At 35.7% G+C, this 69927-nt stretch overlaps 3 protein-coding genes across 4 annotated transcripts; 2 read left to right on the forward strand and 1 right to left on the reverse strand.

Annotated features, from left to right (window-relative positions):
- Nucleotides 1-22008: 22008 nt before the first annotated feature.
- LOC132032125 (uncharacterized) lies at nucleotides 22009-22512 on the reverse strand. Its single transcript, XM_059421913.1, has one exon. The coding sequence runs from the start codon at nucleotides 22510-22512 to the stop codon at nucleotides 22009-22011; it is 504 nt and encodes a 167-aa protein (XP_059277896.1).
- A 7284-nt stretch (nucleotides 22513-29796) lies between these two features.
- Nucleotides 29797-32556, forward strand: LOC132031414 (sufE-like protein 1, chloroplastic/mitochondrial). The gene is made up of 2 exons (XM_059421373.1): nucleotides 29797-30320; nucleotides 31700-32556. Exons 1-2 carry the CDS (start codon nucleotides 29838-29840, stop codon nucleotides 32387-32389), a joined length of 1173 nt encoding a protein of 390 aa, XP_059277356.1. The 5' UTR covers nucleotides 29797-29837; the 3' UTR covers nucleotides 32390-32556.
- A 1838-nt stretch (nucleotides 32557-34394) lies between these two features.
- LOC132031415 (heavy metal-associated isoprenylated plant protein 47-like) lies at nucleotides 34395-60450 on the forward strand. 2 transcript variants are annotated; one of them, XM_059421374.1, is made up of 4 exons: nucleotides 34395-34531; nucleotides 59124-59209; nucleotides 59316-59394; nucleotides 59985-60450. In XM_059421374.1, the coding sequence occupies exons 2-4, from the start codon at nucleotides 59204-59206 to the stop codon at nucleotides 60314-60316; spliced, it is 417 nt and encodes a 138-aa protein (XP_059277357.1). In that variant the 5' UTR covers nucleotides 34395-34531; nucleotides 59124-59203; the 3' UTR covers nucleotides 60317-60450. The 2 variants fall into 2 exon arrangements, with proteins under 2 accessions (XP_059277357.1, XP_059277358.1); XM_059421375.1 differs by lacking the exon at nucleotides 59124-59209.
- Nucleotides 60451-69927: the final 9477 nt, after the last annotated feature.

Here is a 69927-nt window from a genome sequence, read left to right on the forward strand (position 1 = left end):
TATGAAAGAATCATGCGACGTGACAGAGATTATGTGTTTAGCCTTCGGTCCTTGAAGGTGGTGGATAAATCCACTAGGTTGGTATGGTTGTTACTGATTTGAGCTATACGACCATGTTTGATTAATACTTGTGAATATTGACTTGACTTGCATTCATCACTCCACATCTCATCTAAATTATGAAAGAGGATATATATTCTTAATATTGAATTAATAATATGCATTTGCATGGTGTACGCATATCCATTAAATTCAATCATTATATTATTGACATATGATGATAAGATATAAGAAAGGGGCCTTAGAAGCTGGATATTGGATATGGTACATAAACGGAGCGATAATAATTTTATGGCCTATCGACTAGTACCTAATATGATATGGGAGATCTGGTATTCCGGGTGGGTATATGTACCTCATGAGTCCCCCATGGGTCACGAGAAACCTAATATAGGAGCGTGTGTATACCCGTGCATATGGCCATTGCATTGCATTTATTTCACTCGCATTTCATACCATTTTTACTTGATTGGCTTGTTTTCATGCCATGCCTGTCCGGATCATTGAAAAGGTTAAATCTTTATGACTTAATTGGAAAGGATTAAGCTTTACGACTGTAAATGAGAAAAGACTAAGCTTTATGAGTTGATTGAAATATGGATGGTTTAATCTTAACTACTTAAGTGCATATAAATTTTGTAACTTATCACTAACAAAGCAATGGGGTGAGTATCGAAAGTACCAAACCTCATCATCGCTATAGCTTAGGGTCGGTCAATGATGTTGTTGGGTAAACGTGCTCTCAGTCTATACTTGTTGTATCTTTTATGTGCAAGTTCAGATATGGGTACTAGTAGAGGTCGAGATTCTATTGATCACTGAGGCATACTTTGGAGTCTAGGGTGAGCATATGATGGTCACAGAGCACTAAACTTCTTTCCAATAATTATTTTGTCTTTCTCTATTTCGGCTAGTGTTATGTGGTAATTTAACAATTGTATTTTGGATTAGTAGCTCTTGAACATATGACTTCTAGGTTTTGAGAAGGTGTTTGACTTAGGCTTGTTCATATGCAAGTTATTAAGACATATTTAGTATGTTGGGTGTTTTCCTTTAATTTTGCACTTAAATTTATAGCTTGAGGCTTGCTTATCATTTGGGGTTTGCCTATGGGTCCGAGTAGGTGCCTTCAGGATATACTTGGATTTTGGGTCGTGACAAATTTGGTATCAGAGTACTAGGTTCACCGGCCTCATGAGTACAGGAGCACTGTCTAGTAGAGTTAGTGGATCAGTATGAAGAGCTCCGTACTTATCTTCGAGGGGCTATAGGACATTTAGGAAACTTCTATTCTTTCATTCCTTTTAATGTCATCCAGTTTAAGGTCTAAACTTCTTTGTTTCAATCTCTCACTAATGGTGAGGACACATTTTTGGGTTCGCACATGAGCGGTTGGATGTGACATCACATGTTATGGTACGAGATGTGTCACCGTGATAAGGATACGAGATCAACTTCAGATTGTAGCTATGACTTGAAGACTCAATGGAGTTGGGTTGTGATATAGACCTTTTAGTTCAGTGATATATCTAGAAAATTGGAGTGACGGTATGAAGGACTGCATGATCTCCATGCCTCCAATGGTTAGTTGTTTGGAGCTTGAAGAAGTGCATTTATTGTATAGCAGGTGATTGGAAGAGAGTTGGTGATTTGAATTGGTATAGTTAGCGAAATAACTAAGTAATAAGCATTACGGCTTTAAAGACTTTGCTTGACGAGGTTCTAACATATCAAGGATGATTTACTGTAGGAATTATTGATATGGGAATGCTTCAATATCATTCGGATTTATTACGACAATCTTACGACGCGAGTGTATCAATGACAGGTCAATGATTTAGTAATGAAAGGGTATATATGTTGGTATCTTGAAGACAAGTTTAAACTTGGGAGGATCAACTAGTCATATAAAAGGATAGTGACCATGGTAAGGCAGTGAAAAGAAGTTGAAAAAAGACAAAGACAAGAAAAGTGATCCTGGTGATGAGATTCAACGTGGTAGGACTTACTACGAGGTTCATTCGAAGAGTTTTCTATCTACTTATGAAGTTGAGTTGTACGGAAAAAAATTTGAATAGTTTAAGTTTGGTGACACGACTGCCACAATGGTAAAGTATTCATCTGATAGGAGCAAGGGGTGTGCTATTTCTGAAAATACAAAGGAGTATAAAAGTCTTAGAGGATTTTCTATAGGATGGCATTGTGGTGGTGGACTAAGGACAAGTGTCTTGAGGGTCTCTAAGGGAATGGCTATTGCCTTTAGGCCAAGTGAGAGGAGTTTCATATGGTGATTTACCCATTACAAGAATAGGCAGTTGTGACCTTTCAGTAAACGGTAGGTTTATAGGTCTGCTTGGTATTTTGTGGCTAGAGATGAAAGGGATCATTTTGGACCGAGAGCTTGTTGATTATGTGATTTACGTGACAATTGTTTGATGTGCAAGGATGATGAGTGATACTAGCATGGCATCTTTCAAAGGTTATGGTGTCATACGTGAGATGAATTCATTAAGTTTTCATGAGACGAGGATACAATATTTATGAAGTGAATGTTAGAGGAATATGGATTAGTCGGTATGTTAACTATGCCATGGGCTATTGCGGGGACAGTGACTGACTAATGAAAATGACTCTATCGATGGGTAAGTTTAAAGATTTATTACATATAGAGTTATTGACTATTGCACCTAATATTGGAGAAAGGGTGTGGGCATTGTATCTGTTGCTTAGGGCTCGGCAAATTTCAGCAATTACTGGTGATGTGACTCGTTCCAGTTCACAAAATGAGAGGGATAGTCACATGATTTGCTGGAGGAGTTCTGGTCCGACAAAAAAAGGCAAGAGGTAGTTCTTCATGGGCAAGCATCGCTTAAGGATCCTCGAGCTAGACGTCGGTCAATAAGGACATTTAAAGTGGTAGATCAATAGTGGATCGTATCTAATTCAAGTTGTCAAGTACCTTTCGAATTAAGGATCAATAATACCAGTTGAAACCAAGAGAAGTGAATTCACTATGGTGCTTTTGTGTGTTGATATTGGGTTGGTGGACTTGTATTGTTGGACTAACCAGAATTGGTTGGTATTTTCCTGGTGGGAAGGCTTTGTGAAGGCCTGTATGGGCGATGCGGTTGACTTGGATGAGTATTCAATTTTGTGGGTTAAGCAAGGCTAAGGAAACTCTCAGTTTCTTCAGTTTGTGTCTTACTACTATCTTCAGGATTGGCTCAGCTATTTTTGCAAGACTTATGATATTATGGTACACTCTCAGATGGGTTTGAGTGATTTTTGATCGACAACGGTGGATATTATTGTGAACGGAATATTGAAATTGAAAAATTAAGATAATTGCATGTTTGACTCAAATTGGAAGGAGTAAGGTACATCTTCAAAAAAGGAAAGGATTTGGATTCGAAGCAATGAAATTACTTAAGTCGGGTATAAATTATGTTGGTGTTGTCTTGCATCATTCAATTGGGGTGTAATTCTTAAGTATGCTTGAAAGAGGAATTCTACAGAATTTGACTAAGTGTCATGACGAAGCGCCATGGGGTTCTGCGATTGGCTACTGATGAAGTGCAAATTTCGGATGACTGACGCGATAAGATTGATGGGAAGGCAACTTGCGTTGTACCAAGGTGAGTACTTTCATAGCATTCTTGAATAAATGCGCTAGAGTTGTTTAACAAGATAGAGTCTTGAAAGCTCTTCAGTTTGAAAGTTAAAGTCATATTTTTCAGCTGAGACTATTTTCGTGATAGTAGACTATGTCGAAGCGTTATTGACTGGATATCATGGTTGAGTATTCTAAATATTAACGATTGGGAGTATTTGTGCATGGTAAGGCACATGGATTGCAAGAATTAGTACTTTTGGATTTGCTAAAGAAGTAAAAATGTATTACAATCAGAGATTCAATAATTGTGAAGGAAGAATACGAGACTGCAAGCCTTCACTGAGGCATTCCAAGTTGTGAACGAGCTAAGTGCAAGCACAGGAAGGAGGATTCAATGTACTTAGATCCGATGGATTTTTATCAGATTTGTATGACTAGTGTGAAATGAGAAACAGGGAGATTTAAGTCACTAAGTTGATGACTTGGGTAGAATTAAGCTCTTGAAGTCAAGAATGACAACACATGGTTGAGTATTCATGAGCGACAAGGTTAGAACCAGTCACTACAAACTTATGAAAGGTCTATAATTGGTTTTGGAAGGGTTTGGAGTCAGTTCGGTTGACTGTTAGTGACATTCGGGGAGTTGTGCACTTTACACCGGGTCAGAATTGTTCATGTAATGTCGGGTAGCTTATGAATATATTACCAGGAAGATTTATGGTTATTCTAGTAACCCATCTTCTAAGATTTGATAGATTTACGATTCAGAACAGAAGTATGATGGGGTTACTGGGCTTTACTGGAGTTTGCAAGCGAACTTGATGATATTTCTTGATGGCAGCTATTTGGACAGTTCCAATGGATTACGCCAGAACTTGATGATGTATAGAGGAGGTACAAATGGATATGGAAATTCTTTAGGGTGAAGTAATGATACGCTCAAATTACACCTATTAATGGTATAACACGGACATTGTCAAATATAGTAACCCAACAAGGTTGGGGTCGAATCCCACAGGGAACAATATGTAGGCAATTTAAGCAGATTAGGAATTATCACTAACAATAGCTAGACCGAACGCATCAATAATGGTTTTTGATAAGGTTTTGATAAAGTACGGAAATATAAATTCTAATCTAGAAAGCAAGTAAATTGATCAATGGCCACAAGAATGGAATAAAGGAAACTACTTCTCAAGTAACGATCCAATATATTTCACGAATTATAAATAATAGCAAGTTTATGTTATTCAGCCTCGGATAATGACTCTAAATTAACTTCTCCCGAAGATTAACTAGACTACCCAATTGAAGATCCCTCAAGCAATTAGGAGCATGAAGAACACCCGAATATGACTACTAGTGGTATCGCCTATTCCTAGGTCAATTTCCGTTAGATGAGGGTTAACGCCCCAAATTCATGTTAATTATTCTATCCCAACCCTATTCTTCCTCTTTCGAGTTTCAAACAAAGTAAATGGACAAGTCCTAGGGTTAGCTACTCCCTTGAGAAATGTTGAAGAACAAGAATAATTAAAATAACAATAACTTACTTGATTAGAAAATAATGTTGATCAATAAATAAGCACAACAAGAGTATCAATCTTAATTATCACCAAGAAATTCCCATAAACAAAGGTTAAATAAAAGAAAGAATATTTACGTAGGAACCCTAGCCTCCAAACTTGTGTTTTATGCCAAAGATAATTTTACAATGCTCTCAGTTGGCTTTTTAAAAGAACTGGAATAGCAAAAATCGTCAAAGTCCAAGTTCTGCTCGGACTGGGCCGAAAAACCTTCAACGCGAACGCGCCATGTTTCTGCGCGAACGCGTGGCTGACGTCAGCATCACCCTTCTTACTTCAAATCGAACGCGTGACATACTAGCGCGAACGCGTGACTTACCTGCGCGAACGCGCAAAGTAATTTTCCAACAAAATTTCCAGAATCTCCAGTTGTTTCCAGTGATCAACTTTTTTCCTTTTTTTCGCTTGTTTTCCACATTAGGCTCTAGGGACCTCGTATTACCTGAAACATAATAAAAACCACATAAAATCACATAGACTTGCTTAAAAACAAGTAAAACTTACAGCCGAAAAGCATCAATTGTGGCGTAAAATCACGCCACATCAAGTAATCACTGGGGTGATGCGTATAGTATGTTGTTTGAAGATTTAAGAGGAATTAGATTATGGGTTATGACTCAGTAGCTTCAGCTCGATGAAACAAAACTAACGGATTTGGAATTAACGCAATCGGCCTTGGATAAGGTCAGTTTTTTACAGAAATGCTTAGAATTGGCTTAGAACAAGCACAGATTCTTTTCTGATCTGAGTCATGGTTTAGACTTGCAGTGTGTGATAATGTATTTTTTACTGATTCTGGGTGCTAAAGATGACTTTGGAAGGCGAGGAACAAATATAAGTAGAATTAGAGTATTTCACTCATAAGTTTGGCAATAGATTGCAGCTACAACTAAAGGATTGTGGTGCCTATGACGGAATTTGTGGAATCAATCAATTGCGTTAAAGGGTGTGGCTATAATCAAAATCAGTAAATTCGAGTGAGGTCAATTCAAATATATGAGGATCAGCGGTGAAAGAAATTTCGAGTACGGAAAAATGGAAATTTTGGTCTTTGAGCTAAGTTAAGAAAGTTTTGACTGATAAAGTGAACAAGCAGCACTATCAGTGTTATTCTTGCTCGTGGAGGCTTTCGTGAGGTTTATGATGGAGACTTCAGCTACCGGATAGCTTAGTGCTTTTCTTTACGTTTGAGGATGAACGTGTGTTTAATTAGTAGATGATGTAACAACCCGCTTGGTCGTTTTGAGCTCGTAGGCTTGTTTTCCACAAAATACCCTCCCCATATTTTCACCTTTGTATTTATGACTTGCGGGGATGGGTGGCACGGTCCTCGAGGTAATCGAGTGAGATTCGGATCAGTTTTAGCAAAATTTGAAAGTTCTTAAGTTAACAAATGAAGAAGTTTGACCAAAATCAACATTGGGGACAAATGTGTCATTTTCAAAGTTTCATCAATTCCATTTGGTCCGGAATGTGATTTTTGACTTAGTTGGACCGTTGGTTCGGGTCTCGAGGCATTCCAGTGTCATTTGGATAGTTGGTTGAAAATCTGGCATTTGAAGAATTGGAGCTGACCTTGGTCAAGACAACCTCTTTTTGGTATTTTGAGTGGGCGAGCATGTTCGTATCATGTTTTATGATTGAAATGCATTTATTGTTTGTGTTCAGGAGGTTCAGGATGAGTTTCGGGTGCTAAAACTAAGATTTTACAATTACTAAATTTTCTGGTGCAACAATTCCCAAAATACCAATTATGACCATAAGTTCGTCCTTAAAGTTCAGACTCGCTTTAAAACTTCAAAACATCATATCTCTCATATTTTAAGGCCAAAGTGGGTGATTCAAAAGGCTATCTTAGGTGGAATCTCGCAAGGATTATGTAAGGCTTCTCAAAGGTGAGTTTCGTGATCACCTCGCATCAAATTTGGGGCAGACAGTTGCTGTATTTTTTTAATACTTGTTTCAGGACTTTTTCTCACAAGTTTGTGAGTTCGGATTGAGGTGATTTTAAGGCATTGTTCTCGTATTTGGTTGCGTGTAAGAATCAAAAACTTATTTCGTGGTGCTCCATAGATTTCTTACATTATTTAGAGTTGAATTCATGGTTGGATGTTGGAAAATTGGGGGTTTTATCCTAGGTTAGATATTTGGGAAAATAAGAAATTGAGTTCAAGTTGGAGTCTTTTTGATTGGGTTTTCTGGATTTAAGTTAGTAGAGTGGAGGGAAAACTATTTTGAAAGGAAAATTCTTATTTAGCCGCCGGAGTTCTGGGTCACTTTTTGGATTTTAAAGCTCTAAGTTAAAATTATGAATTTCTACAAATTAGCAATCGAATTGAAGTCCCTTGAATCATCTTAGGATTTAGACTCTATAGGTTATGGGTAAATAGATTTTGCAATAAAATTCCAATTTTTTTCCTTGTAGGCTTGGGGTTACCTTTTTTGAGTTCGTTTTTGGGTTCCGAACTAGAGTATAGTAATATGGGTATCATCGGACTCGTCTAACGTTATAAAATACTATTTTGACTAGATTGAACTCATTTTGCGTATTTAGACACGGTAGAGCTTTCAGAATTCATAATCTTCACTTGGAACGAGATTAAGATCGTTTGGGGGCATTGACGAAGGGCAATCCATTAAAAGAGTATGTGACTTCAAATCGAAATAAAGTTGAGACTTACTAGACCTCTTTATATATATATATATATATATATATAATTAAAGGGAATAATAGGGAATTGGGGTCACCGTACTTGTGAGGTGACGAGTACTTGTGCGGGTACCAGTGTAATTGTATGAGTAACTAAAATATAAAAGAATCATGTGACGTGACAGGGATTATGTGTTTAGCCTTCGGTCCTTGAAGGTAGTGGATAAGTTCACTAGGTTGGTATGGTTGTTGCTTATTTGGGCTATGATGGCCATGTTTGATTAACACTTGTGCATACTGACTTGACTTGCATTCATCACTCCACATCTCGTCTAAATTATGAAAGAGGATATATATTCTTGGCGTTGAATTGATAATATCCATTACATTCATTAATGATATTATTGGCATATGATGATGAGATACGAGAAAGGGGCCTTAGAGGCTAGATATTGGATATGGTACATGGACGGAGTAATGATGATGTTATAGCCTATCGGCCGGTACCCGATGTGATATAGGAGATCTAGTATTCCGGGTGGGTATATAGACCTCATGAGTCCTCCATGGTTCGCGTGAACCTACTGAAGGATTGTGTGTATACCAGTGTATATGGTAATTGCACTGTATATATTTCATTGCATTTCATACCATTTTTACTTGATTGACTCTTGGTCATGCCATGCTTGTCTAGATCATTGAAAATGTTGAATCTTTATGACTATAATTGGAAAGGATTAAGCTTTACGATTGTAACTGAGAAAAGACTAAGCTTTATGAACTAATTGAAGTCGATGGTTTAATCTTAACTGATTAAGTGTATATAAATTGTGTAACTTATCACTAACAAAGCAACTGAGGTAGTATCACGTGCCGGTTCATCGCTATAGTATAGGGTCGGTCAATGATTAGCCAAAATACACAGCGCACCCGTTACTCACGGCTATACGTTTTTGCATCTTTTATGTGCAAGTTCAAATCTGGGTATAACAGTAGAGGTCAAGATTATGTTAATCACTAAGGCATACTTTGGAGTTTAAGGTGAGCTGATGATGGTCCAACAAAGATCGAACTACTTTCCTATCTTTATTTTCTGTCTTTCTTCATTTCGAACAGTGTTATGTGGTAGCTCTTGTACTTATGACTTTTAGGTTCTGGGAAGCTATTTGACATAGACTTGTTCATATTCAAGTTATTAAGACATATTTAGTACTTAGGTTGTTTTCTTTTAAATTCCCACTTAAATTTATAGTTTGAGGCTTGCTTTTCATTTGGGGTTCGCCTACTGGTTCGGGTAGGTGCCTTCGCGATATAATTGGATTTTGGGTCGTGACCCAATTGAAGATCCCTCATGTGATTAGGGCAATTTCCCCGAATTTGTCGTGTAGTTGAGGACGATTCTATCACATCCTAGATTAGTCTCCAGGCATCAAAGTCTTGAGAGATAGTAAAGTCTTCCATTCTTGATTTCCACCATTGATAGTGTTTTCCGTCAAAGTATGGTGGTTTCTTGATTGATTCGCCTCTTTGAAACATAAGATGTGCAACCATATTTCAAGGTACTAGCCTTTTTACAAAGGTCTAGCTCTGATACCATATGTTAGGATCGGGCTACTCTTATGCGCTCTAATAATCAAATTCTTAGAGCTGTTTATGTAAGAAGGTAATGTAGCGGAATACAAATCAACACAAGACTTTCACGTGGAAACCTCCTTGCTCAAGGGAGTAAAAAACTAGACCTATCTTTCCTACAGAATTTCCCAAAACCTTCAGTAAATCAGGAGCCTTAAATGGTTACGATAACCGAATGACCTGCTTCCTGAATAGTCCGCCTAAATCACAATCTCAACCATCAAACACTTATTACACAATACTTGCAATGGTAAATAGAAGAAACCACAACAGAACCTACCCTAGACAAACTAAAGAACTTGACAATAATTTTTGGTAAGCTTAGGTTCTTCGTCGTCGTGTAGTTGGCTCTTTTGAGACTAAGTTTTCACTACGCTCACTTAAGTCTCTCATTGGAATGTTGTGGTTTGTGGTAGAGGTTAAGCTCTAAATCTTCTTCATATTGTGTATATAAAGTAGTGGTTTCTGCCTTGAATAATTAAAATCAAATTGTACTAAAAAACCAAACCTTGTTTGACTTGAATCTTCCTTTCTTTCTTTGTATGCGCGTCGGCTTCCTTGTCCTACTACAATGCTAATTTTCATGTTGATAAACTTATGGTATTTTTAGAATATTACCCTAACTTGAAATCCAACTCTTCATCGAATAGGAATAATTCAATATTCTGTCTTCTCCAATGTCAACATTAAAAAGCTTCCAGTCTCTAGTTGCGTAATAAGGATTAGTTCCTTTGAGCAGTTCCTTTGTTGATATGACCGCTTCACTGAAACCTTTGGAGATATGTTTGAATGTTTGGTTCTTCAAATGAATCCTTCTTGTATCTCCCTTGATTGTCTTTGGGTACGTTGTTTGACAAATCATCAAAACTTCAATGTAAGCTCATAATTATTGAGTCAGCAGCTACTCAACAAAATATTTATGTGTGAGATAATTTTAAAAACATTTTAATGAGAAATTTTAATGACTCGACTAGTCCAGAATAGCGACATCAGATGCGATCCATTAAGGGGATTAAAGCGCTCCCTATCACGAAGTTCTTCGTTGGTAACACTCGAAATCAAAGACCTTTAGTTGAAGGGTGGAGGGATTGCAACCATCCTATTGTACCCATTGGTGATTTTAAGCACAAGATTCAAATAACAATAATAGGAGATCCAAAGTAAATGGATTTGCTGATGAGATAATACTCTCATCTCAATGAGGAAAAAAATTAATAACAAATATGACCGACTAAAATTGTTTTTTGGATTTATTACTTGCGATCAATACGTGACGTAAATTGGTATCATACTTTTAGATAAGGGAAAAGGGTCAAAATGCCCCCGACATATTCGAAAAGATTTAAATTTGTCATCCTTCCACCTATTGGACCCCTATTTCCCTCGACAGTTAAAAACTCTCATCCTTTTAATGAAAATTCTGATAGCATACGTTGAGATTTTAATTAAATAGATAATAGTAATCTATTGGTCAACGTAGATATTATCCAAAAATAAGCTGACCCGTATGAATTTATTTGTTCAAATTTGTTGGCCCTGAATTTCCAAGAATCTGTCGCTGTTAAAGGATGAAAAAAGTCAGTTGGACCTAGATCTAGAATCGATTATAGCTTGTTTGCAACAGTTTAACAAAAAAATACAACTTCAAACGAAGAAGGTATTGTTGTATTTGAATTCATTTAGCCGTAAAAAATGAAGTACCAAAAAAACTGGTATGAACAAATGGTTTCTAGTTATTTTGGGTTAACCCGGATGGCTCAGATTATTTATGGTTGGGACCACATGGGCCGATAAATTTGTGCCGCCTATTTAATTATTATCAAATCCCCACACGTGTCTTCTCAAAATCCAAGGGGCATTTTTAACCCCAAAATTAATGTTAAGGACAATTGCAGTCCAATTGGTGGAAGGAAGGACATTTATAACCCAGAAAATAACGTTAAGGGCAATTATGATCTAATAGATGGAAGACTATTGAATTTAAGTTATTTTAATACACTAGGGCAAGACACCTATCCATTCAAACCGGTTTTATATTAACCAAGCTAAACAATGATTACTCATTTAACAACAAGAGAACAAAGTAAATCATGCCATAAATGCTGAAATAAGTGCGGAAGTTCTAACTATTACAATCCCCAAAATCCGAAAGTCATCGTACAGGACTCTAAGCTAAAAACATGTCTAAGAATCTGAAGTCTAACAAGTAAGTAATCCATAATGTCCAAAGTACGAAAAGACATCATAGCAAGAAGATCTTCGGGCGGCCTGGCATGGGAAGAAGCTCACCCAAAATCTGTCAACAAATATCCTCCACGCTAGATGTGAGGACGAGCAACGGTCTCTATATCAAAATCTGCACTCAAAGAATGCAACAAGGTAGTATCGGTACAAACACTATGTACCGGTAGATATCATAGGCCGACTAAGATTAGTATCATGCATATTTCGTAAAATCAATAGAATAAAACAAGCCAGTCAACAGTCATGAATATCAATAAATCACAACAAGTCAACCAAGAACAATCACAATCAAATCACCAAGATGTCAAGCATCACAATCACGTAAGTCACAACGGAAATAAATTTACCACAATAACCTCACTCGTTGTACATACATGCTAACTTGATGTCTTAGCTAAGTATCCATGACCTACAGGGGACCCATGGTGTCCATGTACCATTCGTTCCGGATCCACTCCTCGGACCCGAGCACAAACCTCCGCCCTGGAACGAACCTCGATCGCGGGACATATCAAAGTACCTCTCATTTCGGAACGATCCTCGGACCACGAGCCCATAATCTAGGTCACATGAGTGCCTTTCCATACCTCTTACCGAACAGTGTTTCTTACCTTTCCAATATCAATAATCAACTCATCATTTCATGTCACAATACCCTTGAGAAGATTATATTAGCTTCTCATCACAACACATCCACTGTAGATTTAATCACACAGGAATAATGGCACGGAGCCTACACAATCAATCAATCACATTCACATAGGAATTTAACCACACAATACCATGCATGAAAACTAGACATGCTTTCTCCTAAGGAGATCACCAAACATACAATCAACTAACCAAAGTCTAACTTAAGTAAACCGTAACCTACCTCAAAGTAGAGCTGGAACACGCAGGTTACTCTGCTACAACCTTTCCTTTCCTCAAAGCCTCAATACGTTCACGGTCTAAAAATAGAAGGCTCAATGAGTCACATTGCTCAATTTACAAACACCAAAGCAAGAATACCCTTCCCTTTCCCCATTCTAAGGGTGGATGATTTTCTAGGTGATAAACAACCTATCAAGGCCCCTAGTATTCATTTACCATCAATTTATACAACATTCTATCAAACATTCCCATTACAAACAGTTTTCTATGGCAAAGACACCATTTTTATAGAACCCTAGGTCTCAAATCACTTAGTTTACTATTCTAAATGTTCAATTTATGACAAATAGCAACTAATCAATCCATTTAAATGATAAATAAGCGATAATAACCCCAACCCATCAAGTTTAGAAGGTTTATTGACATTCTAGGGTTTCTACTTCACTTTCACCATTAAAGACCCATGAAGATGATTACAATAATGAAGGGAAGGGAATAATAGAATGAAAAGCAATGGAACTTACCTCTCAAGGTTATCTTGCCCTAGCTTGAAAATTCTCTCTAGGTGCTTGTTGGGAAGTGTGTTGGTGTTTTGTGAAAAGAAAAAATAAAACTGAGTATATAAAATTCGGGTTACTGTTTTACGTCGACCGCTACAGCGGTCATCACGCCGCTGCAGCGGTCCCGCTATAGCGATCAAGTGACCGCTATAGCGGCCCCCAAAAATCGCTTGTGACGCTATGGTGGTCCATCCCCCGCTATAGCGGTACGCCATAGCGGTACATTGCCATCGCCGCAAATGGGCCACCAAGGAAAATGGATGGCGGCGCCACCCATCGCCACGTTACCGCCGCAGTGGTACTCCCACCGCTGTGCGGCCCATTTTGGGCAGTGAGCTCGATTTTGTCTAGCTTTTCCCCCAATCACCCCACATTTCATCCAAGGCCTCAAAAACACAACACAAAACATGCACACATACAAAAAGACGCCCCACGAATCCACCCGCGGCCTCGGAATTCCCAACGGAGTCCTAATTTCCCATAACGACCGGAAGGGTCATTACACCAGATACCAATTAAAACACCGTTCGTCCCCGAACGGACAAGGGTGAGAAAACTAGGGAGGAGTTACCTGACTCGGCGAAAAGCTGAGGGTATTTGCTACGCATATCGGACTCTGTCTCCCAAGTAGCTTCTTCCACTGGTCGATTCTTCCATTGAACTTTCACAGAAGCTATTTCCTTGGACCTCAACTTGCGAACATCCCTGTCTAAGATAGCAACGGGCTCTTCCTCATACGACAAATTTTCATCTAACAAAATCGAATCCCAACGGATGATATAGGAACCATCGCCGTGGTACCTCTTTAACATCGACACATGGAACACCGGATGAACGCCTGATAAACCCGGAGGTAAAGCCAACTTGTAAGCCACCTCTCCCACACGTTTGAGAATCTCAAACGGACCAATGAACCTCGGGCTAAGCTTGCCCTTCTTCCCAAACCTCATCACACCCTTCATGGGTGAGACCTTCAACAACACTTGCTCTCCTTCCTCAAACTCAAGATCTCGGACCTTGCGGTCCGCATACTCCTTCTGCCTATTCTGCGCTACCAAAAGCTTGGCTTGAATCACCTTCACCTTCTCTAAGGACTCTCTCAGAAGGTCAGTACCCCACGGTCTCACCTCGAATGCATCAAACCATCCAATAGGAGACCTACACCTCCTTCCATACAATGCCTCAAATGGGGCCATATCAATACTCGAGTGATAGCTATTATTGTAAGCAAATTCGGCTAAGGGCAAGAACCGATCCCAATGCCCACCGAAATCTATCACACACGCACGAAGCATATCCTCAAGAACTTGAATAGTCCGCTCAGACTGCCCGTCAATCTGAGGATGGAAGGTTGTGCTAAGATCTAACCTCGTACCCAACTCCTCATGCAAACACTCCCAAAACCTGGATGTGAACGTGGTGCCCCTGTCGGACACGATGGAGATAGGAACCCCGTGGAGTCTAAGCACCTCCCGAATGTAAACCTTAGCCAATTTTTCCGCATCATAAGTTATCTTCACCAGAATAAAGTGGGCAGACTTAGTTAACCTATCAACAATAACCCAGATAGAGTCAAACTTCCCTAGCGTCTTCGGAAGACCCACCACGAAATCCATGGCTATTCTTTCCCACTTCCACTCAGGAATGGGCATCCTCTGCAATGTACCCCCAGGTTTCTGATGTTCATACTTCACCTGTTGGCAATTCAGACACTGAGCAACGAACTCTACTATATCACGCTTCATCCTAGTCCACCAGTAATGTTGCCTCAAATCACGATACATCTTAGTGGCACCAGGATGGATAGAATACCTCGAACTATGAGCCTCTGTCAGAATGGTCTTAATCAAGTCGCCCACACGTGGCACACACACTCGCTCTTTGATCCGCAGGACGCCATCCTTATCAATCACGGTCTCTTTGGCCTCACCACGCAACACCTTATCACGTATTTTACATAGCTTAGCATCTTCAAACTGCTTAGCTTTAATCTGCTCTAAAAATGATGACCGAGCCTCAACACAAGCCAACACCTTGCCTGTGTTAGAAATATCCAGTCTCATAAAACTGTTAGCCAGAGTCTGCACCTCTCTAGCCAACGGACGCTCAGAAGAGATCAAACGAGCCAGACTTCCCATACTAGCCGACTTCCTGCTCAATGCGTCAGCTACTACATTAGCCTTACCAGGGTGATACAAAATGGTGATGTCATAGTCTTTCAGCAGTTCCATCCATCTCCGCTGTCTAGAGTTCAGATCTTTCTGAGTGAACACATGCTGCAAACTGCGATGGTCTGTGTACACCTCACAATGGACACCATACAAGTAGTGCCTCCAGATTTTCAACACAAACACCACCGCTGCCAACTCTAGATCATGAGTAGGATAGTTCTTCTCATGCACCTTCAACTGAGAAGCATAAGCAATCACCTTCTTTTCCCCGCATCAAAATAAAGACCCAAACCAGAACGTAAAACATCACAGTAAATAACAAAATCCTTGCCCTCCGCGGCAATGCTAGAATCGGTGTTGTGGTCAACAATGTTTTGAGCTTTTGAAAGCTCTCCTCACACTCGTCGGACCACTGAAACGGTACCTCTTTCTGAGTCAAACGGGTCATATGAGAAGCAATAGAGGCAAACCCTTTCACAAACCGACGATAGTAGCTAGCCAGACCCACAAAACTACGGATCTCGATCACTGATGTGGGCCTAGCCCATTCCTTGACTGCCTGAATTTTCTGAGGATCCACCATAATACCCTCTTTCGAAATAACATGCCCCAAGAAAGACACAAAAGACAACCAGAATTCACACTTGGAGAATTTAGCATACAATTCCTTCTCTCGCAATATTCCAAGAGCAATTCTGAAATGTTTGTCATGCTCATCCTTACTCCTAGAGTACACCAGGATATCATCAATGAACACTATTACGAAGGAGTCTCAATAAGGCTTAAACACACTATTCATCAAATCCATAAACGCAGCTGGGGCATTTGTAAGCCCGAAAGACATAACCAAGAACTCATAGTGCCCATACCTGGTCCAAAAAGCGATTTTAGGAACATCCTCTGCCCGAATTTTCAACTAATGGTACCCTGATCTCAAGTCGATTTTAGAGAACATAGAAGCTCCCTATAATTGGTCAAACAAGTCATCAATACGAGGAATGGGATACTTATTTCGAATCGTTACCTTGTTCAGCTATCGGTAATCAATGCACATACGCATAGACCCCTCTTTCTTCTTAACAAACAACACAAGAGCACCCCACGGAGAGGCACTCGGGCGAATAAACCCTTTACTCAGAAGATCTTGCAACTGCTCTTTCAATTCCCTGAGTTCTGCTGGTGCCATCCTATAAGGTGGGATGGAGATAGGACGAGTCCCTGGGTCTAAGTCAATTCTGAAGTCAATATCACGATCCGGTGGCATACTGTGCAAGTCCGCGGGAACACATCCGCAAACTCGCGTACCACCGGAACCGAATCAAGGGATGGAGTATCCGCACCGGTATCACGGATATGTGCCGTATAAGCTAAACAACCCTTCTCTACTTCTTCTACTAGCTTCCTAGCACGAACAAAGGATATTACTTTCTTAGGGAGGGGACTAAGGTTACCCTTCCACTCGAGTCTGGGTGCCCCGGGCATGGCTAGTGTAACAGTCTTAGAATGGCAATCAAGTATAGCATAATGCGGGGACAACCAACTCATACCCAAAATAACATCGAAGTCTACCATGTCTAAGATCATCAAATCTGCCCAAGTACTATACCCCATAAAAGAAATTGCACACGAAGGGTAGACGCTATCCACTACCATAGAATCCCCAACAGGAGTAGACATAAAAATAGGGGTATCAAGAGTATCACACATCGTATCCCGACCCATATTAAAATAGGTAGATACATAGGAAAAAGTAGAACCAGGATCAAACAAAACAAAAGCGATACGGTCATAAACGGAGATAGTACCTGTGATAACTGCATCGGAGGCCTCGCCCTCGAGGTCTACTCGGGAAGGCGTACAAATGACCGCGCCCCCCCCTCGCCCTCGTGAACCACCGCGATTACCATTACCGGTCCCCGAGCCCCGCCCCTGCCGGCCGTCCGTCCGCCTCTACCGCCCGAGGACCGCCTTGGTTGGGGCCGGGCACCACCCCTACCCGCGGTGTGGCCGCCCCGTCCTGTAAGTGAGCGATCCTTACCCCTCTATCTAGTGTAAACGGAGCTCGAGGAGCCTGATACTGAGTCCCCTGCCCACTCTGTCTAAGTCTGGGGCAATATCTCTTAATATGCCCTATCTCACCACACTCGAAGCAAGCACGGTCCAGCGTAGGCCGCTGAACAGATGCCGATGAAGCAGTGTAGCCCCCATGCTGACCGGAAGCCTGATAATTTGCCCCTGATGGGCCCCCAACTGACACCTGCATCGCGGACTGAACCGGACGCCCTGAATATACCTGCGAACTCTGACCCCTCGAGAAGGAGTTACTGAACATCCCACCCTTACGGGCCTTCTTCTCAACTTGCCTTGTATAACTCTCATGCCTAATCCCCTCAACGATACGGACATGCTCCACTATCTCCTGAAATGAAGCCCCAAAGTGGCTACAAGTCAAGAGCCGATAACCGAAGTCCGTGTTCAACCCCTTCACGAACCGCCGTATCCTCCCCCCTTCAGTGGGCAGCAACGGAAGAGCATAACAAGAAAGAGAGTGAAAACGGGACTCATACATAACAACAGATGAGTTTCCCTGACCAATAGTAGCGAAATCATCCTTCCTTCGATCCCTCAGAGTACGGGGAACGTACTTGTCCAGAAACACAAAGTAAAATTTAACCCAAGTCAACGGAGGAGACCCAGCTGGCCTACACTCCACATAAGCCCTCCACCAAAGCTTGGCATCACCCAAGAACTGGAAGGTCACAAACTCTACCCCGTACTTATCCACGGCCCCCATCTTATGGAGCCTCTCATGACAATCGATGATGAACTCATATGCGTCCTCCGACTCAGTACCATAAAACACAGGAGGCTTCATTTTAGTGAACCTCCAAAATAGATCATGTTCTTCGCCAGTCATCACTGGCCTCGGGAAGGCCTCAAAACCTAGAACCTCATCCAAGCAAGGTGCCACCGCTGCTGCATGCTGAACCCTCGGAGCCCGTGCTCTATCCAGATCTGGGGCCGCTACCCCTGCGCCCCTACCTGCTGGACCCGCTGGTATAGCTCCGGCCTGTGCTAACCCATGCAACCAATTCAGCACCTGTGCCATCGCATCTGGTATACCCTGAGCAGCTGCAGCTCCTGGTGGAACTGGTACTGCTGCTGGCTGGGCTGGTACGGCTGCATCTCCCGCTGCCTCATTAGGAACCACCGAGGCACGGGTCAACCACCGGGACGCCGCCCGACCGGGGCCGCCCCTCTGCGCCTCCTCTGCCTCCACCTCTACCTCTAGCTGCTGCCGCGCGTGTTCTTCCTATCTGCGAGAGAATGAAGATAGTCAGATACCAATTTGAATCAGTACCAATTGGAATCAAGTAGCACGAAAGAAGAAAGAAAAGGGAGTTTTCCTAGTGTCCGGCAGCCTCTCGAAGATAAGTACAGACGTCTCTCCGTACCGATCTACAAGACTCTGCTAGACATGTCCTTGTACGATGAGATCGACGAACCTAAAGCTCTGATACCAACTTTGTCACGACCCAACCCGCCATGACTGGCACCCATCTAAATCCTAGTGGGCGAACCAACATACAAGACACCTATCCATTCAATTCCGATTTTATATTAACCAAGCTAAACAAATATTACTCATTTAACAACACAAAAACAAGGTAAATCATGCCATAAATACTGAAATAAGTGCAGAAGTTCTAACTATTACAATCCCCAAAATTTGAAAGTCATAGTACAAGACTCTGAGCTAAAAACATGTCTAAGAATCTGAAGTCTAACAATTTAGTAATCCATAATGTCCAGAGTACGAAAAACATCATAGCAAGAAAATCTTCGGGCGGCCTGACATGAGAATAAGCTCACCCAAAATCTACAACAAATATCCTCCACGCTAGATGTGAGGACGAGCAATGGTCTCTATATCAAAATCTGCACTCAAAGAATGTGGCAAGGTAGTATCAGTACAAACACTATGTACCGGTAGATATCATAGGCCGACTAAGATTAGTATCATGCATATTTCATAAAATCAATAGAATAAAACAAGCCGGTCAACGATATGAATATCAATAAATCACAACAAGTCAACCAAGAACAATCACAATCAAATCACCAAGATGTCAAGCATCACAAACACGTAAGTCACAACGGAAATAAATTTACCACAATAACCTCACTCGTGTACATACATGCTAGCCGATGTCTTAGCTCGTATCCATGACTGCAGGACCCATGGTGTCCATGTACCACTCCGTTCCGATCCACTCCTCGACCCGAGCACAAACCTCCGCCCGGAACGAACCTCGATCGCGGGACATATCAAAGTACCTCTCATTTTCGGAACGATCCTCGGACCACGAGCCCATAATCTAGGTCACATGAGTGCCTTTCCATACCTCTTACTTAAATAGTGTTTCTTACCTTTCCAATATCAACAATCAACTCATCATTTCATGTCACAATACCCTTGAGAAGATTATATTAGCTTCTCATCACAACACATCCACTATAGATTTAATCACACAGGAATAATGGCACGGAGCCTACACAATCAATCAATCACATTCACGTAGGAATTTAACCACACAATACCATGCATGAAAACTAGACATGCTTTCTCCTAAGGAGATCACCAAACATACAATCAACTAACCAAAGTCTAACTTAAGTAAACCGTAACCTACCTCAAAGTAGAGCTGGAACACGCAGGTTACTCTGCTATAGCCTTTCCTTTCCTCAAAGCCTCAATATGTTCACGGTCTAAAAATAGAAGGCTCAATGAGTCACATTGCTCAATTTACAAACACCAAAGCAAGAATACCCTTCCCTTCCCCCATTCTAAGGGTGGATGATTTTCTAGGTGATAAACAACCTATCAAGGCCCCTAGTATTCATTTACCATTAATTTATACAGCATTCTATCAACCATTCCCATTACAAACAGTTTTCTATGGCAAAGACACCATATTTATAGAACCCTAGGCCTCAAATAACTTAGTTTACGATTCTAAATGTTCAATTTATGACAAATAGCAACTAATCAATCCATTTAAATGATAAATAAGCAATAATAACCCCCAACCCATCAAGTTTAGAAGGTTTATTGACATTCTAGGGTTTCTACTTCACTTTCACCATTAAAGACCCATGAAGATGATTACAATAATGAAGGGGAAGGGAATGATAGAATGAAAAGCAATGGAACTTACCTTTCAAGGTTATCTTGCCCTAGCTTGAAAATTCTCTCTAGGTGCTTGTTGGGAAGTGTGCTGGTGTTTTGTGAGAAGAGAAAATAAAACTGAGTATATAAAATTTGGGCTACTGTTTTACGTTGACCGCTACAGCGATCATCACGTCGTTGCAGCGGTACCGCTATAGCGGTCAAGTGACCGCTATAGCGGCCCACCACAAAATCGCTGTGACCGCTATGGCGGTCCATCTACCGCTATAGCGGTACCGCCATAGCGGTACATTGCCCGCTACAGCGGCCACCAAGGAAAATGGATGGCCGCTGGCAGCGGTACCTCCGCAGCTGTATTCCTACCGCTACAGTGGCTCATTTTGGGCAGTGAGCTCGATTTTGTCTAGTTTTTCCCCATATCACCCCACATTTCATCCAAGACCTCAAAAACACAACACAAAACAAAACATGCACACATACAAAAAGACGCCCCACGAATCCACTCGCAGCCTCGAAATTTCCAACGGAGCCCTAATTTCCCATAACCACCGGAATGGTCGTTACAGTATATTTACTATTCATTGAGTATATTGACCTTACAACAATGGAATAATATGTGGTTCCACGATTGGAAATAACAAGTTGAGCAAGTAACTAGCAATTGCTTGAAATTGCTACCAAGGTTAGATAACCACTACATCTCCACCGCGAGACCATTAAAAACTTTTATTTTCTCACGAACTCCATCCTCCTTCAAACAACTCAAATCCACCAAACTCTACCAGATTTTTACTATCTCAAATAAAGCTCTGTCGTACAACTTTAGATTTGGAAAAACCTTACAAAGGACTTCAAACACTAAATCTTTTCAAAGAGATGGAGTGATAGAGGAGATGAAGGGGATGACATAGAAGAAAAGAGGAAGGGACAGAGAAAAACATATGATGGGAGGAGAATAAAGGACAGGCAATGAAGAAGAAGAGATATCACATAGAAAAAGAGAAAGAGCACCGATTAGAAAATGTGAACTTTTAGATCTGAATATTTATTTCGGGCGGTTTACAAAGATCGAGTCTTTTCTTTAAATGGACTTCAATAGACTGCTATATGTAGGGTAAAATTGCCAAATTTTAACATGCGCACGAAATATCTTTTGTATTAAATAAAATAAGTTGTTGAACTGAAGAGAAAGAGAGCATACATGACTAAAAATAAGATTCAACATAGTCCAAAATATTATACTCAAATAACTTGGTCGATTGAACAATACTAGTTCATTTTTCCAACAAAATAGAACAACCTTCATTAATAACTGAAACAAAAGAAACAACAACACGACATGAATTGGAAAATGCAACAACTTAAAACGAACACTAATAAAAAAGCAACATGAATAAACAACTATAGAACAACAAAAGTATTACACTCTCAATTAAGATCTTTGGAATGTCCATCATCTTTAGCATTGATGTCATCTCCTTCAGTTGGTGTGGGATCTGTACCGCTTCCAGCCCCTAAGCCAAAATCATTTTGGTTAGTAGCCATAGACTCAAAAAACCACGGGTTATTGATCAAGTACTCCATTGAACTTGCTGATGGGTTAACATTTTCATTCACGAGCTTGGAATTGGAGGGATAATTTTGAGGTTGAGAAGGTTGATGTTGTTGAATGAATTGCTTTTTTCTTTCACTAAGTTTATCCATCTTTGCAGCAGAAACCTTTAAAAATCCTCGCATTTCCCTAGAATCAAGTTCATTAATACTTCTACCCTCCATAAGTTGGTTGAAGAGGAGTTCCATTTCTTTCTCCTCGTTGATTTTCTGAATTTTGCTAATTCTTTTTTCTTGCTCATTAACCTTTCCTAAAAGATAAGTTTCATGTTTAACTAACTTTTTGAGTCTTTCATCCTCAGAAAAACTTAAATATCTCATTAATACCTCGTTAGCTAGACTTACAGATTTCCAAACAATGGGTTGAATTTCCCCTGGGCTAAAAATTATTATAGCGACGTCTAAATCACATAGAATAGAAAACTCTTCTGCTTTCTTAAATAAACTTGTTGCTCTTTTATCTAGGATGAAGTTTCTTACATTTTCACTACAATTCCTAGTATTCCTAAGCCTCTTTCTATCCATATTTTATACTCAAACATAAAAGCACCTTTTTTTAGGAGTAGAATACATAATGACTGAAGAGGTGTGTCGCTTTTATAGATACTAACAGGATTTGCTACTATAGTGAAATTAAGAAATTTTAAGTTTATTGAGATACTTTAGGCTAACTATTAAATAAACTGATTAGGGTAATCTGGTTTTAAGAAAATTGTATTACTTTTTCTTAAAAAATTAAAAATTTCTAAAATTCATATTCCATAATTATTTTTGGAGTTAGGAACTTGTGACACATGTACATTTAGTCCTTGTGATATTTGATTAAACACATATAACTTTCAATTACTTCAAATGTGCGTTTTTTAAAAATCTTTTTTGCATGTGAATATTCACAAATTTTCAGAATTATTAATCTTTCCGCCATTAGATTACCATGTGTAATGTTATGCTTGCAATGTTGCTACACATTTAAGAGTAATATACATCTAAGAATAGTCCAAACATAATATATTTCCTATATAAAGGGACCAAAATACACATTTAATAAATTGAAGGATAAAAATACCAATTCATATATTATAAGGACCAAAATTATAATTTATCAATAACTGAGGAACCAAAAGTGTTATTATCCCCAATTATTTTCTTATTTAGGCATTTGAAGTAATCATCTAAGTCTAAAATGATCAATGGGTAATGACATTACCATTTTAGACTCCTAAACAGTATCTAGTCCAATAGAGTAATACTTTAATACTTTTACCTTTTATAATCATACAAAAAGGATATGCTTTTAATATTTTACCATTCATAATCATATAATTATGAATTTCCTATATAATCATACAATCATGATATTCTTTATATATTTTAATATTTTTGTAGCTAACTATGAATTTTTTTGTGGCTAAACATTTTAGCCACGATGATTTCCTTCCTAAAATATTGTAGCAAGAAAAGGTATAGCTAAACGCAAGTTACAAACTTTACATATTTTGTGGGGATAATTATATTTTTGAGCCGCCCTAAAATATAAACAAATACAAATATATTTTTACGTCTATCAAGTATAAATATAAATATAATATATATATATATATATATATATATAATATACATATTATATACATAATCAATGTATATGTCTAGTATATTTTGGCTAGGCCCAGTAATTAATCTCGGCCAATGGGCCAAAAATTTTAAAAGTCCTATTTTGTGGCTAAGAACTATTGCTTATTACTACGAATTTTTATTGTATTGTACATATATTCGTAAAATGATTTGTCACGGAATATATACTTATAGCAAATGATATTATTATTTTGCTAGACAAATCAAATATATAGCAATCTTTGTATTGTCATCACTAGGTGATCCACCGTTTAAAAGATTTAAATTTTTTTGTCATGAAAATTCAAATTGTCTGGCTATTTTATTGTTTAGTCTCATGGAAATAGTGTAAATCTCTGTAAGTTCTTATAACTTATTTAGGCTATTTTTTTCTTAAATAAAGTTACTAAAACAACTCAAGGTTCATGGGACTTACTGTCACGATCCAAAAATCTAACTAGTCGCAATAAAACCTACACCTAACTCGGTAGGTGAACCATTAGCAAATTTTAATCCATTATTCAATAGTTAAAGAGAATAGTAAAGTGATAACAATAATTAAGTCATAAACATTGTCTTATACGCATAAACTGCAGAAAGATAGCAAGTACACCCCCAAAATCGGTGTCATAGGTACAAGAGCCTCTAATCATAAATACAAGCCTAAAAATATCTCAATACAACCGTCATGGAATAGAAAAAAGACATAATAAAGCTAAGATAGAATGAAGTCTGGTGCTGCAAAATAACCAAGCAACTCACTCCGAGAACTCCAACATGAAACTCCTAGATTAACTGAGTCTGCATGATCCACTGGTAAATGGATCTAAATATGCACATAAAAAGGTGCATCACATGTAGCATATGTAAGAGAAATCAGCGTGTACTTAGCAAGTATCATTAATACAAGAGCCTCTAATCATAAATACAAGCCTAAAAATATCTCAATACAACCGTCATGGAATAGAAAAAAGACATAATAAAGCTAAGATAGAATGAAGTCTGGTGCTGCGAAACAACCAAGCAACTCACTCCGAGAACTCCAACATGAAACTCCTAGATTAATCGAGTGCCGCATGATCCACTGGTAAATGGATCTAAATATGCACATAAAAAGGTGCATCACATGTAGCATATGCAAGAGAAATCAGCGTGTACTTAGCAAGTATCATTGACCGACCCTAAATGAAGTAGTGGCGAGTGTTAGTCTATGAAATACTTGCGGTCCATACTTCAATAATTATAATCCTACACAGAAAAATAAATCCTACACATAAAAAGGTGCATCAGATGTAGCATATGTAAGAGAAATCAGCGTGTACTTAGCAAGTATCATTAAAAGGTGCATCACATGTAGCATATGTAAGAGAAATCAGCGTGTACTTAGCAAGTATCATTAAGACAGAAAAATAAACAAGGATAAGATAACACAACTAAAACAATAAATTCACAATATTAGTAGATAGGAGATATTATGCACAAGGCACCTCATAACACAATATGATGCTCAACCATATTCGACATAATAATATGGGAATCCAATGCTATGCATGCATCAACCACATCTACTCATAATCATAGCACACACCAGCTCCAAGAGGGGTGTTCGAGAGCGTGACCCATGGAGAACAACTGCATTGATCATACACCATATAGAGGATCTCCACGTGCCAGTATGGACGGTCTCAACGTGCTATCAAACTCATAACCACTAATGCAATCTCTTCACAGATGGTCCCCATGTGCTCATCTCATGATCTTTCTCAATTCATATGCAATTACATACCTATGTATGACATATCAACATCAAATAAAAAGAGCATAAGCTAAACATGTCACCCTTTATACATTTAACTTTAAAGGAAGCCCAATCATAGCAATAATCATCATATCAATTTTGATGCATGAATGCAAATCAATCATCTCAATCAGGCCACCAGGCCATAAACTTAGGAATCACCACAGACTATAAACCTGGATGTTCATATAAAAGAATGAATGCCAAATATCTGTACGGGGCACATACATTATATATAAAACACATTTAAACAGCTCATTTGTACAAGATATCCAGAGTGATGTATAAAAAACTGATCAATTATCATGAGATTCATCTATCAACTTAGTTAAAACATTCTTTAGAATTTACTAATATCATCAAATAGTCACATAAGTCATCATATAATTGACTAAGTCATATAATTGACTGAGTATCCATAACATGGCACCGGTACCCGTATAAGTGCTCGTCTCTAATGTGGGACCCCCTTTACCCTTACTGTTATTATCATTTAATCATAAAAACATCCTCAAATTAGAGCCATAAAAAGTCTCAACTTACCTTGATCCGAGTGAAGCTTTAAGTTTTTCGAAAGCTCTGTCAAACAAGTCGAACCTATTCAAAAGAGTAATCTATGAGGGTGAATGATTCCAACAATACACACATTGCCATACAAAATAATCAGACAAAAAACCCCAAACCCCAGGGATCAACATTAGAAATTTCTTCTGAAATTCGGATACCTTTATATGACAATGGTATAAAGAGATACATGCTGGTTATTACTGATGCTGCTACAGATAACAGGATGATTCAATTACATTCAAGATTGCCTAAAGATAGCTTCATGAGATCTTGATCCATTCCACCTATGAGACTTATAGGTGTGAAAGATGAATTCAAGTCAAGGCCCTTGGAGTTTTAGTTGATAGAGTCTTGTTGAGTACTTAGGATTCTGTAATATTACTGGCTTTCATTTCCACTTTCAGCATTTTCCTTTCTTGTTTTTCATTTTTTTTTTGTTTAATACCTGTACAAAACTTTTTTGATTAATAAATTCCGATCAGCTTATGGTGAGGAAAAAAAAAATGGACACTCTTTTTGAATCGGAGGGAGAACCATCTTGTTATTACTTTCTTACTAAGAGACGAGTGAGAATATTAATACCCACGAATGCAAATCTAATACTCCCTCCGTCGCAATTTATGTAATACTTTTCGCTTTTCGAGAGTCAATTTGACTAAACTTTGAAGCTAAATTGGATTAGATTAACTCAATATTTTAATATTAATATATATATATATATATATATATATATATATATATATATATATATTTGAAAACTACATGAAAAATAGTATAAATTGCAACTTTTCTCATATCAATTTGCTGAAAAATATATCTTAAAATGTTGATCAAAATTTATGCAGTTTAAATCATTAAACTCTTATAAGCAGTTGAACAACCAAAAGCTGAATATGAACAGCTCTTGTTTTATGGCAAGAATTTAAAACCACTTGATACTCAGTACAAGACTAATGAAAACAAGGTTCGGGGTTGTGTTTAACAGGTAGAGGTGCTACATGACAAGTTTATAACCACAATATTCAAATAACTTTTTGTTACTTTATACATCTTTAATTTAACACAACAAGATTCAAAAGTCTCCCTCTATATCTTAAACTTCGTGCCAAATCAAATTAAGACACTTAGAGTGTGTTTAGTATGGAGAAAAACATATTCTAGAAAATGTTTTCCAATTTTCCCATGTTTGGTTAGTCAAAATGTCTTGGAAAACATTTTATATAGGAAAACAAGTTCCTTGAAAATGAGGAAAATGACTTCCTTAATGGAAGTAGGGAAAACAAGTTCTACAATTAATATTGCAAGTTCATTGTCTCCTCCCCACCCACCCAACACCCCTAACCCCTACCCCTCGACCTTCCCACACCCCGCCACCCCCGTACCCCCACTGCCCACCCCATACACCACCCAAATACCCCCCATCCCACCCACCACCTAACAACCCCTACACGTCACTACCCCAACCCCACCCCACCAATTAACCAACCCTTCCTACCCCATCCCCACTATCTCGACTACCTCCCTCCCCACCCTTATCACCACCTACCCCCAACCCCTACCTCTCACCTCCCTACCACCACTCCCTATCTCTCAACTTTGCAAAACAAGGCACTTTGTGAAAGTAGTAACTTTCAAAATAGCAACTTTACAAGTAGTTACTTGCGAAATGTAGCTACTTTCAAAAATAGTCATTTTGCAAAAGTAGTCACTTAAGAAGATAGTCACTTTGTAAAAGTAGACACTTTTAGAAAATAGCCACTTTGTGAAAGTAGGTACTTTTTAAAAATAGTCACTTTTTGAAAGTAGCCAATTTTGATAAATAATCATTTTGTGGAAGTAGTTACTTTAAAAACTAACTACTTTGCAAAAGTATCCATTTTTTAAAATAGCCTCTTTGTGAAAGTATCAAATAACCATTTTTGCAATGTGCGCTTTCTAAGATAGTGTCCTCTTTTGTAAAGTAGCCATTTTTTAAAAGTGACACAAAAATCACAAAAATGATTATTTCTGTAAAGTACCATTTTTTTAAAAATGACAAAAAGTTGCTATATTTGCAGATTTGCATTTAGGTCGTTTTGCTACAAATAATTTTTTGAAAAAATAGCCATTTTTATGTCACTTTTAAAAAAATGGCAATTAAAAAAATAGTCATTTTTGTGTCACTTTTAAAAATGGCTAGTTTACAAACATAGTCACTTTTTGGGTTGTCTTTCAAAGGGCAAAGTAGTCATTGTTTTTGGTTGTCTTAGAAAAAGACCACTTGCAAAAGTATGTACATATTTGGTTATCTTATAAAAATAGTCACTTTGTGAAAGTAACCCTTTTTCAAAGTGCGGGGTGGGCTAGTAGGGAAGTTTGGACGGGGGGGGGGGGGGGGTAGGACGTGAGAGTTATTGAGTTGGGGGGGGGGGGGGGGGGGTGGAGGTGCGTGTGGTTCAGGGGTTTGGATTGTTATTTCCGTCAAACCAAACACTTAAAAAATTTTCCCGAAAATGTTTTCCACATCCAACCAAACACAAAAAAATAAGTAGGAAAATCAGTTGTTTTCCAAGAAATCATTTTCTAGGAAAACATTTTCCATCGTACCAAACACACCCTTAAATTGGGATAGAGAAATTAGTGATATTTTTTTAGTGATTAATTATCTTTATAGAAATAGAACCTCTAACACTACTAATAATAGGTTTAGAGATTTTTGCCGCATATTTTGATGTTTTATTACACCATTAATGACAAACAATAGTAGATAAATATATATTTCTATCGATCATTTTCCTTCGTTATAGAAAATGTGATTAAGCTTAGGACTTGACAATTAAAAATGAAAAATTAGATTTTACGATTTTTTTTTTTCTACAACAGCAAAGTATGAATGTAGTAAATATGAATATTGTTATAAGTGTATAACAACAATTCGCTATGACATCTAAAAATTGCGGACTCAAACAATGCTGTTATAGTGTGGTTTGACTATATATAGTTTTAATGGACTTAAAAAATAATTTAAAATGAGTAATTAATTCAAGAAATATATTATTTTACTCTCAAGACCTTTTGGCCATGAGAATTTTCATTACAATTTTTTTTTTTTTTTTTGTATTGAGAATCAGCATTTGACCATAAAAATTTCAAATACAACTTCAAATTGTATCTGAAATTTGAAAAACACCTAAAACTCTATTTTCATATTTTTTTTTTTCACTTTCGATAAATTCAAACAACCAATTATTCTTAAAAAAAAAAAAACTAAAATCAAACACAATCCCATCTTCAATTGCAACTTCAAAAATTCAAATAAATAACAGCAACATATATAAAACTCTATTTTCACTTTTTTTAAAAAAACTATTTTCATTTTATTTGAAAATCAACGTTTTGGCCATGAAAATTTCAAATAAAACAAGTTGTATTTGAAATTTGAAAAACATCAAAAAACCTATTTTCACTTTTAGTACATTTAAATAATCAAATATTTTTTGTAATAATTATAACGAAACACAATTTCATTTTCTACTTCAACTTCAAAATTATAAATAAAGTGAAAAGTATTTGATTTTCATGGTCAAATGCCTACTTAATTTTCATCGCCAATCGCCTATGAAGTGGACAAGTAAAATAGTTTCTTGTCTTCTTAGGAGTACTAGGGTGTGGACAGGGGGTTGCAGTGGGTATGCCTTCTCAGACACCTTTTCAATCTCTTGGCTGTCTCTTCTCTCGAATCAGCCTTTCCTCTCTACAGCAGCAACTAAATTCATCATCAAACTCACCAATTTTCCTCCTTCCCTTTCTTCAATCCATGTCTATTTCCACCAAAATTCCACACCCTCTCTTCACTTCACCATCCCTTAAATCCCTAAAACCCTCTTCTTCACATCCCACTAAATTAACCATTTTTAAATCCATCATCACAATCCAAAGAATCTCCACAAAAAAACCCATTATTTCAGCCACCCCACAACAATCCTCATCATCATCATCTCTTCAACCCATTGAAGAACTTCCACCAAAGCTTCAAGAAATCATCAAACTATTCCAAGCAGTTGAACAACCAAAAGCTAAATATGAACAACTCTTGTTTTATGGCAAGAATTTAAAACCACTTGATGCTCAGTACAAGACTAATGAAAACAAGGTTCAGGGTTGTGTTTCACAGGTATGAGGTGTCAAATGGCTTGAGTTAACACTCTAATTGGATGGTTGTTACATATTGTTTCATAATGTATCATATTATACTGTATTGTATCGTACTATATTGTTTTGATGGATATAAGTTGGGGTTTTTACACTCTATGTTAATTAGGGAAAAATAATTACCCGATTTAGCCAATAATTTTTTTCTTACCCGCTTTAGCCGCCGAATTACAGCAGCTTTCCTTCAGACCCTTTTGGCCCTTCTCATAAATCATCTCTCTTTTTTCTCTCCGCTGATTCAATATGTTACCTTTTGCATATATACTTGTATTAGACTGTAGATTGTGTTTGCTTAGTGTATTGATGATGTTGATTAAGTCTGCAAGTTTATTGTTTGCTCAATTATCTGTATCTGTTTCTCTTTCTTTTTCTTCTTCTTATGTTACTTCTGTTTGCCCTTCTCTGTTTTTTATTTATTTCTCTGTTTATCCTGAAAGTTTCAGACACACCGGGGATTGTAGTTGGCATTGCTAAAGAATCATGTATGAATGGTTAATTCTACAATGTACACTGACAAATTAGGCTTATTTGCTATTATGATTTAATCAAGAACAGTGTTTTGGTTTGTGATGAGCTCTTTTATTGAATATTGAGGTCTTGAAAGCTGCTGTATCCAGGAAAATTAAGTACGGGTTCTTTTTCCAGTTATTGTATTCACAGAGGTGCAATTATTCCACACTTTTATACAGTGTAGAAGTGTGTATAAACACCTCTTATGTATAAACACCTCTTGTATAAGTTTGTATAATAGTGTAGACGTGTGTATAAACACCTATACATTATTATACACTTTTATACAAGGTTGACACATTGTCTACTGTAAGTGTATAGTGTTGTATAATGTTGTGTATCGTGTGTATAAACACTGTTGCCAAAGAAAAGTTGGCTATGCGGATGTAAATTAAAAATATCGCTACGTGAATTTAATTTTTTATGCTGGATTGTATATTATTGAAATTATCCCTATAAAGTTTAGATAGATTGTATTGATTCCCGTTGTTACACAAGAATGGATTGAACTATATAATACAATAAAATTTAAGTAATAATCAAAACAAATATAGTGTTTAAACTAACAATACAATACAATAGGTAACAACCATCCAAATAGGGTGGCGGGTCAGGGTTATTGACCCGCCCAAGAATATTAGGTTGTTTGAATCTACTGAAAGTGAAAAAAGTGAAAATAGGGTTATAGCTATTTTCCAAATTTCAAATAAAGTGAAAAAAATTTCCGGGAAAAAGTGAATAATTCTCATGGTCAAACGGGTCTTTAAGTTTTAGTTGCTTTATTTGTCCTTTTATGTTTTTATGGGCTAATTTTGCGACCTCTATTCACAGGTTTGGGTTAGGGCGTATTTTGATTCGGAGAGAAATGTAATCTTTGAAGCTGATTCGGATTCGGTACTCACTAAAGGTCTTGCTGCTTTGTTAGTTCAGGGCCTTTCTGGAAGACCTGTAGAAGAGATTGTTAGAGTTTCGCCTGATTTTGCAGTACTTTTAGGGTTGCAACAAAGCTTAACTCCTTCTAGGAATAATGGGTTTTTGAATATGTTGAAGTTAATGCAGAAAAAAGCGTTGCAGTTGTACGTTGAAGCGGAGAAAAAAGCATCTGGTTTAGGCCCCCAGAGCGATTTATTAAATGCCTCGACTGAGCGAATTAATGTTAATGGAAATGTCGAGTCTGGTGCCATTCATGAAGTTAGTGGAAACAATATAATTGTTGGTGCTGTTGATGATGGTGTATTGAGGAGTAGAGGGGTGAGAATAAAGGAGAAATTGGCGAAGGAACTTAGGCCTGTTGAATTAGAAGTTGAAGATATATCTTATCAGCACGCGGGGCATGCCGGGGTTGGAGGCAGTGACGGAGAGACACATTTTAATTTAAAAGTGGTTTCTGAGGAATTTGAAGGTAAGAGTTTGGTTAAGAGGCATAGGATGATTTATGGTTTACTGCAAGATGAGTTGCAGAGTGGATTACACGCATTGTCAATTGTGGCTAAGACACCGTCTGAAGTTGGTAGTAGTTGAATTGCAGGTCTGGTTCTTTGTATCCTGTAAACTTTTCGTCCTTAGTGGAATTTATTGAAATGTATACCTCATAGTAGCTAGTAACATGACACCTGTTTTGTTGCGAGAACCTTAATAAAGTAGTTGCTGAAGTATTTAAAATATTAATATACAGCTTCAATTGTCTATCTACTGCAGTAATTTGGTTGCTTCAATATTATCAACTTTCTTTGTGACACACTTAGACTTGGGTTTGGACCTGCTAACCAACTTCAAGAATGATGATAAACTAGTTATTTGGAGCGCTAGAGTTATTTAAATTATTAACCAGCTAGCAATAAAAAAATTATCCTTATCTTCTCAGTGATGTATCAATTTTTTTTTTCTTCTAATTTCTGCTCAACTTGATGAAATGCAATTGGAATTATCCTTTCTTAGTAATTTTGCTTTGCTAAGCCTTTCAAGGTTATGGTAATTACAGAAATTAGTATTCTTAGGTCTTTAAAGTAACTTCATGATATATCTAAAGAAGTCTATCTCTAGCGGACTATGTTTCAGGTCTCCCTGAACCAAAGTGATTTACATATTCTTTCACTTTCGGAAGGCATGCTAAATTACCGCGCGAAATGATATTTCGAAGTTGCATTAATTGTAGTTTGGAAGATTTATGACTTAGGAGAGCTATAAAAGGATTTGTTAGATGTCACTCTTTTTGCTCTTGCAGCTTTGTGAACCAAGGAATCCATATAACAATTTAATTATGCAAGAAAATGTAATATGTAGAAATAAATACTGTAGGGAGGTGCAGAGGGATGGTGAAGAGGTTGGTTATTGGATGCAGTCTTGGGCTATTGAGAAAGTTGCCTTTAGATTAGAGTTTGTGCTTCTTGACTGCTTACAGATTTCAATTCCCTGTTCGTTCTATTCAATTTTTTTACTTCACCAGAATTCAGAGCTTAATGACTTTAAAATAGGCATATTATCTATTAGTATGATAGTTTAAAAGCTTCTTAGCAACTCAATAGGTCCTGTATCCCCTGTTTCAGAACAAGTTTGCTGCATTTATTGTACAAGAAAACCGACTACGAAAAAGATTTTTCCAACCTGATTTGTTCTCATGTTAAATGTGTGGCAACTTCTGTTTTGTTTCTAAAGTACAATAGTCAGATGCATTAAGCATGTGGTTAGTAATTCATAACGATAATGGGGAAGTTTGTTTTTCCGGTGGTTGAAATTCATGTGACGTTATGGTCTTACTTAAGATCTATGTTACTCGGACTCTCCTAAAATGTCGTCGGGTGTGTGTCGGATCCTTCAAAAGTAGTGTATTTTTGGAGGATCCGACACGGGTGCGGCAACACTTTCGAAGAGTCAGAGTAACTTAGCTTAAGATTCATGCTTTCTATGTTTTTGTTTCTTTTGTTTTTGACATTTATTCGTTCTCTCTCCTTTTCGTAGTTATCTCCCTAGGTTGGGTGTATATCCACTGTTAGCAATTCTACTGGTGTATATATGAGACACATAATTTGTTTGTTTTACGACCTAGTCACTTAAAAATTTGTGGGTCGTGCTATGTTTTTGTGATGAGGCTCTTTGATTATGACGGACATTTCAAATATCTCGAGTTCTCTTATTACAAAGTTTCTTATTTGTTTTCTGCACAGTTTGCCCATCTTGTTGGCATCATTATATATGCTAAAGTCTCCTGGTGGTGCTACTTTCAGGCAGACCAAGCTATTTTATATTCAGATGTTTTTCCTGAGCTTTCCCAGTTAGTATGTCTTGTTTGGGTAAAGTTCAGAGAAATTTGTGCCTCTGTTATGTGTTGGTTTACCGTGAATGAAGCATAGTTGCATCTCTTACCTTCTCTGGCGGCTCTTGAATATTTGGGTTTGTACATTACCGTGTGTCTTTTGTATTGAAGATGAAAAACATATAGCTCAGGGGAATGGTGGTTTTTGGGATTTCTATGGGTCGACACTGAAATAAGAGAAATGAATTTAAGCTTCTAAGAGTTTATCAGGTGGAACAATGCATTTTGCTCTTGAATTAGTGAACAACACAGCTATATGGTCCATTACAGTGAAAGAAAAACTTGTATGCTTGTTCCAACTTCGAGAGCTGGAGATGGTAGCAAAAAAACTAAGCTAGAAATCAGTTGAGGTAAGGCCTGCGTACATCCTACCATCCCCAGACCCCACTTTGTGGGATTACACTGGGGTTGTTGTTTTCAACTCTTTGTTTTTTACTTCAAGATTGTAGAAGTTGATTTATTATTAGACTTTCTGAAAGTATAGTTCCATATTAAAATACTCATGTATCACATCGAGCTGCCTATTTGGGTTGGTGAAATTTGCAATAAATGAACCTTCAATTGAATGAGATCGTGGCTAGTTTTTAGGTAGCAAACACTATGTTTCAGCATTTTAATTGATTCAGCTACTGTTCAATTAATAATATCAATGAATAAGGGCAAAATGCCTGAACACTGCTCTAAGCCTCTAACTTCACTTGAGTCTCCACTCCAATTAAGCCAACTTATACCTAAAAGAGATCAGACTGGCTAGGGATGAGAAGACAGACAGAGAAAGAGAGGGAGGGAGGAGACCGAAATTTGAGGAAGAGGATAACAGAATTGTGAAGCACGGTCTGCCTGAAAGATTCTTTTGGCAATTTGAATCGGCAAAGTGAACCTCTCATCCGTTGATCTAATCTGATAAGTTTTTTGAGTATATGAGTCATATGATGCTTTCTAACCAGATCTGAAAGATGAGGGTAGCCTCGTCGTTTTCTCTTCCCTTGCTTAAATGATGTCATTCTTTTTAACTTAAGTTTTCTCTTCCTTCGCCAAGATGACATTGTTCTTTTAACTTATTTTTGGATTGCTCTAAAATTGTTGTTTTATTCCTTCTTCCCACTTAATGCTTAACTAACTACTAATGAGAAATGATGCCCTTACATTCCACCCATCTTCGATCCAGTCTTGACCTTGAGACTGTAGCTACTCATTCCAAAAGGTGATTCATCATGAACTCCTGATCCTTTGAAGTGGCTTTTCTTGGGGTTTGATTCGACTAATGCACTAAGACTTGAAAGGAGTTAGATTGTTGCATTTAACCATCATCGTCTACAAAATGATCAGTGAATTACTGAGGAACTGTCCATCTCCAATTAGGTGATTTTGTGTGTATTGTCATGCCTGTATCAAACCTTCTTCAAGAAAGAGACGTGGAATACTGAATAAACATGGGAACCTAGAGGAAGTTCCAGCTTATATACGACTTGTTATATGCTTTTGCAGCACCTTTAAGCTATGTTGTTTGGAGTCGGGTGCGGGTGCGGGTGTCGGATACGGGTACGGATCTAGAGGTCTGATTCTTCATGATCTAAATTTTAAGATCCGTGGGTACGGTTCTAGGTATGGATACGGGTGCAGGGATTCGGCAAAAGATAATTCAAAATTCTAAAAATAGAGTTATAAAACTTAAATTATGAGATATTATGTGGAAAACTTGAGGAGAAAATATTGATCAAGAGGAGAATCTCGGAAGGAGATAAAAGGAAAGGAGTGACATAGAAATTTCTATATATAAGTTATTCATTTTCTTCAATTTCACCATAGCTTTTATTTTGATTACATAAAGCATTGAATCTGTCCGGAATTTCTCCCTCGATTTTGGTCAAAGTACCCAAAATTGGTTCACCAGATCGGGTACAGACCCCACATCCACACCCACACCCACACCCACACCCACACCCACAACCATGTCGTGTCGACACGGGTGAGGCACCGAAGGTGAAGAATCCGAGTAACATAGCCTTTAAGTGTCCATAGTACTTGGAATTCTGTTTAAAGTTCCTCTATTGGGCCATAGAACTTTTTGTGTAAGGTTGAATTTTCAAATACAATGTCCCCAGCATGTAGCTTGTGCTCTGTTCTCCTTTGGTCAACAGAGTATTTCACTCTTTGCTTGGGCTTCAGCTAGATACTCCTTCAGCTCCTGGGCCATTGTCTGTGTATATGCCCTGAATAATTCATCAACTGACTACACAAAGATCAGTGTTATCAAAAGCAAAAAGCGCAGAAAAAGCATGGGCTTCATTGAAAAAAGGCGCAATGGTGTAAATATACGAATATACACATGTTTAGTCCAAGACTAATAATAATGCCCATGAAGAACAAATATATGGACAAGGAAATTGTAAAAACATTACGATAAAGTGAAATATCAATTATCTAGTGTAACCTCTTCAAGAGAGGCTCATTGGCAAGGAAAAGTATTCTTAGAGCCTTGATGATGACACTAAAGCGCACATAAAGCGAGGCGAAGCGCTCAACATATTTAGAGCCTCGCTTCAGGGCTTAAGCGCACCTTTGACAACACTGGCAATGATTGTGCAAGGACACAGAGGTACTTGGGAGGAGCAAATCCATACAAGGTTTCAAATAGTGTGCAATTGACTGCAGTGTGGTTGTTCCACAACTAAGATAGTGGTAACCAAGCCATCCACTTCTCAGGGTGCTGCACAATCATTGCCCTCAAGTTGGTTTCAGGAACATTGATTGAGTCTTTTGTGGGTGGTAACCAAAGTTAATGTTTAAGTTCTGTGCCTGATCCTTGAAAGCATTGACGCCAAAATAAACTAATGCAGACCTTGTACTTGTCTGTTCCCTTCTTTCATTTTTTTTTTTTTTTTCACGATCAAAGTAGAAGGTTGTTCTCTGCGCCTGTCTTTTGCTCCTACAGACTTTGGTTCGAGTCCAACTTGTGAAAGAGCTTGTGAGTATATACCTATATTATGGTAATCTATGGAGCTTGTAGATATTGTCTGAGATGATGTGAGCTATTTAGGATGCAGTGGAAGGATGCTTGAGGCCGAAAATGCATCAATACTTACTACCAGTACCATTATATCCTTACCTTCTGCTGTAGCAAGTCCTTCATTGAAATACATGCCAATAGATTTCAAAGCTTGTTAAGGTACTGGTGAAGGCTGAAAGGCAATCCAATATAAGGAACATTCACTGTCTGAACTCTTTGGCATATGTCACATTCTAAGACCAACTTGTTGACATCTAGGTGCATGTTGGGCTAGTAACAGTAGGTTGCACTCTCTTTAGTGTCCTCTTTCGACCTGAATGACCTCCAATTTGGGTGCCTAGTGGTAAGCAACTATTATAATATCCTTTATCCCCATGGTAGGCCAATGTAAATCTTGCCTTTTTACCTTATAACTTGTCAAGACAATGTGTAGTGCTTGTGGCTAAGAGGGTCAATTAGTAGAGTAGATAACAATTTTTATGCATGAGCATCAGTCTCCACCAGAAAGACCTTACTGTTGTCCACTAATGTCAACATTGAGTCATTGCTCTTTTCAATTTCTCAAAGGCTTCTTCAGCTGAGGAACACCATTTGAATATAATGAACTTTTCTCCAACATGTCAGTAAATTGTAGCACCACAGAGTTTTCCAAAATACTTGAGGCCTGATATGTCACGTCCAAAAATCGAGAGTCGTGATGGCACCTAAAGAGTAACTGTCCATTAGAGAACCATCCCAATTCAAAGATCCCACACAATCTAAACCCCAGGGTGAATCTTGATACACCTGTTTCATTCCCATCACCCTCAAAGCATAAGCACCTTACCCATAAGCTTAGTAGAGCAGTATGTATCACTCGGGTAGTGCTAGATATCCCCAAACAACTCAAAAGTGCAACCCTTAGTTCTTGGATGAAAATTGGGAGATTTGAGAATCTAACAAAAAATCTGTGTTTTGGAAGTTAATTTTGTGTTATGTATTAACTTAAATCAAGTTAAATTCACTTAACTTGGTGTTGGAAAGTGATGGAGGAATGATTCTCTCTTCTTGAACCGAGTCTGGGGCGTGGGACGTTAAAACCCACAAGTTAAAATCATGTTTATGCTTTGTAGGTATTTATTAAATACTCAGGAAAGTAACGAAAATTAATGTGGCATTGTATTTTTCACTGTTTAAGAACTTCCTTTCTGGAATAAATATAAGACAATTTATATATGATGTGTGGGTCCTGTACAAGCATGTCTAACTAGGCTTCTTAAGTGGTCTTTTCAGGAGTCCGGAACCAAAATGCCCAAAAAAAAAAACAGTTTCGACCAAAATATTCCAACAAAAAAAAAATATTACGAAAATGCCTTTAGCGCAGTAAATTACTGCGCTAAAGAGTTAACGGACACGGCTCCGTTAACTGCTATAGCGCAGTAATTTACTGCGCTATAGTGCTTTGTTTTTTTTTTTTTTTTCCTGCTCTTTTGGTTAACCCTTCTTTCGTTACACTTTTTAACGTACTTTGACCATAGATTAATCATGCTTCGGGACCCCGAAACTTCAATATTTTATATAGAACCCTACTTATTTTTGTGCGATTAATTAGGTAGGATCAACACATCAAGGATACACAAAAGTTCGGATGACCGTTTTAGAGGTTGAAAAGTGCTCGAACGCTATTTTCGTTCAAGGCTCGGTGACATTAGCTTGAAGTTCTTTACGAATACTTAAACTTGTTCATTAATAATTAATTAAAAGTTAGTCAAAATGGCAGCGTTCATGCAAAAAAAAAAAAAAAAATTAAATTGCATCATTCATAACCTTGAGTAGATGAAAATACTTAACACACTAATTCATTAATAAGAAACTCATGATATATTAAAAATACAATCACAACATTCTTGAAAAAAACTTAACATACTAATTAATACCTAAGAGATGTGCCACCACCACTAGAGGTACTTCCACCACTAAAGTTTCCTCCACCCCGAGAGGTACTTCCACTGCGAGATGTAGTTTGACCACCATGCCGTAAGGGACACTTGCGCTTATCATGACCAACATAATTGCAAAATGAGCATTTTCGAGTGTATCTCCCCGGTGGAACATCCATTTCATTATGAATATGCGAGTATGCATTCTTTCTGAATTTACGGATAAATGCTTTATTTGCAACCATTGAAAATGGATGTGGTGGCCAATAACCCTCACTACCTAGTGGGTAGAACCTTCCGGATACGTTTTTACATAATTTTCAACCGTATATTCCTCGGCCATGTAAGAGGAGGCGTTCTTTCCCATTGTGATAAAACACTTGAGCGTGAGAACATGGCATGTGATATGTTTGCCACTTGCCGCATGTGCATGTTCTTGGAATCTCACAAATTGTGTGAACGTTACCTCCTTTACCTTGGTGCACACTTGTTGTGAGTTCAAATATGCGCTCTGCAGGGGTGTACTCCATCCGATCATGTTTCTGAACCTTATATTTGTGGTACTCGAATAGTTTTAACGGTTTGGCATCCATCTTAGACCTTCTCGCATGTGCTTTGGCCTCTTTTGATCTGCGACGAACCGCTCCACAACCTCGCTTAAATGTCATTCTCACCATTGCGGTGACGGGTAGTCCCCGTGCAAATTTCAACAAGCCATTGAATGACTCGTAGCCGTTTGTTGTCGGCATACCCCATCGTCTACCTTCATCCTTGTGTAATGTCCATTTGTCTTTATCAACTGCATTTAACCAAAGGAAGGCTTCCTCATTCGCCCGCCTAATAATGTCCATTTGCGGTTAAACTTCTTCTCCCCGATGCTCGTTGCGTGTACCGCCCACATCCAATTGCAAAGTGCTGGGATTCGATATGCCTTTTGGAAGTTTGCCTTCAAATGCCTTAAACAATAACTGTTACACCTCGGAAAATTTTTCGTTGATGCATAGTGAATAGGCGAACGAAGAGCACGAAGTATATGGTGTTTCGATAAGTAAGAAATAACATTTGATGATTCTAAATAAGATTTCAAAGACATTTGAAGTAGGAGACGAAAGTTGCTAAGGAAAGCAAGGTATATGTTATGTGTCGGGCAAGATTTACGAGTATCGAATTAACGATGACTTAATGAATTTTTGGAGAAGAGTTATAATGTCTCTTGGATTGTTAATGAAGTGTTAAATAAGTGTTAAGAAGGTTCCATAAGGATTTAAGAACAAACAAATAAAGGAATTGAGTTTATGGGAACTTTGGTAAAACTTGGCAAAATTTTCGGACAAAATTTTGGTCCACATTGGTGGGGGAATATCTCCTAGAATATGGGTGTGTTTCTTTTTTTCAAATTGAAGTTCATCGAGTCTATTTTCCAACGCAACAAACCGCTCGTCAATGTGAGGTCTGAGTAAAAAGTTATGGTCATTCTACGACGGTCCGTCCGAGAGAGAAATCCTACGGACCATTTAACGCCCCGTAGGACTTTTGACGGTCCGTAGGAAATCCTACGGTCCGTAAAATGGACCCGGCCCCAGAGTCAAATGGTCACGGTGACCCATTTTTTGACTGGGCAGTTCTACGGACCATTTTGACGGTCCGTAGGAATTTATACGGCCCGTCAAAATGGGCGCGAATTGCCCGACGGATCAGATTTTAAGTCATTAAAAGGGAGACCCACATTCATTAATTCATTTCATTTCCACACTACTTCTCTCTAGAACCCTCTAGAAATCTCTCTACTCTTCATCCACAAGAAAACAAAGGAAATCAAAGATCAATAACAAGAATTCAAGTGAATCGAAGTGTAAGAAACCCATCAAAGTTCATCTAAGCCAAGAAATTCAAGTGAAGGTGAAACTAGGATTTTTCTTAAGTGAAGTGTTTGCACCCAAGGTTCATTCCTACGCCATCTAAGGTAAGTTTTATGACCTTTCCTTGTTGTTTAAGGTATTTGAAAGTTGAAACACTTGGATTATCTAAGGAAATAGGAAATGGGTCAGGAATGGGGGAATAGTGTCACTTTTGAGTAAATGTTTGGATTGAGTTATGATTCTTGATACATTATGATTATAATCATGTTATAAATGATATTGAGAACATGGAATAGACATTTTATATGAATGAACGAAATTGTGTGATATGACCATGAATATGGATAAATTGAAGTGAATTGAGAAGTAAGGATAATGTAGTTGAATAAAGGCTATTGTGATGATATGGTGGATATTATTAGGGGCTTTGTTTGGGAGTTGATATGGGATATGGAGAAAGTTGTATAAATAAAGGAAATGCTGCCCAATTTTCTCTAGCTTTAGTAAGCACGTTCTTATAATCGATTAGCTAATGATGATGCGAATTCTCTTGAAGGTAGAAACGTGAGCGTTGAAGGAGAACGAGCAAGCGATAAAATAGTTAAACGACAAAGGTATGTAAGGCTAGTCCCTTCTTTCTAAGGCATGACTCTATGGTATGAACCCTCCTATCTTTCTATGACTTCTACACATATGTATGTATTGGGAATGATGAGTCTACGTCATAAAGAACTATGAGAGGGAGCTAGGAGGTATGTATAAATGTGATGATGAGCCCAAGTCTAGAGATCCTAAAACTTATGATACAAGATTTCTACAAAGTTAATGACCTTTATACGATTCCGTGCTATTATTCATGGTTGATAGACCCATCATATGATGTTCGTCTCTTTCCTTCCAAGGCATGATTTTCCCCCTCCATGAATCTCCTAAATTCGAAGAACTAAGAGCCCACGTTCATGAATAGCCATACGAGAGAAAGATAATACATATATTATGAGCGCGACGAAATGACGATGAGTCCATGACTATAAGGAGCTACACATGTATAAGATAAAGAAGAAGAAAGATAAGGCAAGTATGAAAATTGTTGATGATAAGTTAAGTCTAAAGAAGTTATAGCCCATGACATGATGTTCCTATAAAGCTAAGGCTGTTATCATTAATCTATTGATGTTGATCCTTATATACACTCACCTTATGCTTGTTCCTTCAAGGTGAGGCAGAATGCTTATGAATGCGCCATAATGAAATCGGGGGTCCACGACCTTATGTCACCCCGATAAAGTATGATTATCTATGAGTTTCTATGCATGCATTATGATGAGTTATGATAAGCCTACTATGATGAGTATATTGTTATGAGCATACTATTATGAGCATATGATATATTACACCGCGCCTATACGGGCGGGGCGGCTATACACCATGGCCGGATGGCATGGCGGCGCCACTAGTGGACGGCATGAGATGATACCCCGACGCGGGAGGCACGACGCGGGCTAATGTTATTGATTATCACGCCGCACCTATATGGTCGGGCGGCTTATACACTTATGCATACATGACATGATGATGTTTATGAGAGTAAGCGTATCACTATTTCTTTTATGATACGAATCGGTACAAAGTTGCTCCTCATTTGATGTCTCCCTATTTCATTGATGTTCTATTATTGTTTATGCCTTACATACTCGGTACAATATTCGTGCGACGTCCTTTTCTTTGGACGTCGTGTTCATGCCCACAGTGCGCACAGGGAGACGTTGCGGATCCATAGGAGCTATCGGCGACATACCGAGCCCTCCTTATTCCGGGAGGTGCTATTTTGAGGTAGTCTTTTGTGTATATATTTTGGGCACGACGGGGTCCTGTCCCGTCCTTATGGCTAAGTACTCCAGTAGAGGCTCGTAGATACGCAGTGTGGGTAGTATGGTTCCATAGTCTTCTTGTATATATATATATATATTATTTTGATAGCCGAAGGGCTTATGTTTACAAAAAAAAATGTTTCAAATGTTAATAGTTTTCCATGATTATGAGTATATAGAATGAATGGGATCAGATAAGTAGCAGCATGAGCGATGTTCGGTGGTTAGCCCCGGATACCCGTCATGGCCCGTAGTTCGGGTCGTGACAATAACGATGGTAGGCAAAGGGCGGTTGCCACCCCTGCAAATTGAACATATTGTGCAATATGCCAGCATTTCTGTCTGATATCACACATATTCCCATGCGATCCTTAATAACGTGTTGCCTTAAGTAGTCCAAAAACATACCCCACGTACTAATGCTCTCATTAGCTGCAATTGCAAAAGCTAGAGGGAATATAGCTCCATTTGCATCCATTCCAATTGCTATTAGCACTTTATGTCATACTTCCCGTACACATGTGTTCCATCTATTGATATTACAGGCCGACAATGAGCAAACCCATCAATGCATGGTTTGAAGGCCCAAAATACAAAATCAAAAATATTACCGGGCACACCAGGCTTCGATTTGAGCTTCTATTCAACAACAATACCATGATTGAAGTGTTGTAGAGCCGCCATGTATCTTGGCAACGTCTTGAAAGAGCCCTCCCAATTGCCGAAGACTATTTCATGTGCACGCCTACGCCCAAGATACGCCTTCCTCCTAGTGACAGTTTTGTTATATACTTTCAAGACGGCTCTAATACAGTCTTTAATAGGGTACCTGAAAAATTTAAAATATCAGCATATAACAGCGAGGAACATTATATTAACATAAAAAATAAAAGAAACTTAGGCGAAGGGGATACTTAGGCGAAGAGGAACATCATATCACATGCCATGTTCTCACGCCTTCAAGTGTTTTATCACAATGGGAAAGAACGCCTCCTCTTACATGGCTGAGGAATATACGGTTGAAAATTATGTAAAAACGTATGCTGGAAGGTTCTACCCACTTGGTAGTGAGAGTTATTGGCCACCAGATCCATTTTCAATGGTTGCAAATAAAGCATTTATCCGTAAATTCAGAAAGAATGCATACTCGCATATTCATAATGAAATGGATGTTCCACCGGGAGATACACTCGAAAATGCTCATTTTGCAATTATGTTGGTCATGATAAGCGCAAGTGTCCCTTACGGCATGGTGGTCAAACTACATCTCGCAGTGGAAGTACCTCTCGGGGTGGAGGAAACTTTAGTGGTGGAAGTACCTCTAGTGGTGATGGCACATCTCTTAGGTATTAATTAGTATGTTTAAGTTTTTTTCAAGAATGTTGTGATTGTATTTTTAATATATCATGGGTTTCTTATTAATGAATTAGTGTGTTAAGTATTTTCATCTACTCAAGGTTATGAATGATGCAATTTAATTTAGTTTATGATTTTTGCATGAACGCTGCCATTTTGACTAACTTTTAATTAATTATTAATGAACAAGTTTAAGTATTCGTAAAGAACTTCAAGCTAATGTCACCGAGCCTTGAACGAAAATAGCGTTCGAGCACTTTTCAACCTCTAAAACGGTCATCCGAACTTTTGTGTATCCTTGATGTGTTGATCCTACCTAATTAATCGCACAAAAATAAGTAGGGTTCTATATAAAATATTGAAGTTTCGGTCCCGAAGCATGATTAATCTATGGTCAAAGTACGTTAAAAAGTGTAACGAAAGAAGGGTTAACCAAAAGAGCAGGAAAAAAAAAAAACAAAGCGCTATAGCGCAGTAAATTACTGCGCTATAGCAGTTAACGGAGCCGTGTCCGTTAACTCTTTAGCGCAGTAAATGGCATTTTCGTAACATTTTTTTTTGTTGGGGTATTTTGGTCGAAACTGTTTTTTTTTTGGGCATTTTGGTTCCGGACTCTCTTTTCTGTGGAATGACTCCAAAAATTAATCTTTGACAGAAACTAGGGGCATTTAATTATTAGTCACTCTTTAGTTTTTTATTTTAGTATAGGTGACTCAAGTTTTAATTATTAGGTAGAGCTGATAATTTTCTATTAGTGATTAAGGGATTTTGAAGTTGCCCAAAAGTTTCTATTTTGACACTTTAACCTTCAACTTTATTTTTAACACTTTGCACTCAAGTTTTATTTTTAACACTTTGACCCACCCTCGCCCAGACCCCGCCCCCGACCCCATGCCCCCACCCCCTCCCCTTCCCCCCGCCCCCACCCCACCCCAGCCATTTTTTTTTTCTTTATTTTTTTTCACCCCCTCCTCCTCCCAACCCCCTAACCCCGCACCCCCGCCCCCCCCCCCCCCCCCCCCCAAAAAAAAACATTTTTTTTAAAATTTTTTAATTTGTTTTTTCACCCCCCTCCTCCTCCTCCTCGCAACCCTCTTCCCACCCCCACCCTCATCCCCCACCCCCACCCCCACCCTAAAAAAATGAATTTTTTTTTTTATTTTCTTTATTTATTTTTTCACCCCCCCCCCTCCTCCTCCTCCTCCTCCTCGCAACTCTCCCCCCCCCCCCACCACCCCCCAAAAAAAATTTAAATTTTTTTTTAATTTTTTCTTACCAGTCTCCACTCCTCTTCCCATCCCTCCCCCCCCCCCCCCCCAAACTATTAAAAAAAATTTGATTTTTTTTTTTTTTTTTCCAGCCCCTCCTCCTACCACCCCTCACTACCCTCCCCCCCCAAAATTGTTTTTTTTTAAAAAAAATTTGAAAAGTTTTTTTTTGCACTACCCCCCTCCCCCACTCAAAAAGAATATTGAAAATAAGTTTTGATTTTTTTTATTTTTTTTTTGGTTTAGGAAAAGTTTGGATAAAATTCAGGTTGTTGTTGTAGTGTGTTTGTAGTGAAATAGATGGTTTTTCTGTTGTTGTCCTGGTATGGTTCAGGGTTTAGGAAAAGATATCCAATAAATGTTTTTCTTGTTCTTGTCCTGGTATTTATCTGGTTATGTTTATAGAAGATATCCAACAGATTTATAGTTGTTGCAACAAGTTCTACACTTGTGGCAACAAGTAGATAATCTGTTACAACAACTACAAATACATGTGATATAGCTTCGATTGTTGGTTACGCTTTGTAGAAAATATCCAATGATTTGTAGTTGTTGTCCAAGCCGAAATGCTCCATAGTTGTTAATTGCACTGTGTTGTAATAACAGTTATTTGTTGGAACTTTATGACATTTTAATGTTATTCTTTTTTAGAAGATTAATTTCTGCTCTTGGTGCTTGTGAACTTGGTTTATATGATATGTTGATCGTGTTCAAATCACAAATGTGTGTGTTGTTAATAAATTGTTGAATTTTCGACAAGTTAATGAATCTGTTGCAACAACTCAGAACTTGTTGGGTTTTATCCAACAAGTAACAGACTTGTTGCAACAACTAGTAACTTGTGTTTTATCCAAGCTTGCTAAAAGATTCCGAGCAAATAAGCAATACAACTGTTGCAACAAGCGATGTGCCTTGTTGCAGCAACTAAGTTACATGTTGGGGTTTTTCCAACAAGTGGAGTGACTTGTTACAGAAAGTTGGTAACTTGTTGTGTTTTATCCAACAAGAGTAAGGACTTGTTCAACAACTATGTCTTTTGCTACAACAGATATTACAGTTATTGCAACGGATACTACACTTGTTGCAACAGATATTACGGATTGTTGCAACGGATACTACTTGATTCACCCATATTTAGTAATCAACAAAGGGAATCAATGACATTTAGTGATAAACAAAGAAAATCAATGATAAGTAGTGATCAATATATAATACTTAATCAATTTGATGGTAATTTGAATCAGGAATATGCACTAAATCCAATGATCATTAGAGTGAATTGATGTGAACTACTTGATTCACCCATATTTAGTGATAAGCAAATGAAATCAACGATATTTAGTGATCAATATATAATACTTAATCAATTTGATAGTATTTTGAGTCAGGAAAGATGATCTACTAAGTCAGTATGCACTAAATCGAGTGATTATTATAGTGAATTGATGTGAACTACTTGATTCACTCATATTTAGTGATAAACGAATGAAATCAGCGATATTTAGTAATCAATATATAATACTTAATCAATTTGATAGTATTTTGAGTCAGGAAAGATGATCTACTAAGTCAGTATGCACTAAAACGAGTGATTATTAGAGTGAATTGATGTGAACTACTTGATTCACCCATATCTAGTGTTAAACAAATGAAATCAACGATATTTAGTGATGAATATATATATATATATATATATATATATATATATATATATATATATATATATATATATATATATATATATATATATATATATAACATCCTTAATGGATTAGATAGTAATTTCATGGATTAGATGGACAATTCTAAGTATATTCTTAGAACGAGATATTACGATTCTTTTAACGGATGCCACAGTTGTTACAAAGGATACTACAGTTGTTCCAACAGATACTACACTTGTTGCAACAGATACTACTTGGTTCACCCATATTTAGTGATCAATAAAGGGAATCAGCCATATTTAGTGATAAATAATGGAAATCAACTATATTTAGTGATAAACAATGGAGATCAACCATATTTATTGATCAATATATATACTTAAGCAATTTGATGGTGTTTTGGGTCAGGATAGATGATCAACTAAGTCCAGTACGCACTAAACGGAGTGATCATGGGAGTGAATTGATGGGAACTACTTGATTCATCCATATTTAGTGATAAACAATGAAAATCAACCATATTTATTGATCAATATATATATATACTTAAGAAATTTGATGGTGTTTTAGGTCAAGATAGATGATCAACTAAGTCCAATACGCACTAAACGGAGTGATCATGGGAGTGAATTGATGGGAACTACTTGATTCACCCATATTTAGTGATAAACAATGGAAATCAACCATATTTATTGATCAATATATATCTTTTGAAGCAATTTGATGGTGTTTTGGGTCGGGATAGATGATCAACTAAGTCCGGACGCACTAAACGGAGTGATCATGGGAGTGAATTGATGGGAACTACTTGATTCACCCATATTTAGTGATAAACAATGGAAATCAACTATATTTATTGATCAATATATATACTTAAGCAATTTGATGGTGTTTTGGGTCAGGATAGATGATCAACTAAGTTCAATACGCACTAAACGGAGTGATCATGGGAGTGAATTGATGGAAACTACTTGATTCACCCATATTTAGTGATAAACAATGGAAATCAACCATATTTATTGATCAATATATATACTTAAGCAATTTGATGGTGTTTTGGGTCAGGATAGATAATCAACTAAGTCCAATACGCATTAAATGGAGTGATCATGGGAGTGAATTGATATGAACTACTTGATTCACCCATATTTAGTGATAAATAATGGAAATCAACCATATTTATTGATCAATATATATACTTAAGTAATTTGATGGTGTTTTGGGTATAGATGATCAACTAAGTCCAATACGCACTAAATGGAGTGATCATTGGAGTGAATTGGTGTGAACTACTTGATTCACCCATATTTAGTGATAAACAATGGAAATCAACTATATTTAGTGATCAATATATATATATATATATATCTACTAAAATCATTAGTAATTTGTTGCAACTTCTTCCACAACTGTATGATCTGTTGCAGCAGATTAGTAACTTGTTTAAACAGATTAGTTACTTGTTGGAACGGATTAGTAACTTGTTGAAGCAGTTAGTAATTTGTTGCAACTTCTTCCACAATCGTACTATCTCGTTGCAACGGATTAAATAACTTGTTTAAGCATTAGTTACTTGTTGGAACGGGTTAGTAACTTATTGAAGCAGTTAGTAATTTGTTGCAACTTCTTCAACAATTGTATGATCTGTTAATCATTTAGGCAATTTGTCTAAAGAGATTAGTAACTTATTTAAACAGATTAGCAATATCGTGAATATGTTGCAATAATGGAGGAGTTTTTGCAACATATAAGATACCATTTGCAACATATGAGTAAGTTGTTGCAACATATGAGATACTATTGAGTAAGTTGTTGCCATATACCTGCAACATATGAGTAAGTTGTTGCAATAATTCAAACAAAGTGATTAATGCACATGCAACAATTAGTCAACTTGCTTAAACAATCGATCCATCCGTTGAAACAGTTAGTAACTTGTTGCAACTTCTTCAACAAGTGTATGATCTCGTTGCAACAATTAACTCATCTGTTGCGACATATTTTTTAGTTTTTACAATAATTTAAGTAATTTTTTGATTTTTTTTTCCAACAAGGTCAGTAATTTGTTGTAACAACTAAGCAACTAAGCAACCAAGCAATTCTACTGGATCCATCTATTGCAACAATTAGTAAGCAAAATAAATAAGTTCATAAACAGAAATTGTTCAACGACCACCTTGGCTCCAAATACCACAACTAATCAAAATAAATAAGTTCATAAACATCATTCACAAATAACATAAAGGACAAAATATTTATAATTAGTTATGAAAAACTACTATTACACATATAAACAATTATAAAATTTATGTATATAATTTATTGGTTTGGTTCGGTTATTTATTACTAGAACCATAACCAAACTAAAATATTATCGGTTTTTAAAATTTAAAACCAAACCAAACCAAATGTCTGTTTTTTTATTTGGTTTAGTTAAATTTTCGGTTTGGTTTTGGTTTTAACCAAAACCGTGAACAACTCTAGTTGCAACAACTAAAAATCTGTTGGATATTTTCTACAAACAGAACCAAATAACTGAAGTTATGTCCAACAGATTTGTAGTTGTTGCAACAGATTGTCTACTTGTTGCAACAAGTGTAGAACTTGTTGCAACAACTACAAATCTGTTGGATATCTTCTACAAACAGAATCAAATAACTGAAGCTATGTCCACCAGATTTGTAGTTGTTGCAACAGATTGTCTACTTGTTGCAACAAGTGTAGAGCTTGTTGCAACAACTACAAATCTGTTGGATATCTTCTACAAGCAGAAACAAATAACTGAAGCTATGTCCAACAGATTAGTAGTTGTTGCAACAGATTGTCTACTTGTTACAACAAGTGTAGAACTTGTTGCAACAACTAAAAATCTGTTGGATATTTTCTACAAACAGAACCAAATAACTGAAGCTATGTCCAACAGATTTGTAGTTGTTGCAACAGATTGTAGAACTTGTTGCAACAACTACAAATCTGTTGGATATCTTCTATAGACAGAACCAGATAAATACCAGGACAAGAACAAAAAAATCATATGTTGGATATCTTTTCCTAAACCCTGAACCATACCAGGACAACAACAGAAAAACCTTCTATTTCACTACAAACACACAACAACAACAACCTAAATTTTATCCAAATTTTTCCTAAACCCAAAACAAAAAAACAAAAAAAATCAAAACTTCCGTTCAAGATTTTTTTTTGGAGTGGGGGGACGGGTTTTTTTTTTAAAAAACAAAATTAATTTTTTAGGGAGGGGGGGGGGGAGGGTGGTGCAAAAAAAATAAATTTTTTGAAAAACTTCCTTTTTTGGAAGGGTGGGGGGTGTAAAAAAACAAAAAGAAAAACTTTTCAAAAAATTTTTGGGGGGGTGGGGGGTGTTATACCCCATTTAAACCGGGTTAAAATAGAATACAACATATTGGAGATTCCTCTTTTGCTTATTTTAAGGAATCGCCACCTAATTAATTTAATGGTGAATTAGGACACCTATTTTATTAACTAAGGTAAAACCTAACTATACCTCCATCAATGATGTGTCTGATTTTTAATTCTAGGTAAGGGTTCTAGATTATCCTAAAGGGAAGGGGTTAGGCATCCTTTAGAATCCGTTAACTACGGTTTACCGGTCAAACTTAGGTTAATTAATTAAGACTAAATATAGTGTTTAAATTTTAAAAAAGTGGCTTACAAATATTACCAAAGTTCAAAGAAAAAAATAATATTAGCTAAAATAAAGCTTAAAGAAAATGATAATTTATGAAAAGAACTTTAAAAGCTAATAAGACTTATAAAGGTTATTAAGATTTTAAAGGAAAAATGCAATGATGCTATAATATTTCATAAATATTACTAAGGCTTTAAAAATGCTATTTAAAATAAAACTTGTACCAAATATAATAATCTTGCATAAAAGAAAATTTCAAATGCCATTTAAAATAAGACTTATAAATATTTGCTAAAATTTTGAATAACAGCGTCGTTTAAACTAAAGTTTACAAAATACGATGACTTGCATATAAATAGAAACCCTTTTAGAAGAAAGCTTAGCGAGTTTAAAAATTTGGAATAAAAATTATATTATGAATATAATAATGTAGAAAAAAATAAAATGCAAAAAGGTAATGAGTTTTCCTCCTCTAACTCTATTAGTCGTATTCGGCTAAAATACGTATAGTTTGATAAGTTTTGAAGAAATTATTTATAAAAATTCTTGAACTTATATTTGTATATTAGTGATGTTTTGAAAATAATAAGCATATAGCTCCTTTAATTCGAAAATATGAATTTATGCCATCGATTGTTCTAGAAGTAAATATTACGAATACTATAAATAACTTAAATAAAAAAAGAAGAAAATGAATCTTATGGGATTAATGGTAAGTTCCTTTCTTAAATTTACTACCCATTATAGTAAAGCTAAACCCACTAATTTACTAAAATTCATCTAAGTTAAGAAAAGTAAAACAGGATAAGATGTTAGTCATAAAATACACAACAAATGAGGCGCGAAAACATAAATGGGCTCAGCCCATTTAAAAAGGGTTGCTGCGATGAAGCTGCTGTTGGGCCTCGGCCCAATATGTTGCTGCGGATCTGTTTGACTGCTGTTGGGCCTCGGCCCAGCAGAGATTTTATGCAAAAGACTGCTGCGGATGGGCTGGACGCGGAGAAGATTTCGTTGGGCTTTTAGCCCAACACCGAATATGGGAGACGAACGAGTCCCTCGGACTCGTATGCGGTGATCATGCAAAAAAATGAAAGGAAAAGGATTAGTATGAGTCTAGACATTTAGTAATGCAAAATTTCATAACTCAAAGAAAGAAACTTCGAACCATATCGTGAAGCAAAAACTTCAAATCTTACTAAAAAAAAACGATCAGACGAATTATAACCAAGAATGATAATGTGGAGCTAAAAGCCAATATGAAGACTATACGAAAAAAAAAATCAGTTGCCGCATGATTCTAAACTTCTATTCAAGCATTTGAGGGAAAATAAAGAAAGTGCCTCACTGTTAGGCAGATCCATCATGTTTTCCCAAAAGTGAAGACAAGGCTGGACTTATTACTAAATTAGCCAAAATCCCGAAATTATTTTTTAAGAACAGAAGACTTCGATTGATAACGGGGAGCAGCTCTGCTTTCTATTCTACGATCCCGTCTTTTAATTACTTCCAGGATATGTTAGAGATTACCATGGGAACCTGTTGTCAATTAATTAGAAGGACATGCCATTCTTTTAAATATTCTACAATTAATTACATTTGAATAGCAGTTTAAGAGGTAATGTCTTCCTTAACCAGACCACATATGCAGACCGAAAATGAAGTTGAAGAGAAATTAAATACTTCTACTGGACTTCTCAATAATTATTGTCACACTACATCTTCTTTTAGCTAAGCTTTATCAAACTATCACCCAACAAAGACCAAGAAATTCAAATAGAGACTACACAACCAATATCCATAAATAGGGAAAAAGATCTGATTTTTCAGAGGTTAATGAACCCAAATTACAAATCATTCTATTGAACTAAATTCAAATAACAAACCTTGGGACCATTCTAGGAGGATCAACTAAACAAAGGACAGGTAATCTTCAAAAAAAATATTCTGTTGCCTCGGCCCCGAAAGATAACATTAGGACTTAAACAAACGAAGACTCAAACTAAACTCACAACTAAAGAATAGAACACGAAAATCAGAAGGACATGACCAAAAATGAGAGAGTACTACTTCCTTTAAATGCAGCCAGATAAAATGGACTTGGAAAAAAAAAAAATCCAAAATGCTCCCAAAGTTCGGTTTTAAACAAACTCGGCCACACAAAACAGAAATCAAATTTAAATCTTAAGCTTGAACTCGACAGGTTAAGGGTCTGGAAATGCTTCAAAACCCCTGGTGTTTGAGTTCTATTATTTTTGCAAAAATGGCAGTTTCAACTATAGGTGTAGCAAACCCAAAGTGCAGCACAGGATCATTTTTTTTAGCAAATGGAAGTGTTCAGATAAATGCAGCAGATGTATGCCACTTTCAATCTCAGATAATCAATCTAGCATAGCATTGTAGTCATAGTGTGGGCATATATGCCGAGATTCGAATCAACGGTTTCAAGATTTCCAAGTTACAACACGCTTATCAAATCATTACACAGCAGTTAACTAATCTATTCTAACCAAAACACATGAGTCGACTAACATACCATACATGCCTACTTTAAATAGACCAGACCAACGTAATATTTAAGACGTATTCAATTCAAACAAGTTAAACCAACACATGAACCACGCTCAACAGACCTCGCCCATACGTTTCAGGCTACACTAAGTCATCCCCCGCGTATAAAACTACAAGAATCGCGTAAGACAAGCTTAACTACATAACTGACATTATTCAGCTAATTCAATAACATATCAACATGCTTTGACTGCTGGTCTAGCATAAAAAGAGCGTGGCTAGCAAACTACACAAGAGCTAAACAAATCCAAAACTAGGCCATAAACAAATTATCCTGCTAACTTAAATTAACCGACATGCTTAAACTAAACGCATAACACATAACACATAGAGAAACAAGAAATTGCGGAAAGAATAAAAGAGAAGGAAGATCATATACTGAAGCAGGGGCAGAATTAAAACATAACTAAACTACAGGAGTTGGAAAACAGGAAGAACTGAATGAAACGATACTAAGAGGAGGAAATTCATGGTTTAGTCAATGAAGACTAAACAAGTGCTTCACAAGTTATCGGATAGATTCAATATTAAGTGTTTAAATGAGATGTAAAGTAGTCATGACTCTTATGTATGAACTCGAATTAACAGCCAAAAGTTTTAGACGAGGAAGATAAGATTAAATAGGGACTGAGCATTAGAAATGACTAGCACGTACGAGAAAATAGCTATTTTCAAAATAGGATGATGTTTATGCCTTCAAACCTCCAACTCGGCCTAAATAGGATTTCAACAGTTCACGGGACCATACAGAAGAATATCTTAAACCAAAACAAGAAATTTCTCATGCCTTTAGACGATTAGTGCGACAGAGACCTTAAACCATATTTCCAAGCAAAATACTGGATATACTAAATAAGCAACAACCATCATCGAAAGACAAATATAACTTCCTATTTCACAACATCGAACGTGATTTCCTATTCTTACAACGTCAGGCAAACAAAGTTCAACATAGTATCGAACTCGAAACTTGCAACACAGTAAATACACAACAGAGAATACAAATATGCATCAAAGTCGAAGCGAACTAAAATGAAAGGAGGGGATTGCACTGACCTTTCTTGTGTGCAGTGAACTGGTGCGGGGGTCTCGGATTTATACTCGAACGCGACGAAACCCAATTTGCTCGGATTAAAATAAATCCCCAAATCAAAAATAATTTCTTGACTATTTTTGTTTTTGCTTTCTTATCTCTTTCTTTGTGAAGCTACCGGCTCTCTCCCTTTTTTAGATATGAGTTCATCGCCCTTTTTCCTTCTCCACGACTAAAGCGGACAGAGATCCAAAAGAAATCGAAGATGATTTTAAGAGTAATATTTGGAGGTTAGACTTAACAGGCGATTTGGAAGTTGAAAGGGGGAGAGGAGGCGAAAAGAACCTCTTTCAAATGACCTAAAAGCGAGTATTTATAGGCTCAGATTAGGGTTTCGGGTTTTCAAAATTTGGCTCCAAGGCGAGAATCAAAGCTGTTTGAAATCAAAATCAGCTCTGAAAAGCCGATTTTCCTCAGAAAATCAGAGTTGTTTTGGATCTTAGTGTTGACTATATCCGTTGGAGGTAGGAGAGAAAGAGACCTTCCAATCACGAGATGGGGGGGTACGAAAAAATATACGAGATTTCCCGAAGTGTCGTGACAAACCACTGAAATTTGCTGGAGAGGGGAGGGTTTTTCCGTTGAAGTGGAAAGAGGAGGAAGACGACAATGGCAAAGCTGCCAATCGTCTGAAAACCAAAAAGAAATACAAAACCTAATGAAATGAATAGTGGGCCGGGTAGTTGGGCTTGGCTGAAATGAAAAAGACAATGTGGGCTGATGAAAAGGGGATTCTCGATTGGGCCTAAAATGGACTGGCCTTTTGAAAATGATTTAACAACCTTGAATGAATTATATACTAGCAAATGCTTAAATAAATAAATTATACAATGCGAAGTATAATTACTACTAGTTATATGACAGTGACAAATTGTACGATATCATAATAGTTGCGCGATGAAGTTTAAAAGTAAATAAATGCCATTGCTTAATTGTATAAAATAAATGCGATGCGTTTTACATAAAGGGGGTAAAAAAAAATGCTAAAAGCGACTATCGCGATTATAATATTAGGTGTTTGCAGCATGATAATAATAATAATAATAATAATAATAATAATAATAATAATAATAATAATAATAATAATAATAATAATATTAAGACGACGGTTATAAAAATATTAATAATTATAATATTAAGTGCTGGCAGCATAATAAAATAATTGTAATATAATAATGATGATGATAATGATAATAATAATAATGATAATAATAACAATAATAACGATGACTAAGTTGGACAGTGGGAAACGACCAAACTAATGAGAGTAAATAATTATGGTAAAGTATATATAACTATTCGCAAATGAAAATTTCGAAAGGGGGGGACAAAATCGGGTGTCAACGGGGGGTGGGGGGGTGCAGGGTTGGCGAGAGGAGAAAGGGGGTGAAAAAATAAATAAAGAAAATCAAAAAACAAAATTTAAAAATTTGGTGGGGGAGGTGTGGGGGCTGGTAAAAAAAAATCAAATTTGTTTTTTTAATTTTTTTTTGAGGGGGGGGGGGGTGAAAAAACAAATAAAGAAAATCAAAATTAAAAAAAAAAAATTGGGGTCGGGGCGGGGAGGAGGAGGTGGGGGTGAAAAAGCAAATAAAAAAAATTAAAAAAAAAATTTTGGGGGGAAGGGGGCGGGGGCGGGGAGGGGGGCCGTGAAAAAACAAATAAAAAAAAATTAAAACTTTAAAAAAAAATTGGGGGGGGGGGGGGGGGTGAGGGGTGGGAGGAGGAGAGGGGCTAGTGAAAAAGCAAATAAAAAATATCAAAACTTTTTTTAAAAAAAATAATTAGGGGGGTGGGGGGAGGGGTGGGAGGAGGAGGGGGATTGGTGACAAAGCAAATAAAAAATATCAAAAATTAAAAAAAAAAATTGGGGGTAGGGGGTGGGGTGTGGGGCTGGGGGGAGGGGTGGGAGGATGAGAAGGGGGGCTAGTGGGTTTTTTGGATTAAGTTGGGATCTTTTTGTATTTTATAAAAGATTAAGAAGTTTTAAAAAATATACTTTGAACCTCAATTATCTTAATCCCATATTTAAATGGGTTTTGAGATGAAATGGTCCCCACAAGTCACCTATACTAATTTCATAACTAAAAAGTCACCTTTAGTTAATTCTTCCCAGAAACTAGCCGGTTGGACCTCTTCGTAGGAAAGCTTGTCATTGTATTGGATGGACTGGGAGGGAATAACACCTATGGGGTTATGAATATACTTTTGAAATATAGATCCTTGGAATACCAGATGTACAAAGTGGACTTTTTATCAGTCATTCTTTAAATGATAAATAATTACAAGTGATGGAGACAAACAATTTAAATAACAGAAAATTTAATATTTAAAAATTGTATCGAGAATGGCCGGAAAGGTAGAAATATGTTCAGATATAATTTGATCATTATGAACAAATTTGAAAGTCATTCATTCGCATCTTTGATATAAAAGTATGGGAGAGATCAAAAGGAAGTATGTTAGTCCAATAGAAGGCTCTCACGGGGTGTAAGCCACGACTTTTGCCTTAAGCTGGGTTGTGCTGTGGTTTTTGTATTGGGTGAACCCAAGCGTGAGAACTTTAAGTGACAAAGCAAATGTAAGTTATGGCAAACTCAATTAGCTCATCCCCTGCTCATCAAAAAATGAAAAGTGATCTCATCCCTTTCCTTTTCCTAAGAAAAAAGATAAACCTTTATCAAATGATTAGTTAAACAAAAAGTTGTATACATCAATTATTTGGAGTTCAATTAATCTTTTAAATGGTTAAGTGAGAACTCTAATAAAATCGACGATCTTTGGTTCCACCAAGTTTATGACGTTTCTCTATAATGTCACATGAATCTATTTTTTTATCTCTTATATATATAAAACTTTTTTTTAAAGAGATAAACGACTTATCTTTGAAAAATCAACCAACAGAAGTGCGTTGTGTGTATTGATAAAACAAACGAAAAGATAGAATAATGAAACAAGACGAAAACCTCTTCAAAGTTCAAAAGGTTGGCTTTGAAAAGGGAAGACGGAATAACCTCAAGTCTCTTAGTTTTTGATTTGGTCTTACCTAGTAATTTTAATTGGAAAATTTATGCGGCATAACTAATTATAAGAGGTATTTATGGTTTATAACTACTATTTAAGTTAATTACATTTCGTAGCTATGTGTAGTTGTATATATGTATTTGAATGTATTTGGTTTACGTCCATAAAAACTGAATACAATTATATGTGTATTTATATACATATGTATATGGCTGAATACATTTTGACTGTATTACAACTGTTTGTTTGCCTTTTGACTGTATTATAACTGTATGTTTGCCAAATGAATTGGTTTACGTACTGCAAAAGCTGAATACAATTGTATGTGTATTTATATACATATGTATATGGCAGAATACGTATTTTGACTGTATCTTTGCCAAATGAATTGATTTTTGATTTTATGTGTTGTTTGTTTCATTTATATACATATGTACATGAGCAGTGTATTTAAATACACTCAAATACAGGCGGGGATACCTAAAACCTAGCTATGAATATAAATGGAAAGTGTATTCAAGTACACCTAAAAACCAACTATGAAATATAAATATGCAAAACATAGCTACGGGAAAACAACTCTAATTATATTGTCATTTTTGTAGTTTCTCTTTTTAATTAGTACTCCCTTCGTCCCAATTTATACGAGGGTTGACCTATTTAGGGTTCAAATAGCTTTTTCTTTGACTGCGATTTTCTCCAACTCTATTCATATATTGTGAATTATTAATTATGCAAACTTATACTAATTCTTATATAGTTTTCAATTATGTAAATTTTATAAAATACTCGAAGAATCTATGATTGAAATTGTAGTCAAAGAAAGAGTTGTTTGACTCCCCAAATAGGTCGACCCTCGTATAAATTGAAACGGAAGGGTGTACTAAACTTTGATTTATATGTATTTCTCCGTTGTAATGCAATTTCATTTTTCTTGTACCTTATATTTTGGAGTGTGGAGGTAATAAAAATTCGAAATTCACCAAAATCAAAATTTAGTTTCCCCGAAGCTTGAATAATATCATAATTATAAGAATAATTTCGTTAGGGTAAGGCAATACTTTTAAGAAACCAAATTTTAATTTGTTTTTTTATGCTTATATAATACTATGTTATATCTTTTTCACTATCGGCTCTCGATTTTCCAAACGAATTTAAATTCTACTGAATAAGTACAATTTTTCTTCTCTTCTTTTTCCATATTCTTTGTCCTTTAATGTGCTTAATTATTGGTATGCTACTGACGGTGTTATATCTTTTTCAAGTATGTGAGATGAGAGACAAGAACTTAATTAGTTAACTAAGGAGACTTTGGAGCTCCCTCCTTGGTATTTTAATAAACAACAGGTTGAGGTAGTACTTCAGTGATGTTACTTGGCAACGAATTATTCCCTCAATAGTATATTTTATAAATTTCGTATTTGATTACGAATAAGGTTCACATCATTGTTTTTCTTTAATCTTAATTTCCCTCTATTATTCTTTTATTCTCTATGTGCTAACAAATTATTATATATCTTAATTAAGAGAGAAAATTTTGCATTTGACTTGGCTTCTTGGGTAATGATTAGTACATTAGTTTGTTCGTGCACATACATCCATGTCTTAGATTTCTAATATCTTAAGAATCTCTTATATAGGTCACTTCTGCCCCTCCTAATGTCCCTTCATTTTTATGTCCCATTTGATTCCTAGAAGGCTCCAAATATAGTTTTGAAACATGAAGGTAAGTTGAAACAAGATTAATCTTGAATTATTTGCTTTCTTTGTTTGTTTGTTTTTTCCCCTTTTTATCCTATCCATTGCTAATCCAATGACACTCTGTTATACAGCAAAAGGTAGTGATTGATATCCCACTCATTACTGATGGGGGCAGATCAAAGGCAATGCAGATTGCTGTAGCTATTAAAGGTATGCATGATAAGTTTTTCTTCTTTCTTTTTAACCCCCTAAAATTAAATTTGAAGGTTCAATGATCAAAGTCTCTAAATTCGAAATTTGTATGAATTCCAAAAAATCTCAGAATTATTCTGCTAGGGCAGTCAAGCAAACTCTCACACAAGCCTCCAACGATTAATTAGTCTGATTGTAAATTAGGTTTTTTTTTAAAAATTATTTTTTAATTTTTTTTATTACATGGGGGACAGGGGAAGGGGAAATGGGAGAGGGGATTACAACGTGGGATTCAAACCCTCACCAGCAAGGTGGAAGTTCAGGTAGCCAATGAACTGAGCTACTAAATCCGTACGATTGTAAATTAGGGTCACTTCTGATTTTTGGAATATTGTCTTCGGGAGTCACTCTCGATTCTTTCATTTCCAAAGTGAAGATTATTTTCTTCCTGAGTATCTTCGCCCACACAAATACACATACTTTATCATGATCAGCTTCAGTAATATTGTTAATAGTACGTAATATATTATTTTACCCACTCCAGCTGCCCCAAATAGTCCGATTTTTCCTCTTTCATCCAGAAAATTGACCGTGTCGGTTCATTGTAGGGGTTACATCGGTGAATATAGACAAGGAAAAAAGCCATTTGGTGGTGACAGGAGAAGGGTTTGATTCCTTTCATTTGATGAAGTGCCTAAAGAAGAGATTCAAGTGCTCTAACATTGTGAGCATTGAAGAAGTGAAACCTCCCAATAAAGATGAAGAAAAAAAGAAAAAGGAAGCAGAAGCAAAGAAGAAGAAGGAAGAAGAAGCAAAGAAGAAGAAGGAAGAAGAAGCAAAGTGCAAACCATGTTGCCCACCAAACCCTCCTTGTGTACAGTACTATCCATGTGTGCAACCTGTTTATGATAATTATAACCCAAGTTGCACTATTGTGTGATGCAAAACTTGTGGAATTCCGAGCAAATTCTTGATTCCTCGAATATAATGGAATTTCACCGTATGTTGAATTTTGCAATCTACCTTCTCTTATTAAGAGTTATCCTATAAAAAGGCCTCGTCATTCCACGTTTACTAAGTCGTGACACTGTTTCATCTAAATTTTTTACTACTCTTTATACAAACACTAAAACTATTTAGATAAATGATGTGATCACAAACTTGGTCTAACAGTTGGTTTTTGATAGTCAAATGCTCCATTTCCTTTGTGGAGGTTTTGGGAATTTTCTCAATACGTTAGGTACAGTTTGCAGAATCTTTTAATTTGGGTAGTTGAAAATTTTAAGTTCATAAAGAGTTGAACCCTTGATTAAAGCAATGGGCCAACACATCTTTCAAGTTTTCTACTCCCTCCGATCCAAAATAATTGAGGTTGTAAGTTTGAATGCACTAACTCCCAAGAATTATGAGGGATTTTGACTATAATACCCTTAATCATGATTTTCTTTTTGTTTTAGGTTGGCATAGTTATTATTGGATATGTAAATGTGTCAAGGGAAAATTTGGTAAAGAAAACTAAATACTTTCTTGATTTTGTGAAACATCAATTATTTTGGACCAACTTTTAGAGGCTCAAATCTCAAATATTTTGGACTAGAGAGAGATCATGTTTGGAAACACATTTCAACGTTGGAAATGAGTTGTTTCAAACCATCAAATTGAATCATAATTTGAAAAAATTACCCTTCATAAGCGATTTACAAATTTTGGACGTTTTTGGCTTGCTATTGTTGCTTTTCTCAACTTCTCATCTCTCTCATTTTATTTATTCACTTTCTTTAAATGTTGAAATCACTCATTAAAAGTTGAGGAAATGAGATGTCTTGTTCTCTTATAATTTGAATAAAAGAAAATAACCTTTTCAGATCTTTTATTTGTTATTTTTCAGATCACTTATGTGTAAAAATAAAGATTTTTTGTAAAAAGACCATAAAACTAAAAACACTTAGTAAGTGGCATACAAACCCACTTCTCATACGCCACTGCTTATATGATCTTTAAATCAATTCAAACAATTTAAACTTGACAACTAAAAAATAAAGTGAAAATACATATTATTTAATCATGATCAGTATATATACGAAAAAACATATATGTATTCACTGATTTCATATAAATATCAAGTGCAAGTAATTAAATTTTACCTTATTTCCACGTCAACATGCATATGTTGTTCTCAATTGGTTATTTACCTAGAGTTGATTTAAGTAATGAACGGGCGGCTAGCGCCATCAAAAGTCCCTTTAGGATTAAGAAGGCTCCTAGTACAGTTCTGTTCAATCATTAATCTGCTGACGCTTGAAAAATTTCGTAAGCTTCGAAAAGTTCTAAGTAATTCCCAAAAAGGACTTAATGGTATGATTTTATAGCTACACAAATGTAATTGTATGTCAAATATCACAATTTTAAAAGTTCTATAACAATACAATTCTTGACATGTTTAAGATGACAAATTCAAAATGTTTATTTTTTTAAGGCGGAATACACCGACAACCCCAAAACTGAAGGCCTATTCCAAATTTCTAATTGAGACTGATGTGTATCATTAAAGGATGTGACATATTTTATGTGATTAAATTATATATGTAATAGACGCATGAGAATACGTGTAAAAGATTTTCCAAAATTTGAATCAAAAGTGTTTTAATTGGAACAATCTATTATATGTTCAAGTACTCAATTGAAACAGGTCAATGTCTATTTGAATACACCGACAGAGCTTAGGAATTGTTGATATATTCCGCCGGATGAAGTGGATAGAGCATCTAACTTATAATTAAAGGTTAAACAAAGGTTAAACTAACATTGATATTAACATTTAGCACTACTAGTTTAAACGTACGTGCGTTGCACGTGTCAATAAATTAAAAAATTTAAATTATATAAAATAGCAATAGACATTAAAATAGATGTAACATTTATTTAAATGAAAAAATAATGTTACTACATTGACATCGTTGCTGAATTAGGTGTAATAAGTATTTAGACTTTCATCCTCTTTATTTTAAACATGTTAATTTTGAGTTATAATTTCCATTAATGATATTAACTACGTGAAAAATTTATTTCTAAGTTTTAAACATTTAAGAAATAAGGTTATTCAAAAATCTCATCCTTAAGGGATAGTATGATTCTTTTCAACTATTCCATTTATTTTTTATGTTGTGTTAATTGTTTAGAAAAAAATTTAAAGTCCTAAATATTAGGACTTTTAACATAGTTCAAATAAGGAAGACTTTAATAATTAGAATTTTAGTTGATTTTAAAATTTTAAAATATTAAGAAAAAAATACATGACAATTTTATCTGATGTAAAATCTCTTTTTGAAAAGTAAAAAAGAAGGCGAATGATATTTGACCACTTCCACCTAATATGAATTCAATTTCAAAATTATTTGTGCAAATAAACATGATAATATGGTTCAGGATGGAAAGTTTCAGGAAATAGCAAGACACAATTTCTCAGTTCAAAAGAATATATATCTCAAAAGATATTCCAAATCAAAGATGCATTGGTTAATACGTAAATGCAAAATTCAACTACTAAAAATATTATCAAAGAAAGAGAACCTTGAAATTTATAGTTGTTGCTTGACATTGGTACTTTGAAAAAAATCACACTAAGTTTTGACGAAAGAAAACGGTTAAATATTAGTTGTTTTAATAGAAATCTTTACATATATAATTCGAAAGTGATAAAGAATTATGCAAAGTAAAACTGTGCATAGAATTTAAATACAAAAAAAAAAAAAAAAAAAAAAAAAACATAAACCAAAAAGGAATTGAAGGTGGCCTAATTTTCTTGATATGAATTGAAAGTGTATGAAATTTAGTACTCCTAAATCTAAATGGAGTTGAAAGTGAAAAATAAAAAATTCTATAACTTCGAATCTACATAGAAAATCGGAAAACTCAAGCAAAAATAAATATGATATATTTTAACTCAAATAAAATGACCTGCAAAACCATAAAGTGGAGATACAATAACGAAAATTACGCTCTAACTCATAAAAGATTATGACAAAAGTACTCGTAAACCTTAAAAAAGACTCCTCAAATTGATAGAAGAATAGAAAAATAGGGGAATAATAGATGGTAAACATTGAAGAACTTTCACTAATTGGCCTTATGCATTACATGAATGTATACATATCAATAAATTTGTACATACAAATGAAGATATGCATATCAATAGACCTCTGAAGATTAAAGCAAAAAACTCTAAAAAAAATTTGTCTCGAGCTAGATAGTAAGGTAGAATCAATCAATCTATGAAAAAATAAGAAAATAACCTGATCATTACATCTATCAACCATGTGCAATTTTAATCTACACATATTATAAAGGTTTTATGACTGAAAAAAAAAACACACACAATCTCAAAAGAAAAGGCTATTGAACATGATCTAAAGGAGGGTTTTTGCCCCACCGATCGCTAAAATTCTTTTATAGATGTACATATGCACTTTTCTAATCCTAAGAGGAGTTTATTTGACATCAAAATTTGATAATAATATTTAATAATAACTCTATTTCTTAAAAAATGATTATATAAGAATTTTTTTTTTTTATGACCCTTCACGTTGTAGTATTTAATATTACTCTCTTCTAATTGCCAACAAAATTATTGGAATAGGATCCGTCAATGGAAAGCAATTGAAAGCTATTTTTTTTTTGTTCTTTTTGCTGATTTTCTAATTCTAGACCAAATCCTAAGAAAAATTTAAAATCAAGCAAGGAAAAATCTTTTTTATTTTATTCTTCGCGTCCAGGATTAGGTCCAGGATCATTAAATAGGAATCCAAAGAGGAAGAGAGAAACAAAAAATATCACTACTGTGTAAACAAAGAGTTTGAGAGTAAGCATTACACAATCTCCAAGATGATTTTTTTGAAAAAAAGAGAATAGATCATCCATTTTTCTACCGCATGTCCTAGTTTGACACCAAAGCAATGAAGCTCTTACTCTAATACAATTAGAGTTTGTCATTAACCAATTTTTTTTAGACTTTAAAGTCCTATTAAATATAAGAGTAGAATCTTACTCAATCTAGATCTAGAATTCCTAAATATTAGGATTTTTAATTTCCTAAGCAGTTCAAATTAGGAGATATTTAATAAGAGAATTTTATTTAATTTCAAACTCCTAATATTAAGAAAATAGTAAATGACAATTTTGTTTATTGTAGAGTCTTTTAATGTAGGGCAAAAAGTTCAATCAATGTTTCTAAGGCCCTTCGTGCTTTTAATATAGTATAGATATAGATAGATTACATAATTACATAAAAAAATGTGTGTATCGCGTGAATCAATAAATAATTTATATTAGAAGAATACATCTTTCTATAAAATAAATGCAATTGTCTAAATGATGAAAATGCACTCTATTACGCGTCATATTAATTGAATTCAATATTTACGTAACATTTAAACAACGTGATTTAACTAAATTAGTTATTTATTATTTGTAACTATAGATACTTTAGTATACGAGAGACAAATACAGTATGTTGTTGTATCTCACATAATGTCTCTTTATAACGGCTTCTTAGCATATGTTACTTTTCCTTATATTGTTTTACACTTATGAAGGTGTAACATATAGTGGTCCGTGTAAAAATTATGTTGTAGCATATACAATGCAATATTGAATATGTTTTATTTATTATCATTGCAAATCACAAACACATTAAATATTATTTCGAACGAATTCCTTCATTTTTGGAGATAAAATCAAATTTTGGGGATAAACATGCTTTAGGCATATTGGCCCATCATTTCTTCTTGAAAATTTAATTAGCTTAACTTTTTTTTTTCACATAAAAAACTTGGAATCTTGACAAAGTAAACTCTTATTTTATATTTATTCCAAGAAAAAAGAATCGTGTCCTCAACATATCATTCAATGCATTTTCGAGATAGAATATTAAAAGAATTGAAGCACAAAATGAACAAATTTACCTCTAAGTTTTGGGCAATCCAAAGTAATGAGTATTCCCAAAATGTTTAGGATCGACACAATAAACAGACAAGATTGCTTTAGAAGAAACCCAACACAAATGATAGTGATAAAACCCAAAAAAAATATCCTAGAATCAGGAAAAATAAACCGAGAATATAAAAACCTAGAAAAGAGATGCAACCTTTATTGAAAATGATCTTTTGATCCTTGTAATTGATGATGTATAAAATTGATATAATCAAGGAGACAAAAATAATATTTAGTAAAATTCTAAATAGCAAATGGGATCGGAAAAGTAAGTACCACACTTTAAAACTAATAATTCTTGAAATATTTATGATGAAGAATGTGAAATAGTGCCAAAATAATTTTACAATAGTTATTTTTATGTGATGTGGAGAATTATTTACTTGAATAGATGAAACTATCAAAATTTCAGTGCCAACTGCAAATATCTATTGTTAATAACACAATTTTTAAATCATGTAATATACATAATACATAAAAAGAGGTAATAAATTTTCTTTCCGTATGAAATATGAGCAACTTAACCTGGCATACCACATAGAAATTAATAATTATAAAACATAGGCAAAAATAATCTTAAATAAATAAGATCATCAATAGTAATGAATTAGAATGTCTAACTAATTTCTGGTGACGGAATGCAACGATCAAAATAATCTGTACAAAATTGCAAATAAGTCAATTTCAAATTATTAATCGTATATGAGACATTATAAAAATAAAAATCATAACTGAAACTTCTCAATTAGCAATTGTCTATCAAGAATACATAATAATTTATTATTGTATAACTTCAAAAACCGACTAAAATTTTAGAATACTTACCTCAAATCACAAGCAAAGTTATTTCTACAATCATAGACACTGTAAAGATTTCATGTTAAAGGATATGGAAGGAAGAAGCAAATATAGGAGCTTTGCCGGATAAAACAAATTTGTTAACTTCAGAAATCAATAAAATTTTGAAAACTCACCTCAAATCACAAGCAAATTTATTTCTGCAATCATAGACACTATAAAGATTTAATGTTAAAGGATATGGAAGGAAGAAGCAAATATAAGAGCTTTGCCAGATAAAACAAATTGTTAACTTCAAAAACCGACTAAAATTTTAGAAAATTCACTTCAGATCACAAGCAAATTTATTTCTACAATCATAGACACTATAAAGATTTCATGTTAAAGAATATGGAAGAAAAACAAACATAAGAGCCCTGCCGGATCAGACAATTTTGTCTTACTCACTTCATCTTTTGAAAGCAATCAAATATCACAATAATACAAAGACAACAATATATTTACAGAAAAACAGTCTCTCAAAAGAATTGAACTATAATTGAAAACTTAAGTAGCATTAATTGATAAAAGGATTCTAAACATAAAACTAATTCCCCCCACTAAGGGATTTTTGGTAGAGAATGGTCTAAACCTAAATTAGGAGAAGGCAACTAACGAAGCTAGTTTTGGTAGAGAACAGTCTAAACCTAAATAAAGAGAAGGAACGTAATTAACTTGTTGAAGGAATCCTAATCCTAAAGTGATTCTTGAAACTAAATAAACAACCTTTGTGCTAAATTTAAAATATTATATACAAGAAGAAAAAATTATGTAATATAAATAACCTCAAACAGATGCAAATTCATTTAATGACAAAAAAAAAAAAAATTACTATATAGATTTTTTTTTCAAAATAACTTAATTTTGATGAAGCAAAACAAACTCCTCTCTAAATATCAAGATTTTTTGTTCAAATAACGAAAAATTAAAACTTTAAAAAATCAAAGTCCTAATTATTAAAGATTTTTTTCGATAACCAAATCTAAAAGATAAGAAAAATGAAAAATGAAAGAAAAAGGAAAAAACTAATTAAGGATGAAAAATCTAATCTTGTTAAAGCTTACGCAGTGATTTTTTGAGTTCACCTCTTTGAGTTGATTTGGGTTCAAATAGAAAATTAAACTCCATTGCTAAGAATTTTATGTGAAGAATGAAGAACACCAAATGAATTTTCTCTAAATTCTTGATTGTTTAATCAAATTAATGCTAATCGTTGTTTGTTTCGTTCTTCATTCTCCCATATACGTTCTTGAAGTAACTCTAGATGAATTAGAATGTGATAGAACTTTGAATTATGAGCATGCACAGAAAACCATTCTAGTACGACTGATTCGTTAAGAGAATATAGGTCATTGGTGGCTTTGGCTAAATGGAAGGCTTGAAGAGTACTATTGTATAACAATTCCATAAGAAAGAATGTGTGTTCTTATTAAAATTAACTTGAGCAAGGAAATTTTGGCTAAGATGCTAAATTTAAGGAATGTGACTAATAGAAAGATACGTAAATGTTTTATGGACAAAAACGATTTATTATAAATATGACAAGTTGAAGAGTACTCCTATTCACTTTTAATTTTAAGAAGGTTTAAAATATTTAAGGCAGTGTTCTAAGGCCATTCGTGCTTTTAATATAATATAGATTAATGTTTATAACTTAAATTAATGAATTATTTTTGTCAATCCATTAGTAACACAAGAAACGTCAATTTACTTACTTTTCGACCTTCCTTTATGTATGACTGTATCCATGGAACGAAGAAATATGAAATGGTCATCCAATTCACTTTTCTTTTTTCCCCTGATCCCAACCCCCACCCATTCCCAACATCTCGTACTCTTTCCTTATTTGACTTTCACTAACTATAGTTTGTGCAAATATCAAAAATTAAAATTGGTATTTCCGTTGAAAGATTTTTTTTTTTTTTTAACAAGTCAAAATTTATAATATTTCCAACATATTCACTGAATCCCTCATCTGAATATTTAGCAATTTTTTTTTTTTTTTTTTTTTAAAAAAAAAAAATATACACACACACAAGGGATGGCCAGTTGTGTCTCCTTTTTTTCATTTGTTAATTTCTAGTATTTCCAATTTATTCACTGGATATCCCATCTGAATATTTAACAATTTCAAAGAACAAAGGGGCGGGAGCGAGGGCGGCTACTATGCCTTCTTTTTGATTTTTATATTATATACTTTTGGATCTTTTTTAGACTTTTAATGAGTAGCAGTTCCAACATGATTCAAGCCTCAAAAGAAGAATATTAGGAGTAGTACATAATTCTTTTCGGCTATCAGACATGACGTGCTAGGCAAAGAGTTCCCCTTTTTAAGCATGTATATTTATCCTGCTTTCATTTTGTAGAGTTAATAACACCAAACATCTCTATAATATGAGTTAATTTTAGATATATTTTCAATATTTTAAAATCGAACACTTCGACTTCTTATACTTATAGGTGTCAATAGTATCCATGGAACGAAGAAATTTTATTAAATTTCATCCAATTCACTTCATTTTTCCGACAAAACAAAACAACGTTCATGAATAACTGAAATAAAAGGTACGACAACACAAAATGAATTGAAAAGTGCAACAACTTAAGACGAACACTATGAAAAAAGCAACATGAAGAAACAATGACAGAACAACAAATTTTTTTTTTTTTTTTAACAAGTCAAAATTTATAATATCCAACATATTCACTCAATGTCATCACCTGAATATTTAGCATTTTTTTTTTTTTTTTTTTTTTTTAAAAAATATACACACACAAAGGGATGGCCAACCCGTCCAAACTTTTTTTTTCATTTGTTAATTTTAGTATTTCCAATTTATTCACTGGACATCCCAACTGAATATTTAACAATTTCAAAGAACAAAATACTAGCCCAATTCTAGCCCATTCCTAAGATTTATATTATATATTTGGGTTTTTTTAGACTTTTAATGAGTATTTGTTTAATATATACAAGCCTCTTGTATCATGTATCTTATAAGTTTGTGGTGTGTTCAATATGAAGGCTAAATATTTTTCACAAATATTTATCCTGTTTTTCTCGAAAAATATTTACCAAAATCTCTATTATTTTTTTAAAAAATATTTTCCACGAAAAATCCGTAAAATAATTTTCAAGAAAATATTTTTGCAAAAAATGTATTTCTAGAAAATATTTTCCAAAAAAATATTTTTGACAAAAATAGAACAACTTCAAAAAATCGAAATAAAGTCAGCGTGGTCAACACAAAATGAATTTTTAGTCCATTTAAGACGAACACTATGAAAAAGCAACATGAAGAACTTTTTGGGGTCAATGTTAGGCCAACCAAAAGTATTATACTCTAATCGAGCTCATGGAATGTCCATCATCTTCAGCGTCAATGTCATCACCTTCAGTTGGTGCGGGCTTTATACCGCTTACAAACCCTAAACCAAAATCATATTTGTTAGTAGCCATATAGTCTCAACAAATCACGGTTCGCTGATCAACTACTCCATTTGTCACGACCCAAACCGATGAGTCGTGACGAGCGTCTGTGTTACACCTTGAAAATTTGCCCTTAAGCGTGCAGTGAATAGACTAATGAGGGGTACGATGTATACGAGGTTTGGGCAAGTAAGAACTAGTATGTGATGATGCTAATTAAGAATTTCAAAGGCATTAGACTTGAAGAAAGAAAGTTGTTAAGAGAAGCGAGTTATAAGTTGAGAGTATCGGATAAG

Source organism: Lycium ferocissimum, chromosome 9 (genome assembly GCF_029784015.1).
Source record: "Lycium ferocissimum isolate CSIRO_LF1 chromosome 9, AGI_CSIRO_Lferr_CH_V1, whole genome shotgun sequence".
NCBI lineage: Eukaryota > Viridiplantae > Streptophyta > Magnoliopsida > Solanales > Solanaceae > Lycium > Lycium ferocissimum.

Excerpts from the sequence above, each read along its gene's own strand:
- LOC132031414 (XM_059421373.1), top strand. The coding sequence starts at position 29,838 with ATGCCTTCTCAGACACCTTTTCAATCTCTTGGCTGTCTCTTCTCTCGA. Across the intron at positions 30,321-31,699 it reads TTCAGGGTTGTGTTTCACAG|GTTTGGGTTAGGGCGTATTT; the intron begins GTATGAGGTGTC and ends CTCTATTCACAG.
- LOC132032125 (XM_059421913.1), bottom strand. The coding sequence starts at position 22,512 with ATGAGATATTTAAGTTTTTCTGAGGATGAAAGACTCAAAAAGTTAGTT.
- LOC132031415 (XM_059421374.1), top strand. Across the intron at positions 59,395-59,984 it reads GATTGCTGTAGCTATTAAAG|GGGTTACATCGGTGAATATA; the intron begins GTATGCATGATA and ends GGTTCATTGTAG.